The sequence below is a fragment of the Dermacentor andersoni genome, chromosome 3, assembly GCF_023375885.2.
Source record: "Dermacentor andersoni chromosome 3, qqDerAnde1_hic_scaffold, whole genome shotgun sequence".
In the NCBI taxonomy this organism is placed as follows: Eukaryota; Metazoa; Arthropoda; class Arachnida; order Ixodida; family Ixodidae; genus Dermacentor; species Dermacentor andersoni.
In genome coordinates, this window is record NC_092816.1 from 111,184,316 (window position 1) to 111,256,404 (window position 72,089).

The 72,089-nt window shown below is 47.2% G+C and overlaps 1 long non-coding RNA gene across 1 annotated transcript; it reads right to left on the reverse strand.

The window, feature by feature from the left end:
* Window positions 1–16,469: 16,469 nt before the first annotated feature.
* Window positions 16,470–29,716, reverse strand: LOC129386325 (uncharacterized). Its single transcript, XR_008613749.2, has 2 exons — window positions 29,586–29,716; window positions 16,470–18,477 (listed from the first exon to the last, which is right to left on the reverse strand). It is a non-coding gene; the product is annotated as an uncharacterized lncRNA (long non-coding RNA).
* Window positions 29,717–72,089: the final 42,373 nt, after the last annotated feature.

The window sequence follows — 72,089 nt, forward strand, 5'->3', positions numbered from 1 at the left end:
GGCGGCGGAGGATTTTCGTCAGTTCGACGAACAGCAACCGCACCTCGATCGGTTGCTGCTTTTAGTTTTCCGGATATGGGCTCGCTGACCGGCCCCGAGCTGGGCCAGTGTATGGTCGGCGCTGCGGCGACAGGTAGCGGCCTGGGGACGGCGAACGGGAAGGTCGTCGAGGGCTCCACTGAGTGGCGGCGAGGTAGTCGCCATATCGCGAGGTCGTTCGCCAATCTGTGGTCGCGGCGCGTTAATGGTGAACCCTCGGAGTCCCATCTCACGGTATGGGCATCGGCGGTAGATGTGCCCGGCGTGTGCGCAGTGATAACAAAGCGGACGGTGATCGGAGGCGCGCCAAACGTCAGTCTTCCTTGGAATGCCGCGTGGGACGACGGGTTGGCGTGCTGGCGGAGATGGTGGTGGTGGTGGACGCTGGAACTGTGTCGCCACTGGGCCCTGCCGAGGGCGCGGAGGGGGAACGTGACGGCGGGCTACATCGGCGTATGTCATCGCATGCGGCTGAGGCTGCGGCAGAGGCTGCGGCAATTCAGGGGCTATTCCGAGTTGTGTTGGAGCTCCTCACGTACGGCGTCGGCAATCGAAGCCACTTGAGGCTGTGATGATGGGAAAACCTTCAGTAGCTCCTCTCGCACGACTGCCCTGATGGTCTCGCGCAGGTCGTCGGTGGCCATTGATTGAACTCCGGCGTTGCTTGTTGGCTTGGTGCGGCAGTCGATTTTCCGATTCCGCAATTCCAGTGTCTTCTCGATGTTTGTCGCCTCACGAAGAAACTCGTCGGCGGTCTTCGGTGGGCTTCTTACCATTCCGGCGAAAAGTTCCTTCTTTTGCACCGCGCATCAGTAGACGGACTTTCTTCTCCTCGCACATTTCCGGGTCGGCGTGGCGGAACAGATGGCTCCTTTCCTCAGTGAAGATCGCGATCGTCTCATTCGGCAGCTGCGCTCTGGTCTCCAGTAGAGCTTGGGCTCGCTCTTTTCGCACGACGCTTGTAAATGTTTTTAGGAAGCCGCTTCGGAACAAGTCCCACGTCGTCAAGGTGGCTTGTCGATTCTCGAACCACGTCCTGGCGGCATCCTCCAATGCGAAATAGACATGTCGCAGCTTGTCGTCGCTTTCCCAGCTGTTAAACGTAGCGAACCTGTCATACGTTTCCAGCCAGCTTTCCGGGTCCTAAAAAGTGGAACCGCGGAACGTCGGTGGTGCCCTTGGCTGCGGAAGAATTATTGGGGCCGCTGCGACTGGCATTGGGGATGACTTCTTGGTCGTTTCTGGACGATCTTCTTGGACAGTCTTCTTGGTAGTATCTGGTAGAAGACCGTGTTCCGGGGGCAGCTGCTGTAGCCGGCGGCTTGCTCGGTGTTCCAGGACGACGTTGGTGTTGTCTTTGCGGTCCGGGCTTGGATTACGGCTTGTCGGGGGCGTCCGGTACATGAACGTAAAACACCTCCACCAGATGTCACGTGGTGTTGACGTTGAAGAACACAGTAGCAATACTGTGAACGGCAAAACTAACTTTTATTGGGCGAACCTGTGCCCACAAAAAAGGCTACACTTATAGCAGAACGATAGCGGCAAACACAGTCGGCGATCGTCGAAAATCTGATCAGCGGGTCAAGCGCGTCCGCTTTTATACATCAGTCGTCGAATGTTCCAGAGGAATCGCTGGGACTCGCGTGCCTTCAACAAAATTCTACATTATTCGCGTAGTGCACACATGCGATCAGATTACATGAGGTTCGGTCACAGACAGCGCATGGAAGCATCGATAACATTCCAGAAACTTCCGATACATGCAGGCGCGTCCTGCGCTGTACGATAACCTTTGTTAGGCGGTGAAACGTGTCGCCCGATAAAGACAAACAATTACACGTGTCAATATGGTCAGAGACTTGGACATTCGCAAAGGAACTTGAAAAAAGCCGGCCGTGGCTTAGCTTGGTTAAGGCTGGTGATTGCGAAGCAATAGTAGCGCCCCTGGTGAGAGGAGCGGGAGTTAGGCCGCCGTTGGTGGCTACCGCCTCGCCTCGCGACGGCGTGAGATGGGGCCCCGTTTTTACGCAGCTTGTGTGACGTCACTCTAGGTCACGTGGTGTGATGTCACGCAGCGAGGTCACGCTAAAGGTCAATGGTGCCTACCACCGCCTCGCCACGGAACGGGCTGAAGTGCGACCTAAAGTAGTATTGCTTCGCAATAAAAAGTTAGGAACTGCGCACAGAGCGATGGAACGAAGAATGCTACGCATAACTTTAAGAGACAGAAAGAGAGGGGTTTGTATCAGACAGCAAACGGGTACAGATGACATTGCAATTGACATAAACAGAAAAAATGGCGCTAGGCAAGTCATGTAATGCGTAGAGTAGAGAACCGTTGGACCATTAGGGTGACAGAATGGCTACCAAGATAAGGGAAGCCCAGTAGAGGACGACAGAATACTAGGGGGTGCGACGAAATGAGGATATTTGTGGGTGCTGGTTGGAGTCGGTTGGCGCGGGACAGGGGTAGTTGGAGATCGTGGGAAGAGGCCTTCGTCCTGCAGAGGACAAAAAAATAGGCTGCTGCTGCTGCTGATGATGATAACAGAGGCAATAAAATTCTTACTGCCACTATCCGAGAGTCACTTTCACTGGAAAGTTTACTGTATTTTGAAAGGTCGCACAAACGTTGTACGCTTCTGAGATTGCCGTGTTATATCTCAATAATATTTCAGCTTTATATTAGGATTAATACGCGAAGGACAGGGCCTCTGCAATACAACTTGTAGGGCCGCACTTTTAAAGCTTCTGGTAGGCACGGCAGTAGCATCTTCTAAGTTATGTAATCTAACAGTTATAGAGTTCTAGATGTGAGAATTTCATGATATTTAGCCAACCAGGTGCCCTTCTGAGTAGCATCCCTGCCTTTTCCCTTTCTTTGCTTTCTTCTTTTCCAAGCTGTTTTACAAACATTTCCTACGAACAAATATATTGTTACACTGCACAACGCTGAGGAAGATGAGCACGACCTTGCGAATGAAAAAGACGCTTCAGTGAATAGTTTGCTCTAGACTGGTCTTTGTCAGTTATTGTAAATTACTGTACATACTTTATATACTTCTGCCTTCTTGGTCCTTCCCTTCACAATATATTTGTGGAGGTGCGGCTACTGCTGCTCATCACGGAGCTCCGAAGACGACATAGGCTGGTCATGGAGCTGGTGTAAGGGTAGCCACCCTGCGGACAGAAGCAACCACTAATGCCACGCCGACAGTAATCTTGTGGCAGCCCCGCGACCCAAGAATGTTTTCCGGGACCAACAATCTTGATATAGATGCGCGACTCCAAATCTACGGGCGTGTCACCACCCACAACAGCTGGCACCAAACTGTTATGCTGGCTAACATAATTTTCCACCTGAAAGGAACGGGACGGTGTGGTTTTGAAACCACAAGGAAGGATAGGCAAGCTCGGAGGAATGTAAGGAAAAGTTCCACGAGTTCTTCGGGAAATGTTTTGGCCATAAGCGAGCTGCGCAAAACGAACAGGGGTACTTCGTCTAGGCTCCGACCCAATCAAATGTGTCATACAAACAGGGCGTCCTCGCCTTTTGCTGCAAGGTTGACGAGATGATGTGAGAAGACAACGTGAACCTTGTACTGCAGGGCATAGTGGACGGCACTTTTGATCTTCTCGTGCATACGAATTTTTCCGGCATCGCTGTCGTCATTAATGAGGCTACGAAAAAGCAAAACGTCGTCGCATCGCAGACCAGTTCACGCGTCTTGGAAATATGGCTACTACGTCGTCGTGCGAGGACCTCCACCCTGCAAATCAGCCGTCGACGTCTAAAAGCGTCGTCCATGTCGTTCGCCGAAAGATCGGAGCACGGCACCGGTTGATTTCCAGACATCTTCGCATGATTCTCGACTAACGATTTTCCTTGCGCAGTATGTCGTCCATGACCAGTTGGCGAACCTTGGAATTCAGTCTGTCTATTCCGTCAATCGATCGGACGCCTACATTTTCCTACGATCCCTTCTTCGCCAGCCCCGTACCCCTGTCGGCCTTTTGGCAACCCAGCGTAATGGCAAAGATCTGATGGCCGGCCAATTTTTTTCAAGTGCCGGCGCCACAATTCCACATTTCCCGCCACGTTTCCGCCACAACCACGGACGTCATGGCAATATCCGTCTACGTTCCAACCTTAAAGCCGGTCGCCAGGTACTCGTTCATCACCAGAACATTCTTCAGAACCATACAACTACGAAGGTGCCCTCATCTACACGGCAGAGTTATTCACCCTGACCACGACGACCCCTGTCTCGCTCACCCACTATTCGCCGCTCTCCATCCCCTATGTACCTGCCCTCTACGGGAAACTGACGGGTGCAGCTCCGAGATGGGGCGCTGCTAGAACGTCCGACACTGCAATTACTCTACTGCCCTTTCTGAGGGAAATGAATTTACTTGATGTGACCTACCTGGTGTCCCTGTCAATACTGCGCTTGATACAGGCACGCACATCTCTGTGATGAGCGACCCGCTTCGTAGACGGCTCACTAATGGGCTGACACGTGAGGCGTCTTGAGTTGTGCGACTCACTAATGGAAGAACACAGGCCACAATAGGAATGTGTGCCGCTTGTGTTGGTGTCGGTGGCCGCCAAACATCGGTTTGTTTACTGTTTTTTTACCCAACCCTTATCGGCTGCTCCGCCGGAAACGTTCAACTTGATATCTCTTGTCCTGACTCTCCTGACGAAATTCCCTTCATGCTCTGCTTCTCTGAGCACATTCAACTCGCCGCACAAGCCATGACCAGTGTTCTGCTTTATCGGGCTCCACTTATGCCTGATGGTGACTGAGTTGTGTCTTTTCTCACGGACGTCCTCCTTGACCACCACGTTGCTCTTCCGCACGCCATCGTCAGTATCGCCAACAATTCTACCAGCCTTCATCGCATCAACTTCGCCATCGGTCACAACGTCCCACGGCAAGGCATAGCATTAGGTACGCTGCCCTCCTCCGAAGTTTGCCAATTTTCAGCCTTGACTGCTTATATTACGTCGTCTCCCGTTGACTCTTCAGCATCATTGCTGGCTGTACTTCCTCAGATCACAGACGTAATTTCTCCCGAACTTCCGCTTTACCACGCCGGCCAGTTATGCCAGCAGTCTTTCGCGTTCAGCAATATTTTAGACCTGGGTCACCCTTTAGGCCACACCTATCTCAGGACACAGCGGATCGACACCAGGGACACACACACTATTCACAGGCGACCATACCGTCTGTCCTTGCACCAACGACAGGTCATTCAAACGAAGGTCGAGAAGGTGCTCTCTCGAGGAAACGCTCCACCATCTTCCGGTCGTTGGGCGTCCCCTCTAATTCTGGCCAAAAAGAAGAACGCCAGCTGGCGCTTCTGTGTGAATTACCGGCAAGTCAACAAGATCACTAAGAAAGATGTTTATCCTATACCACGCGCTGATGACGCCCTCGACTGCTTCCACGGTGCGAAGCATTTTTCTTACATCGACCTTCGTTACGCTTACTGGGAGATTGCCGTAATCGGCATCGGCATAGGCGGCCAGAAAACCGTCTTTACACCACCCGGTGGCTTATACCAGTTTAAACTTATGCTTTTAGAATTAGGTAATGCTTCAGCTACTTTTGAACGCATGATGGACACACTCCTGCATGGTCTCAAGTGGTCCATCTGTATTTGTTCCTTAGATGACGTCAATCTTTTTGCTCCTACATTTGCTACGCACCTAGAGCGCCTCTCGCTCGTTCTTTCTGTTTTCGCAATACTGGGTTTCGATTTAATTTGTCTAAATATTACTTCAGACGCCACCAAATAACTATCCTCGGTCATCTTGTTGATTCACCTGGTGTGCACCAAGACACGGGCAAGGTTCCCGCCGTACAGAAGTTTCCAGTGCCAACATGTACTAACGATGTCCGGAACATCGTGGGCGTGTGCTCGTACTTCTACCGCTTCATGCACAATTTTGCGGATGTCACCCGTCCTCTGTTCTTCTCAAGGCAGAGGTTTCATTTTCTTGGGGACTTGAACAAGCAACCGCCTTCTCGAAGCTTATATCTCTCCTAACACCCCCACCAACTCTGGCACACTTCAACCTGTCTGCTCCAACAGAAGCAGTGATGCCATTGGTCATGGAATCGGTGCCATTTTTCGCCAACCTAATTGAGGCCATGGCCGTATCATTGCCTACGCAAGCCGTCTGCCTTCTCCAGCTGAGCAAAATTCTTCCATTACTGAACGTGAATGCCTTGCACTTCTCTAGGCGGTGGCGAAATTTCGACCTCACCGGTATGGTTGGCCTTTTACAGTAAAGCTCAGGCCACAACACGCTATGCTGGTTTTCTTCCCTAAAAAACCCTACCGATAGCCTAGGTTCCTGGGTGATACGCCTGCAGGAATACTGGGGCACAGTTGCTTACAAGTTGGAGTGTTTATACGAAAATTCCGACTGCTTGTACCACCACCCAGACGATCCTCCTGAGGTTCTTGCGACCTATGCTTCTGCTTCTGTATTTTAGCTATCTGCTACGCTGACCTCACTACAGGATATCGCCCAGATCCAAGAATACGTGGTATCATGGACAAGGTCACATTTATGTCGCGTGATCCTTTTCTTCACATGTTCCTACTCCAGGACGGCAGTTTAGTCGGCACAGCATGTACCCTAGTGGAGCTGAGGTGCTGCTTGTCATTCCCCAGCATCTTCGCACCACTGTTCTATCCAAGGTGCACGATCTACCGACTTTTGATTACTTCAGGGTATCCGTACATACCACCATGTCCAGCGACGATACTTTGGGCTGGTCTGTGTGAATCAAACCGCTGCTACGTCACTTCTTGTGAGTTATGTCAGCGCCAGAAGAAGCCATCTGTGCTCACTGCTTCAACCTCTTGACGTTCCTACCGAACTCTTCTATCGCATTGGAGTAGGCCTCCTGGCACCTTTTCTGCATCTGATTGAGGCTACAAGTGCAATTTCGTCACAAATGATTATGCAATTGGGTTCGCGATAACCCGAGCCCTTCCAACAGACATAGCCTACTTCAGGTTGCACAACATCAATGTTCATCGTGGCGGTACTCGTCAACTTCTTTTCATCGGGGTCGCTCCTTCCGTTTTACAGTTGTGGACAACTTGCTCCGCTCCTTTTGTACCATACACAAACTTAGTACTGCATACCATCCGCAGCTGATTGGTCTTACGGAGCAGCTTAGCCGAATAATAACGGGCAAGCTCTCCATGTGTGTTTCTGATAACCATCATGATTAGGATACTACTCTCTCTTTTGTCACATTCGCGTATAATTCAACACGCTACGATACTGCAGGTTAATCACTATATTTCCTGCTTCCTGTAGAGGTAGCATCTCACTAGTGTGGATCCGTACCTGACAAAATTGGGCACTTTGAATCCATCGAAAAGTACGATGACCGATCCCGACGTCTTGATGCGCTTGGCAGCCAGCGCAAGCGGGTTCAAGTCATGCACGACGTTTCTTGTTATTATAGCTTGCGAGTCTCTGATGTCCACTCTTCGGAAGACGCCTTTGCATGTGGCATGTGGTGCCGCTTCGTATGCGTTTGCCTCGTATTCCACTTCCATAATCTTGAAAGACTTGATTCTAACGTACTTCGCAGCATGTTCGGGCTTAGGTATGCTGACTACGATGATATTTTGAGTAAAGTTCGGCCGGACAACATCTTCACGGGCCTCCTCTTCCGTTAGGCCGGACGCCTCGATGACTGCGGAACCAATCGTGGTGGTGCTCCCCTTGTTCAAATTGAGCCCTCCTCGAGGTCGTGTAATGATTTTTCTGTGCTCCTCGGGCAGTTGAGGCATCCTCGAAGCTTTGATAGTCCGATTCTTGACCATTTCACCGACGGCGGTTCCCTTGACTCCATGCTCTCGCTGATTATGTGGCAATGCGCTGTCCTGATCCACAGCCTCTGTACTAGCTCGTGATCTTCGGCCAGCACTACTTGCCAGCCGTAGTCGTCCTGACCATTGTTTCCTTCATTTCCAGTAAAATCTTCATCTTCCATGTTTGTATCCGCCATGGCTGCGATCAGGTGGGCTTACTAGGCCCAACATAGGCCCTACTCCTCACTAAGGAGCAGAAAACGTTCCGTAAGATTGTGAAAAAACAAGCCCCACCTTGAATCTTGGTGTCAGTAGATTCGCCGTCGCTTCGTGGATCCAGTGGTATGCTTCTTTTCGTTGCACTCTCAAAACTGACGAGCGGAGCATGGAAAAGAAACGGAGCCGATGCTTCCACGTCTGCACTGCTCGGCGCTTCTTCTTCTTCCCCCTCCACTGCTTATGTGCCAATTTTAATAATCATCGCTATGAAAAGCATACAGCAAATACACACTCATTGAAAGATACATTGCTAATTGCCACAAGGTAGCCAATAATGCCTAAAGAATGGATGCACCGCCAATTTTAAAGGTGGCAGGACCACCTCATTTGTTACAAGATTTGGAGGTCGATATAATCTAAAGGTGGACCTGTGGTTACAGACTGTGGTTACAGACTTCAGACCGAATCATGACGTCCTCAGTATAGAAATATGCTGGTTCTACTTTGGTTAACAACGCTAGTTCTAACAAAAAGTCTTGCAGTGTCAGGCTTCACGTGGACGAAATAAGGGGCTAGTGTCCTGGTCCCTTGTTCATGTGAAGCTCATCGCTGTGAGCATATTTAAGGATGACCCACCAACTAGCCCAACCTAGAACATTTCAAATAAAAACTGGTGAAATTATTTACACGACTTTACCATAGCATAATAATGTCATATGATTTATACACGAGATAGTTGCGGAAACGACTGAGAGGCATAAAAGCTTCTACTCACAAGGCACTTGCCAGCTCGATAATTAAGAGCACCGGAAGAAAGAAAGCGACACCCATCTCTATAGCTGGATTTGAAATCATGACGCTATCAAGTCTGCTCAGATAGAGTACGCCCAACGTTTACCCTTTACAAGCCGACGTGTATCTTTGAAGGTCTGAGACTGCGCGCTGTATGACGTCAAAAAAGTAAAAAAAGAAGGAAGGTTGTTTCTGTCACTACTTCACGACATTCTCCGATGCTGGAGGTGTGCATGTCCCGGCTATTCTAAATATTAATCCAGTTCACGCTAGTATTCACTTCATTATTTTATGACTACGACCAGGGCAAACGAGTGAAGAAATATCAGGCATTAGTTGACCATCGCGAGTGGTTCTTTTACACAAAAAGAGACATTTTTCTACCAAAACCGTAGGCCGCAATCACTTTGTAGCGACAGCTGAAGTTTTATGAGCGTAATAACGTTTTAGACATTGCCAGTGTAGATATCGAATCGTGAATTGTTCAAAATACAATAGATTTACTATCTACAGGCTGCCTTCAAAAATAAAGCGGCCATTTCTGAAGTTTTTCTTAATACCGTTAGTTCTTCTAGCACCGTGACCTGCAGGGATCGGTCGTGCTCCGTCTTTTGTCCTTGTTTAGTTTATTCTTTAAGATCTCACATTTGATTCATACTTTTCTTTTTTGTTCACTGCTGCCTATCTTGCATTTTTATGTTTCTTCTCCTTTCTTGTGTGTAGGCAGGCGTTGTGCTCCAACCGATAGCGGTTGCCAGCCTGCTACACACATTCCCTGTATTCTCTTTCCAGTGTGTATATATATACATATTGTTACAGAGAAAAAGGAAGCATAAAATATATCTACAGAATATTTATAAAGAGTGAAGTGGCTGACAAGATGGTAGTTAGCTCGCGAAGTCCAAGACCGTCGTCTTCTTAGCAGGAATCTTTTACGTCTTCATCAGCCATGAGCCCCGGCAGTTGAAGAACTGACCAAGTGAAGGTTAAGAGTCGGTCACATTAGACTGTTTGAGACGCGCGACGTGCAATATGCCGCAGCAAGGCTCAGCTGCAGTGGGGTTAAAGGAGGGGGGGAGGCGATACTGTACGTAACGTCGCGTTCTTGACGGGAAACCCGGTAATGGCCAGAATACCGCGATATTAGCTTCTTAGGCAAACACGCCGCAGCTGTGACCAAATGAGAACTAAGGCGCCAAGTGTGTAGTGGAGGTCACAATGGTGGGCGTCGTATAGGAACCGCTGATGTTTCTGCACGTCTGTAAGTCGAAGTCAGGCTATACGGTAAGCCTGTTGTGTCTTGAGTGCATCACGGGCGTGCTGCAACATGAAATTTAAACTAGCAGCACAATGGTGGCGTACAATAGGCTGAAACTCTAGCCAAACAAGAGGAACAATAAAGGAAATCCTAGGATGTATTGGCCAGAATAATTCTGGCATGGTAACGAAGGTAAAGCAGCGTTCTAGTTACAACGGTCAGCGGAGACCTACAAGGAAAGCATTTCAGTACGGGTTTGGTTGAGACGCCCGATCAGGTGTTTCTTTAATAAATGGCAAGCAATAGCAAGGCTCTGTTTATCCGCGCACGAGTGTTTAATGTCACTAAGAGCGTTAGAAAGAGAGTAGTGGCCTCAGAAGGTGACAACCTGTCGAGGGGTACGGTCGTGAAGGTTGACGTTCTCAAGGAGAATGTCGGCGACATAGGAGACACAGTTTATCAGAAAAGCCTGTGTGGGTTCGAATGGGATGGAGTAGCCTGTTGCTAGAAAAATGCAGTTATTTCTTTAAGCAGGCGTCGAAAAGGTCCAAGCAAATAAGCACATGCACGGAGGAACGGTTATGATGGCACGTTAAGCGGTTGAGGATGGCCAACAGTTAGTGTGGTCGGCATTTTTAGCCTTTGAAAAAGGTCCCAGGCAGCGCTATAATGGCAGACGTCGCGGTAAAAACGAGGCAAAAAGACGCGCCCGAAAATGCGGTCAGAAATATCCGTTACACGCCATGGTGACCGGCAGTAGGCGCATAACGAAGCTGGGCGAGATCAGTCTAACGTGGATACACAAGAACAACGAATAGTCGATCAGGGCCGTCATGGTGCATGTTATAAACGTGAACAGTACGCCGTGTTGAAGATGAAGCACGGCGAGGCAAGGGTCAGGCGTCGTCGAAGTCAGCCGTTGAATGAGGCACCGTAAAGAAGCATCCCGGCGTTGCTCCGCTTCCGTGTCGCGAAAGGTGTCATTGAGAGGACGGTGATAGGCTTGGCGGCCGCAAAATCGTCAGGTGGGCCAACAGGATGGCGTAAGAATCATTCCGCATCGTGACGTAACTGGCTGGTCTTGAATTCTCGAAGGTGCAAAGCACACAGACCAAGGAGCCTAGAAGAAATTTTTGGGCACAAATCCAATAGAGACCGTGGTGATCAGTGATGACTGTAAATTCGAAGTCGCCCAAATAGAGGTAGAATTATGCCACATTTCCAACGAGAGCCAGACACTCGCGTTCAGTAATGCAATAATTGCGCTCAGCAATAGAAAATAAGGCGGCCGGCCATAGGCTATAACACCTTCTCGCACTTGCTGGTCCTGGGCCAGGATTGCACTTGTACCATGGCCACTGGCATCGGTACGGACTTCTGTTGGACCTGGCGGATCAAAGGGGGCGATAATGGGTAGGAGGGGGCAGGTAAGCCACCAGATATGCTCGAAAAATACCCTCACTTGATGCCTCGTTACGTAGTCAGCGTTGCCAGTACCTTAGTGAGTGCCCGAAATGAAATCGGCGTCTTTTTGGAAGAGCTGAGTAGAAGGCTACACAACTTCCGCCATATTTCGGACAAACCAGCAGAAGTAGGTGCAGAGGTCCAAAACGCTACGAACATTCTTGGCGCACGTTGCCACCGGATAGTCTTGTACGGTCCGATTACCAGATTACCAGATCACCGATTACCAGAATACCTGCTAGTCTTTACCAGATAGTATTTTGGCATAGCTTCTGAACGCTGCAGTGCATAAAGGTAAAGCTGGCATGAGCATTAAGTTTTTATCTTTCTAATGGTAAAACATAAACATTTCTTGAGATTAGATTTGAAAATAGTACCCGTCACCGTTTGTTGTAAAGCACTTATTTCTGCAGCTGCTGAATCGCAGGTCGTATTATTTTAAGTTGCGAAGCGTACATCAATACGCACAGTATGTATGTTTCTCGCTTAAACTGCGCTATGTCGAACCCAACTTGGAACGTCAACTTGAGCAATAGTCGTTATTCAGCTGCCGTTGATTACTTCCAGACTATATCTTCCTGTGAACGTCTATTTTTATGACATATAGCGATCTTGTATGTATTTGGATATCTGTTTTACTTATCTATTCACAGAAGTTTCCTGGCAATGTTTGCCTTGACAAGCATTCAACGCTGCTTACGTCCTTATAATTTCGCTGTATCAACAACTCGTAGTGTTCTTCTACATAAATTTGTGTTAGCATTTCAACAGAGCTTGCGAATGATATAGCTCATAAAAAGAAGTACTACACGAGGATAACGTTGTCTTTGATGGCCCGTTGCAGCGGATAAGCATAAGTACCAGCGCACGCATTGGTATTAGCTTGATTACCTTTAAATAGTCGCTTCACTAAAACTTCCCTCCATTTAGATCCCAAGAAGCACATGGCATCTGTATATTTTTACTCAGAGGAATATTTGAAACGATATGTGACGTAATTCCTATAGAACACTGGAAAACTGAACAGAATAAGCAGGCCAAGCAATAATGATCCGATGAATATCAACCGCAAGCACTGGAATGACGTCCGCAATACCAATCACTCGCCATGGGGGCGTAGTGGACATGGCGTTGCGCTGCTAAGCTCGAGGACGTCAGAATAAATCACGGTGCGGCGGCAAAATTTTGCTGGGGCAAACTACAAAAATGCCTGTATACTGTGCGTTGGAGGCAAGTTAGAGTATCCAGGGTGGTCAAAATTAATGGCGAGTCCTCTACTACGGCATTTCTCATAACCATATTTTGCTTTCGGTTCGTAGAACGCCGGAATTTAAATCCATTTCATTAGAATTACAGCTTCCCAATATGTGGGGCGCACCCAGAGGTTTTCGATTTCGGCTTTCACATGCACTTGTCTGTTCTTAGCATGGCATTCTGCCAAACTCATCTCTACATTGTAAAGCAGAATAATATTTATGTACTTATCTGGTCATGATATGACAACTGCATTATTTTGTGGAGGCCTAACAGCCCTTAGTATCGCGCAATCATTTATGATTGACGTATAGGTGGGATGAGTGCTTGTCTATGGGTGCAAAGCTTGTTATATTTTTCACCAAATACTTCCCCTTTTACTGCATTCCTCATGCTGGCACCCTCGCGCGTGAATCGAAAAGACTATAAACCACCCTCTAAAGTTATTCTGCCATGTGCTGTTACTGTGCTCGCCTCCCTTATCTACGACACAATGAGATGCTTCTGGTAAGTCGTGCTTGTATGTATATTTCAACCAAGTCAAATCCCTGTTACTGCTTCGTGAAACATCGTATCTTGAGTCCATACTTCCATTCTATAGCGCCCGCGTCACACAGTGTTGATGCACCAACCTCGCGATCTAGAGCATAAAATATCGCTTCTACACCGCGAACACTGTTCTTCCCAAGCGCAGCCTCTTAATGTCAGGAGGCATCGACAAGGCTTGGCGAAGAAGCCCGACCAAATTCACGACCGCATGTGTTTAAGCTGAACGTGACATTTTGTTTAAATCAAGGCATTCACATTTCATGTGAACCTTATCTTTGGAACGATGGCATTTTGAGTACTTTGATATTTTGAGATTCGAGTTCAACAAACGTTTGAAATGTCAAGCAGCATGTCGGTGTCTCAATGAAGCTCGCGAACGGCCAGCAAAAAATCACCCGGCAGCCAAGTTGTGAATTGTGGGAAGGCGGCGCATACCTGACTGCAATGTGGGACCCGCCTGCTTCAACAGCCTATATGGGTTGAAGTATTTCTACAGAAGTAAATATATGTTGGGTGATGTCCCCGTTGGTAATGCTAGCGGGAAGCGTTTATTTGATTTCGTTCTTGTTCATAAACTTGCCAGACATGCAAGGTTTATAAAAGGTTCTATCTGCCTCACCAACCCAAACGTATTCCATGAATATGTCACTAGTTGCCATCAGATAGGTTCTCTACAGTATAAAGCTTGCAGAAACAGAATTGTGATACAAAATAACATAAGGTCGAAAGGCATTTAAAAAAAAAAGTGAATAATTGTTCACGCAAATTCATTATTTTTCTATATTGTACTTACGGCCTCCTTCAATTGCAACTACATGGTAAGTGTATATTGTCACACTGCAGTGAAAGTGAAGGAGGAAAGGAAATTCCAAGAACTCCAGTGCACTGTGCATTCGATGCATGCTACGGAACCGCACATACCCAACTTTTCTGGACACGTACCAACTAGCGCCCCAAGCGGCCCCGACACGAAGCTAGCGCGTTTTCAATGGAACGAGTGGGTTTTTCGCGAATAACAAAAGCTGCAGGTCGATTATTCAAAACGGCATGTGACAGACGTGTTCTGGAGGACATTCCACATGAGCCAAATGCAGTGATCACGCTATGGCACGTAACAATTTTGTTCCCACAGCGGTTAAAGATATAGCAATAGAAGCCTATGGAAGCGCTGAAAATTTGTACTTGATTTTCGAGGCAAGAACAATGCCAGTGATAAAACTACGGTCTCTATCGTAATACCCAGTGCAGCGTATGTAGTCCGGAGACTCAGCTTTAGATTGATTCCTATCTTGACTCTCAACACATGGCGTAACACTGTTCCCAAAAGCGATTTTTGACACACAGTCGTGCAAGTTTACGTGTTATCTATAGATAACCAAGCGTATCACTGACTGCAACGTCGGAAATCGTGGCCGAGTCCTTTAAACGCTAGCACCTATCGTTCCGCGTCATGCTGGCAGCGCTTCGATGCCTTGATATCCCTTTTCTTAACGCCGCCTAGGACTGAGTTCGGCAGTCTTCCGCCAGATGGCCGAAACACAAAACTCACGATTTTGTTCCAGTTTTGATTTCTTCAGGAGGGCTCTTCAAATACTACATTTTCTATTTTTAGTTCCTAAAACGTAGGAATGGGTCGCGTATTTGTTAAGTCTGCTTTTACGCTGATATTTTATTCCTTAGACAACACAACAACAACCATGCGCATGTCTTTGTGTTACGTTTAAAAATATATATACTATCGTGCTTTGTAGTATGGATATACTCAGAAATTCTGGACATTGCACCTTGACCATTCTGTGTGCAATTCAAATGCGTCACGAAAAGGGAAAAATTTTTAACAATTTTATTATAATAGCCGAGTATCAACAAGTTTCAACTGGCTGCGCGAAGAGGGTAGTCTTTTGTAACAACATGTGCATTTATCGCCCTTAAAAATTAAATTATGGGGTTTTACGTTCCAAAACCACTTTCTGATTATGAGGCACGCAGTACTGGAGGACTCTGGAAGTCTAAATCTAAGTGCACGGGTGTTTTCGCATTTCGGCCCCATCGGAATGCATCCGCCGTGGCCGGGATTTATGGCACTTTGTCGGAACATTTGGGGGTGCGTTAAAGCAGTGTTTTGCTAGGGGATGGGCGGGTATGTCGCACGACAGGAGCAAATGGTTTCGTACCCTATGCGCAGAGGGCATATTGACTTGAAGAAGGGCCAAATTTAAGCCGTAAAGCAATATATTACAGCTGAAGTTCGAACGGTGATTGTAGAACGAGTGCCATTCAGTCTGTTTGCATGCGCATGTTTTTGCGAGGCAACAGGGAAGGAGAGGGAGTGTATATGCGTGCACAAGCCATGAGCGTGCTTGCTTGTGTAATTGCATTTGCGTGTGCGCGCGTGTTTGTGTCTCCGTATTTGAATCTGCGTGCGCACGAGTGCGTGTATGCGCGTGCGAGCATACGCGCGTTTGTGTGTGCGTGCAGTTTCGTTTGCGCGTCTGTGCACGCCTAGACGCGTAAAAATGTGAATACGGACAAATATGTGTCGTATGTATATATATATATATCTCCGCGTGCGTGAGTGCGTGCCTGCGTATGCGTGTGTGTGTGTGTATGCAAGCACTTGTCCGCTTACGCCTACTCTCCGGGTTGAATGGGATATAGAGTTAATTTAAACCTGCATTTAAATCTACGAGACAAGAACAAATGACTCTGCATTCTTAATGCGAACTCAGGGCAAAAACAAAAAACAAAAAAAAGACGCCTGAGCCATCATTATCGCAGCCTCAGATTTCGTCACGATGGCACCGTCACCATCGGCACAGCTCCATGAGCCGCTACCGGCAACTCACTGTCGTCAAGCCAGCGACACGCTGAACCTGCACTATCATTGCGTCATGCGTCGCTTCTATGACCAAGCAAGCTTCCGGCGGCACACGTTCGCTAGTATATTGATATTAAATCTGTAAACTGCTTGCCTTCGAATAAACAGCGTTAAGTGGTAGCTTTAGCTCCCGTACTCCTATCTAAATTCTTGTAAAAGGAGGAGAAGGAGGAATAAACTTTATTAGTAGAAATGAGCCGACGCTAAAATAGTCCGAGGTGGGCGGCGTCCCTAGTCCAGGATGCCGTAGGCCTGAGCCGATAGCTTGGCCCTGCTCACCAAACGATGCTGGTCTTCAGGGCTCGAGCTTGTCAGTTGGGCCTCCCACTGCTCGACGGTTGGTCTGGTGATGGGCGGTGTCGATGGGTTTTGTTGACATTCCCATACCATGTGGTAGAGGGTATTGGGCGTAGAGCAGAATGCGCATTTGTGAGTACAGCTCGTAGGATGCATGGCGTGTAGCAGGGTGCCGTGCGGGAATGTGCCGGTCTGTAGTTTTCGGAAGATCACCGCCTCTTCTCTTGTCAGCTTGGGATGCGGGGGTGGATAGATCCTCCTACCCAGTCTGTAGTGGCTCAGGATATCGGCGTATCTTTTCGGGTCGCTATCTTGTTGGTCTACCGGTTCTCGTGAACCTGGTGGGAAAGCCCGGAGAATGTAATCTCGGGGAGCGGCATTAGCCGCTACATTACCCGCCAAGGACTCGTGTCCCGGGGCCCAGACATTGTACAGTTCTGGAAACTTTTCTCGTTGTTCGAGGATGCTCAGGGCTTGTTTGGAAATGCGGCCCTTTTAGTAATTTCTACATCCTGTTTGTGAGTCGGTGATGCTATTGATTTGATCTTCCTCTCGCTGGCCCGTAGTGGCCGCCAGGGCTATCCTCGTTTCTTCCGCGCAGTGGATGTTTGGAGTGCTTACCGAGGCCGCTGCTACCTCTTGTCCTTGGCCGGTGATAACGCTAAATAGCGTGGGCCGCTCTGTTCTTGTACTTTGCCGCGTCGGTGTATCGTACTTCTCCTTGTTTTGGTCCTTCGTAGGCCTCACGTAGAGCTTTCACTCTCGCTCGCCTCCTTTCTCTGTGGTATTCAGGGTGCATGTTTCTCGGCAGCTGGCCACCGTGATCTTCTCCCTCATGGGTAGAGGAACCCGCTGTTTTGTGGACTCATATTCGACTGGGTAGCCCAGTCTTATTATCGTGTCCCTACCCGTGCTGGTGAGCTTGATTCGCTCTATCTGGCTCGTCTTGTGCGCCTCTACTAATTCCTCCCAAGTATTGTGGATGCCCAGTCTGAGTAGCTTCTCCGTCGACGTCGTCGGTGGAAGCCCCAGTGCTAGCTTGTAGGTCTTTCGTATTAGGGTGTTCATTAGTCTCTCTGGATGTTCTCGAGACCCAGGTACGGGGTGCCATAAGTGACTGTGCTGATTATCAGGGCTGGTATTAATCTGATTGTGTCCTGCTCTTTCAGGCCGTGCTTTTTGTTTGTCACTCTTCGCACCAAGTGCGCGACTTGGGTAACTGTCGCTTGCAGTTTTTTAATGGTGGCGAGACCAGCACCGTCCTTCTGGAAAGTGAAGCCCAGAATACAGAGCGTGTCCACCTTGGGTATGTTGACTCCATGTAGTGTCAACGTTGGGTCAGGTGTCTCCTGCGGAGGCCGCCGTCTTGTCCTCTTTTTGAGGATCAGGAGCTCCAATTTTTCCGGCGCGCATGAAAGACCTCAGCGGTGTAGATATTGCTCGGTCCTGTCGATGGCTTCCTGCAGGGCGTCTTGTTGTTCGCCCACCGATCCCGTGCACGTTACCATGGCCAGGTCGTCTGCATACATTGCGTGACGGATACCCCTTATGTTCTCCAAGAGATTCGGCAATTCCCTCATCGCTATATTGAACAGCAACGGGGAGATCACCGACCCCTGGGGGGTTCCTTTCTGCGGTATTTGGAACTTCTCGGTCCTGAGGTTCCGCAGGCCTATGGTCGCCGTTCTACCCGTCAGGAAGTCCCACACGTAGTTGTATGTCCGCCGTCCGCAGTTGGTATGTTGTAGGCTGTTTAGCACTGCTTCGTGTGAGACGTTGTCGAAGGCTCCCCTCACGTCAAGTGCCAGGATGGCACTCTTGTGGCATGTGCTGAGCAGTCGATGACTTCTTCTTTAAGCTGAAGTAGAATGTCCTGCGTGGAGAGGTTAGGCCGGAAACCAAACATAGTGTTCGGCAGGTGCCCACATTCTTCCAGGTAACTCGTTCTTTTAAATGCAAAAAACCTTGCCAAATTTGGTGCAGTGGTTGCGCAGAAAAACGAATAGTAATAGGATAATTCGTCTTTTGGGCAACCACTGCACCAAATTTGGCAAGGTTTGTCGCATTTAAAAGAACGAGTTAAAATCTAGTGACTGTTGGTTTCGAATTTTTCATTCAGGTCGTCAATTTTTTATTAAAATGTGACAAATATGGGAAATTCGCAGAAAACGAAACTACCAAGTTTACAACGTGGTAACTCAGCAAAGAAAAATGATGTAACAAATATGTGAATTGCATCTAATAGTACATCTAAAGCGGACAAAATTGATAAGTTACACATGAATCACAAGAAATTTAGTAATATGTAAATAAAGCTTTTGAGGGACCCTTGTACACAACGTAAGAATTTCACGTAACATATCAAATAACATATCAAATTTGTCCGCTTTCAATGATTTGAAATTTGAGGCCCTAAATCGAAATTCCGCTTCCAACAGTCACTAGAATTGAGCTTTCTCTCTCAAATGCGACAAATTTGATGAAAATTGGTCAGGGGTTATATCAGAAAAACGTTTTTGCGTTGTGCATGTATTTGAATAGGCAGGGTCGGAGTTGGGCCCGAGCTAAAGCTTCCTCTTAATCAAAATCGAAAGTGAACTGGCCACCAGGAACACGCTTACGAAGCCACATTAATGATATCACAAAAGGCTACGTGCGGTCAGGTTGACTTTACAGACTTTCTTTTTCTGCGTCAGTTACGTTTTCCGAGACCGCTTAATTGGAAAATATTTGTTCACATAGCTCTTACAGAAGCACGTTTAATCGAAATGTCGTCGCTCGGCTAGATAATCTTGAGGACGCGCTCCAGACTACTCACTTTCTTTAGCCATTTAAGATCTGTACTTGCATATATAATTACCGTAGCTTGTTAATTACGCACACAACGTCTCAACTTATCCGTATCTAGAAGTTAGCAATATGAACACTCGAATGATAAAATGATCTCACCAAGATTTATATTGGTTAGTATTTTTACTTGGTGCAGTTAAAAACAGCCAGCATATTGATAGTGCGGTAGGCTACCTATGAAGCAAGTGTGAAAGCCTGGACAGGTTTTCTTGGCGCAAATCAAGTTCATGAGCTTAAACGCACTTGCCAAGCCGTGCACTTCTGCCTCTGCAATGGATTCTTCTACATTATAGAAGAGGCACCTCAGCGCTACGGTACATCACAGAAGGTGTGCGAGAACATTATGTGCGCTCCAGATTACATTTCTGAGCGTTGCTGGCTCTGGTGAAACCTGGTTACATTACGAAAGCAAAGTTTCCTGGGCACGTTGCAACCTCTTTCTCTCATTCTTCCTAGCTTGCTTAGATTTCGCCTTAGAATATAACTGTTCCGGAGCAGTAGAGCAACTAGATTCAGATATAGACTCTTCGTCTGTAACTTCCATGGCGAGATTGATCACCCAACTCGTAGCGCACCGCTATATATCCCAGTGAAGCCGCCACGGAGCAAGCTCAAGGAGAGGAGGTCGTCATATCAACGGAGAGACCACCTGTTAGGCGCGGCGCCGGCTCGGGGGCCACGGCACACGCGACGAGCGGCTTCCTTCTAGCTGCGGCGGAGACATTGAATTTCCTTCTCAATGGCGGAGAGGAAGCTGACGTCACGCGCCGTCATAGCAACGGAGAGAGCTGACGTCGCACCACCTGCTAAGCGCAGCGCCGGCTCTGTGGGGCCACGGCATACGCGACGAGCGGTTAGACCTGGGGCCCTATAACGTAAAACTATTCCAATATGTTTCTATTTCAATCTCCTGACGTCAAATTTGCGTAACCACCGACGCAAGCACCTGGCGGTCCCCCGCAGGGTTGTCTGAACAGACCAATCAAACGCTCTCCTCGTTCATAGGAGGTAACTTTTGTTTGCTTGAAAAACGAATAAGATTGCCTACACTGAGCGGCTTGTCGTATCTAATTGGCTGACAAGAGGCGAGGAGAACGCTCAAGTGGAGAGGGATTCACTGGGGCAGAACCAGTGCACTGAAAATCGATAACTGGATGAAGAGGTTGGTGCCGGCGTCTGCGATTGGTCGGCTTTCCCTTACTCAGCTTGTGGTGGCTGGTCGAAAATCACGGCGGCATGCAACAAAAGCTTAAAAATGACGCTAAAACTGACCCTCAGCAAAGAAGAGTTGGCAGAATTAGGTGGTAAACGTGCCGAAAGGGCTCGAAAACATTACACGGCCACGCAAGAAGTTTTATTATAAGCAAATACACCCATGCTCTCCGGCAGGTGCGAGTAGCCAGCGTCTCAGCGATCGGTGGCAGCCATCTTTTATTCCTTTCGGAACGGGGCAGCCTGCGGCAATTCCGAAGAAAAGTCAGTTTTGTTCGGCATATTAATGCATCTTTATCGCGTACACGTCACTTTGACGCGGTGAGTTTGTGCGGTTTTGTGAAGTCGCGTGACAGGCAGGTGAAGTGGGTGCAGCCCGAAAACTTTTGAACAATAGCCGAGGGCTAATGGCGAAAAGGGGTCGAATCAGAAATAACTGCTTTTCTTTTTTTCTGTCAAATCATGCATAATCAGTGTACACATCATATCAGATGGGCAGGTATCGCGGTTTTCCTGACGTCGCGTGATAGACAGGTGAAGTGGGCGTGGGCAAAAAGAGTTTTTGACCAATCGTGGACGGCTGATAGCAGAATTGGAATAGAAAAGTTTGGAATAGTTTTACGTTATAGCGCCCCTGGCGTAGTATTGTTTTCGCAATAAAAGTCGGGGAACGTTTAAGCTTTGCCTTAAAGGGTGGAACGCGATAGCATTCAAAGATCGCCGACTGCTTCCCACGCATCCCGGCAACTGCAGCTTATGTAACTCTAATGTTTACGGGGAAACGCTGGCGGCGAACGCTATGCACGAAGGCTAGCGTTCTGGCAGAAACACGGCCTCTTGCGTGGGCCGATCCCGGAAGTAGTTCACAGCCGCGCCAAGAAAATTACATCATTTTCAGGTTTTTAACGTTGTTTCGCACTTTTAGCATTTCAGTTTTAGAAGAAAGGAAGAAAGGAAAGAAGGAAGAAGAGAAGAGCAGAGGGCAGGGAGGTTAACCAGAATATTGTCCGGTTGGCTACCGTACACCGGGGGAATCGGAAAGGGTAAAACAAAGATGACAGGGCGAGAGAGGAGGGAAGGGAAAAAGAAAGCGGTGAGTTCGCCGATGCGTGTGGCCTCAAAGTAGTTGTACAGAGGTTCACACAAGCCCGTCGCCCTCAAGAAGCACAAAAGTGCGTTTACCACTTTATGGGCTGACGAGCGATGGGGGCGGTGTTCCAGCAGCACCTGCAGAGAAAGCGGCCGATTGTCCAGTTTTCGGAGAGCGTTAGTAAGTTCTTGTCTTTCTGGGGCATATCGTGGACAGTGGCGTCGCAGGTGTTCGATATTAGATTCGATGCCTCAGACCTAGCATGCTGCACTATCGGTCACTTCAATTAATGTAGAGTATGCCTTTGTGAAGGCAGCATCTAACCAAAGGCCATGGAGAAGCGTAGCTTCATGTCCAGGAATTCCGAGTAGAGGTCGGAGTTGCAGTGAAGGGTTTATTCGATGCAGTCGTGTAGGTCTTAGGTTTTATTATTTAAATTAAATTATGGGGTTTAACGCGCTAAAACCTCTTTCTGATTATGAGGCACGCCGTAGTGGAGCACTCCGGAAATTTTGACCAGCTGGGTTTAGTCTTAAGTTTGGCGAGTTCCACCACGTCAGTCTTTCTCTCCTCATCCTTGTCCAAATGTGCGCTGGAACTATGTTTCATAATGCTAATCATAACCAACTAGCCCAGCTGTCCATACTTAGCGATATATTTTCCTTTTTTATTTTTGTTTTGACACCTCTGATGACCTTTGCCTAGACCAAGGAAATATTTTTGAGTGGTCCTGCGCACTAGCAGTCCCCCACCCCCTCCCCCTGTGTACATAAAGCCCTGTTTTCCATGAATAAAATTCAGTTGAAGTCCGGCGTTCGTGTTCTCTTTCTCTCCTCGTCCTTGTCCAAATGTGCGCTAGAACTATGTTTCATAATGCAGTCAGAGACTACGTGCCAGGTGTCGAAGCTGCCTTGAGGCGTCTGTCCTCGAAAGCGGAATTGGAACGCTGTTGTCTTCTTGATGTGATGTGTGAGCAGCGTAATCGGCGGAATGATTGCCACTGATTCCACAATGGCCAGGTACCCATTCAAAGACAAGCTCATGACCTTTTCGTTGGACGTGATGGTGAATTTTCACGAGTTCCTATGTCAGCTGTTCATGACAACCGCGTCGTAGAACTGACTGCGTGCGCTCTAATGCCGGTCTTGAGTCGAACACAGCCCATTGTTTTCAGTTTTAGCAGATTGAACATAAAACGTATGCGCTGTCGATCTAGCAAGGCATGGCATATACATACGCCGAAGTATGTACGAAAATTTTTGCTCACTGACAATACCGCCGACGCCGACACGAGATCTTCTGAGACACGTGGCTTAACGCTTTCGCGATAGAACAGCTGCCTGGGGAAAGCATTGGATATATTCTTCAGTACTTTGCAACAGATGGAGCAGCGCCGGACATGTACGTTAGAATGAAAAGTACCAACGTATTAGGATAGGTGCTCGTGTTATATATTTTGGCTGTCTAATGTTAAGACCTAAAGAAAGTAAATGCCGTAATTTTGTGACATTTATTGCTGAGATATGTAAGGTCACGTGAAATATGAGCTCCGACTCAGTGCTCATGATGGAACTGGCCCTTGGATTACAGTACTACATTGACACGCGAAATACTGGTTTAATAACTACCAGTTATCTTAAAGTGTTTAGCTCTAGAACTTTTGGTATGTCTGCACCGCTATGCCGTGTTGAAGGCTCATCTTACGACGCGCATTATATTTCAGCTAATATTTGAAGCAACAGTAGATTATTTTTTTTTATGAGTGAGCTTCCTTCAGCGTCTCCCCCCCCCCCCCCCCCAACCACTGTTCCAAGGTTATCGCTTAGGTCAAGACGCGCCTGCATGTATTTCAAGTATCCAGAATGTTGTCACGGGTTCAATAGCGAAAGAGAGTTATCTAATCAGATTGCGGGCGTGAAGCGAACACTGGCGCACACATTCTCGATTATATTTCAGCGCCCGCGATTGCGCTGCAATATACGACCATTTCAATCTGATGAACCGATGCCTTGATTCGTAGATCAAATTCAGATGAAGCAATATTTTGCGCGCAGCCATCGTTGTGCTTTGATATTTTCTATAATGAGTTATATTCGTGACCCACACTTTTGGAACTGCTTTGTTCTTAACATCACTACAACTTGACAGTATAGACGTGCTACATCTTCATTGAGTGAATACTGAGAAGTGGACTAGGATTTTTGTTGCGTGTGCGTTTACTCATTTATACAAATAATTTATTATTGACAACTGACTTTTTAATCTGAGAAGTTGTAAATGACAGCAAGCTGGACATTCACAGAAGTTCTCAAGAATAAAGGAAATTGAAATACTTATTAGTGTGCTTTCGCCTGATGGAAAGCAAGGAAATATCAATAAAACTTGCCTTAGGATAATTAAAAGCCTATCCACATGAAAACGTTTCATCTGAGTTTCCCTTTGTAAGCTGATACCCACTTGAAGGTGTTTCGTATTGTGGGTCCTTGACGTATGTTGAACCTTTGAACAAAGGGTCATTCCGAATTTTTCATTTTGAGCGGGCGTGTTACCCTCCAGCCTTTAACTCCGGTTCACAACCACGCAAAAGACAAAAGTTCGGCGTGAGAAGCGTCGTTAGTCCAAACCCACGATCTACCGTAACTCACCTCGCCTGTATCGCTGTCATTTAGGCTTGGATAGGAAATGTAGCTTTTAAATTGACGCATCAGGAATCTGAAAAAAGCTGCCCTCGACGAGCGCAGCTAGGTTTCTTTCATTTTGCACTTCGTCCTGTGAGAGATGAGGCAGGTCCCTGACAAAAAAAAAAAGTGGAACATACTAAAGAAAAGAGCATATAATGTGAAAAAAAAAGAGTTTAACCATGCACGCGCCCAATTGGCTACCGTACATATGGAGAGGGAAATAATTTAATGGCAATCTAGCGGTAAATGCGAGAGGAATGCGGTAAGCATTACGTTGCACCTCTGTGAGGTCGCGGTTCCTTGATTTATGCCACGTCTACTAAATTGCACTGTTCAGTGCCTCACTCGACGCACGTCCTGTTTCTTCTAGGAGCGAAGTGCACCCGACAGTGGGGCCTGCAGCATACCACCATGCATATATATATATATATATATATATATATATATATACTTTTCTAAGCGGTCCCATCTCCTCTCTACCTCTCCCACGTGACCAGCTTTGCAAACTTCACACGCTTACACTTTTTTTCCACTGTAACAATCCTAATGCTACGTATTAAAATACAAACAGAGAGATAAGGAAAAAGAATGAGCAGGTGACGAGGCTGAACCCTGCTGTACACAGAGTGTAGGCACTTTCAAGAAGCACAGTTCGTCTTTTGTGGCCTTGCGAATCGAAAAATGCTTAGACCAAGTTCCCAGGATATCTTTCGCCGATGGTGGTCTGCCTTCGAACCAGGTAATAGTTGCTCACAGAGCAGAGTGTTGAGAGTGGAAGTGGCAGAGAAGATGCTCTGTACTGCTTCGTGACCCACCGAAAATTGCATGCGCCCTGCTGGACATTCCTGGAAAACTGTATATGGGACGGCAGTCATATGCAACACGGGTGCATTGTTTTGTGCTAGCAGATTCCAGGTGAGAGAGAGGATGATTATGGAGATGAAGAGACGCTATCTTCTGTAGCAATTTAGGATGAAATGAATGTGTGAACGAATTCGTCAAAAAGAAAGGAGAATCAAACGTCGGTGGAAGCACGTCTGCGTATATTGGGAATGGAGCTAGGTACAAAAATAGAAAAAAAATACAATCCAGGCGGCAGGCGAAGTCACAGTTAAGGGTCGAGAGAATATTAGCGGGAATTTCTGAAACAAGTTTAATTTCTGTGTAGATGTGTGATGTAGCGAGCAAATGATTGGAGTCACCGCCACGCGTGCGTCCTTTGCAGTAGTATAAGCATCCGCCGTTCTTGGTAATTAACGTTTACCAAATACCAGTCTCTGCAACTACTTATTCAACGGCCATACCTCGCCGCGTATGCCTTGGCGACAGGCTCTGTGAACTGAAGCTGGGCTGTAACGACAACTTGCGACCATACTGTGACTGTTGTGGTTACGGTTGCCATACTCGTCACCCTTGCGCGTGCGGGAATAATATAAACATCGGTTTACTGTTTTCTATACATGAAGCGCCGATAGTGACGGCACATTGCTGACGGCGCTTCATCTGTTGAAAGCAATGCACCAACTAGCTCCACAACGTGTTTTACTGCATCGGTTTACTGCGCAGGTTAGAGAACATACAGTTTGAAACAGCGTTTGTCGCCTTACATACGTTCTACGCAAGTACCTTTGCAGTATAGGTTACGGTGCGCGTCCCTTCAAGACAAAAGAGAGTTATAGGTTAGCGAGCCAGCATGCCAGCGTGCCTAGTGGGCTAGCGAAGACGCGAGGCGCATGCGCGGTACAGCATGCGCAGTGGCGTCTACGCTGGCCCGCTGTGCCCGGTGGCTCAAAGACGTGAACGCAAACATAAGAGCGCGTTATAAGACAGGGCGCCGTCTTGGTCCTCATTCCAAACATATCCAAGCCAGCAATCTATTAGCAACCATGCTGTTGTTTCTATGCAAGGAGGTTATATACTTAAAATTCTGGAGTGGCAGTCCCAGCCGCCGCCTACGGGAGTGCGTGAACCCGCCGGCGGCCATATTGCTAGTAGAAAAAGAGCGCAGCTCCGGCATAGATGCGGCCGCGGTGTACGCGCGGCGCTCCCTGCTCTTGCGGTTCCGCGATGAAAACTGAAATTAACCCCTTTAAGCAGTGCTTAAGAAGTATCTAAGAAGTATATAATCAAGAAATATCAGTCCGCCGTTATTCGTCGCTGTTGTAGAACAAATATGTGTCATGGTGGTGGGTGCATTGTGTTTAATAAGTCGCTAGAACTTAAAAACAAGTCATGTTTTCGGTTTTCATCATTCAGTAACCCACCGCGTACATCGGCAGTGTGATGTCCTTTCGTTGGTACGTCGTGCCGGCCCGTATTGGCAGCGACAAGACATCAAAATATAGTATCCTTATGCCATTTCTTTAAAAAATCAGTTTGTTTAAATGAGTGTTGAAGTCGCTGATAATGAACCTGTGGCTGCTTTAAAGTTAGGAATGAGAGTTTTCCATTTAAACCTAGAAAACAAGAAAACATATCTATGGGCACTTTGCTCAGTTAAACTGCGACAGGCAAAAGCCTATCTACGACTGCCTCTGTTGCTGTTGTCTTAACTGTTCTGCGAACGGACGCCGCCGTGGCCACATGAATGGGATGCAATCACATCCATATGGCTGCAAAGTTTGTTCCCCATGTGCGCGCAAGCCCACGCGCATGCCCGCGCTCTCCCACGCCCACTCGCACAGCGCTACTGGCATGACGCTTCCTCTCCTCGCTCCCCTTGCCGATGATCACCGCTTTCCTGCGTCCACCACGGACTGCGTCCGGACACTCATGAGCCACTAAAGGCTTAGGCCCAAACAATGAAACTCTCCTTTCCTTAGACCGCTTCCTAACCTTACGTGAGGCCTCCTTACAGCGAAGGATCAATGGAGGAAGCAAGCGTACTCTGAAAGCTGCCTTCGGCCGCACTCACGTGAGGAACGGTTGCCGCACGCCTGGGTTCGAGAGTATCACTTAGAAGCTTTAGAACACCGTTATGTTATTTTAAAAAGTTGTATCGTCGCGCAAGTTTTTAATTGAAGTGCGAATATAGAGCGGACCGGCCGTGAATCAGTGTGAACCACACTGATTCATTTGGGTTGGCATATACTATTTTGTGCGTCATACTTCACCACATTCATTTTTCAAACTATGCCAGAGCTCGAAAAGGCCGGCGAACTCACTAGGTCCGTTTCCTCTGTTTATTTCCACAATGCCTGTGTCTATCGCTGTGGTTACCAAATATGCCCAGCGGTATGCTACCACTCAAGCCTTTCTCTCGACCTGAGCAAGTGAAGTCGCAGGCTTTCTTCAACACGGCGTCGACGTTCAATATGGCTATCCTCAAGTACTTTTCGCAGACTTCGCTCACCATCTACTCTCCAGTATGATCACTTACACTACTCGTTCCTGCTAGACACAGCACAAACACGCAACGACCTAATGAAGTATCAATTACACGCTAGTTGACATGCTCTCGATGTACATTTCCGCGGAGCACCGGGATTGGAGCATGGTCCTGTCTTAGGAAACATTATTGGTCTACAGCCTCGCTCAACAACACTGCTTGTTACTCATCACTTTTTTGTCGACAGGAGCATACTGTATTTTCTCTGAATATACTTTCAGTTTTAAGTGTGACCTTGCACGCCTGCTTATTCTGTTACGTTGACGGTGACCGCTGTAGTCAGGCTGCCACCTCATTCTGAGCTTCACCGTCACCAGAGAGCACAGAAAGCTGCCTTCACAAAAAGACCACCGGGATTCGAGCCCATGTATTCTCAGCATTCTGCATTTGGAAGCTGAGTACGCTAATCATTACGCTACACCTCCCTCCACCACTTTGTTTATCTGCCTTCCCACTTCTCGTTTTCTTCGCAGACGCAGGCAGAACGGACGCAGAAACTAACAAAAAAATTGAAGATTGCGTGAGTGGCTAGGTAACACATCACTTACTATGGCAGTCTACTCTCATCAGAGCGCCTGTGGACTTGCGGCTGCGTGCAGATCATCGCCTTAACTTTATTGTAAATTTTCTTTTACTGAGTCTTTCCGGTTAAAACTGAAACGCTGTACAAAAATGAGACATACGGTTCTATTAAGGTCTAAGGACCACACAACGATACCTTCCTTATCTCAGTAATTAATCCTTCTTTGCGGTGAGGGTGCCTTATGTCACTCGGAAAACCTCCTTATTGAGGGGCCCTCAGTCAAGGCTCCTTTGGTGCTTCCTCAGCGTAAGGCAGCTCGGAGGGCCTTAGCTCAGTAAGGAAGCCTTCATTCTCGTGAGGCCGCCTTATGCCACTCTGCAAGCTTCCTTACTGAGGGGCCCTCAGTGAAGGTTTCTTTGGTGCTTCCTCTGCGCAAGGTATGTCCGACGCTACCTTCATGCGTCCTTACGCCACTCATTACCCACAAAGCACAAAGACGCTCTCCTTTAGCCACCCGTGCCGTATAACCTCCACAAAAATAACCTCCACCTTACCCTGTCCAGATTAAATTGGATGCTCAGTAAAGGGTAATTTTTTTTCTGATTACCGTGGCTAGTCCTCTGTCTCTCTCGTTCCTGACCGACATAGTGCTGAAGCAAAAAAGGACAGGGACGTCATATTGTGTCTCCTGTAATAACAAAATCTAATTTTTCCTCCACATTCTCATAAAATTGCCGTAACGGAGCCTTGCGCCTTTGAAAACTAGCGTAGTTCCACAACCACATTACCAACTCTTTTTGAAGCGCCTTGCTCCACGCCCGCAGCAACCTCGGAGTGATTCACTGCCTTGCTTTGCGCTCGGATCATGGCTTTGGCCCTAATCGCCGTGTTTTCTTCTAGTACCGTTACTCTTTGGACTAAAAGCTTTACGCTTTCCTGATTTTCTCTACCCGAGCAGTTCCTCCTATATCTTTCTTTGCTGAGTCTCTCCCTCAGAAGTTTCCCAGTCGCACTCGTCGTTAGGAACGGGGGCCTTACGCTTTGCTTTAGTAATTCCTACGCGGGGTACATGTTGGACTACCCGTGGAGGCTGGTCGCTTGCCTCTATTTCACTGGCGTTGGGGTTTGCCTTGGCGGCTTTGAGTCAGCGTACCACCTCTCTACGCTCCTTAACTTCCTTCAGTAATCCGTATTTGTGCGACTTACTACCATGCTCTGGCGAGGCCTACCGCGTTACCTCCGTCGGTCTCCCTTGCTCCTTCTTCGTCTTCCCTTTGACAGGATACGCCCACGTAGACTGCTCCTGGGTCCTCACGCTGGACACCGAGCGCCCTCTGGATCGAGAGCGGTGCCTGATTGCGCCGTGCTTGTGCGCAACAGTGATGCCACGGCTGCTGATTTATCAGTAGATCTACTGATATTTAAAATTTTCTGCTGATTCAGTGATAAAGCGCTTGAATCTGCTGATTTTCTTGCTTTTGTACTGAAACGAAAGCGAAATCTGCAACTTTTTCAGTACAGAGGATGGGTGGATGGATGGTTATAGAGGTTACACAAGTTATATTAATGTGATGCCACCTAGCGACAGAAAGAAAAACGTGGTTGGCTCCGAGGTTAACATACATTGTTGCGTTTCCAGACTCTCAAACGTGCCGCTACCTCTGTCTTTGAGCCAAGTGGGGAAAAGGCATAGAGTTTCTATGCTCTATGGGAAAAGGTGAGGCGGTGAATTTGTGGAAGTGGGTTCACTACCGAACCCCACAACTATGAAACCACCATTAGCATCATCATCATCATCGTCATCATAATCATGTTTATGTGCACTGCAGCACGGAGGCCTCTATGGAGGCCTCTCCCAGCGATCTCCAATTACCCTTGTCTGGAAGATACTATACTCTAAGGCTTTCAGGTACTAACTACCATCTGACGCCTTTGAATAGGCCATCGGAGGGCTTCACTGTTTTTAAATTCGTGCTTGACAATGGCTCTCTAGATCCCCGGGTTTTTCAAAAGTATCGCTAAGAATCTCGGGGTCAATTTGTGTACTATTTCCTGGAAGCTACAATACTTCAACAGAGTACTAATACAAGCGCTGAATTCGTGGGCTCATAAACTGAGTGCAAAAATTGAAATTAAAAATCTACTGATTTCTACTGATTTTTCGCGAAAAAATCTGCTACTATTTTTTAATGTGTCGTGGCAACACTGGTGCGCAACCGGCATGGGAGAGCGGCTTCTCTCGGTGCTGCGCTCCCGCACAGCTGGCGTACGCGAGCGGCTCCTGCCGCCCGCCGTGTTTACGTCGGTCCCTAGCTGCAGCTGCTCGGCGCGTCGGCGCCGCTGCCGCCGTTTTCTTCTGACGATATCGGTAACTTGGAATTTATTTCTGCACTCCTTGGCCGCTGTGGGGGGGTGCAGGCCGCTGCCCAACGTGCATCTCTGACCGCACTGGGTATCTTCCGCTGGCGATCGTTCGCTGCAGGTACGACACCACTTGCTTCCCCGGTTGGGGCACACGTCAGCCTAGTGCACCAGTCCTCCACACTCGTACCAGGTTTCCGTGTGGCGTAGGCAGAGCGCGCAGCAAAATGTGCTCGAAAATAGTTGAGCAGCCTCACGCCCTCAAAAAGCACCACCACCGCCGCCATGGTGTTCTTGATCCGGCTGGCCTCCGAAGAACCCGAATTCCGATGATTCACAATTCTCACTCTGAGTTGAGCCGTGCTGACTTCCACGTGGCCTTCTCTTATGACTTTCTTACACGTATTCAGGGGTGGGGTCCAGGTACGCCTCCATCACACACGTGAATTGGCCAAGCCTGATTTGCTGCACTCGGGTGTAGGCGTCCGCGTTTTAGTGCACACCACAAATATGTTCTGAACTCCATTGGGTCTCATTGTGTTCTCTTCGATTGCGGCCGGAGTCAAGGATGCCGCCATGGGGAGGGCTTGCTCAAAACATATTTCACTGACCTGGTTTACTTACATTCAGGCCGTCCCACAATCTGACAACGACGGGAAAAGTGTCCCTCGGCAGTCGAGAGAGCCTCGAAGCAGGGGTGACGCGTCCCATTGCGTCACGTGGTGCGGCGGTGTGACCACCGTCCCTCTACCTGCCACGTGTATTTCCACTGTCTTGAGCCAAAGGATAATCTTCCTTTCGCCTCCGGGACGCCGGCCGTATGCCACTTTCCATCCCAGGAGGCATGCCTATTCTTGAGTAATCTAGTTCTTCCACAACGTCCATCCAAGGTCCCAATTCTCACATGTGCGCGAGAAGGCCTCAGTCTACCCTTCCCGTGTTTCGAACACTCACAGAACGGCGAAAAATCCTTGAAGTAAGGAAAACCCGGTATCAGCGGAGTCCTCTTGACTTGCCACGTCGATTAAGGCATAAATCACACGTTTGCGAAGGGACTCGAGAACAGTGATGATAACACTCGAGAACCACTCGAGAACATTGATGCAAGCCAGAGCTGATGTCAACGCGTCCGCACAAGTAGAGTTCTTTTTTGTTCTTTTTTCCAGCCACCTACTCGTAAATCTGTACAGAAAGTCTTACTTTATTGCCCATAAGCGCTTTTATCAGTGTCACAACAATGCCTGGCTTTATCAACAAGTACGAAATTAACATGTACTGAGCGCTTGCACTAAAACATATTGGCATGCACTGGACAGGTGTGCGTCTTACAGAATTGACACAGGACAATAATGCTGCCTCATTTGTCCATGTTGGAATATGACATGCGACGCGTAGCTTCCCGCTCATGGGGATCCCGGGGCGTTGTTTATCAAATCAATGAGCACTAATTGTCGCAATCTTGCAATTGATATATTTATGGTTCTCGGCAAACTATTACTAAGGTGAAAAAGTAAAGCCGCGTTATAAAACAACACTCACCACGCGTTCCTTTCGCAAATTTTGCCAACATTGAAAAATTGAATGCCATGGAAAGTTGCGTTGGATAGAAGTTGTTTGCACGCGCCCCCCTACAACAGTTTTGATCCGAGAGAAGAAAAGCAAAAGCACCGACCGAGCGTCGAATGCAACTGGCTATACCACTGCATGCGTGAAGCTTTCATATACGCCGAGCGTGGTGGATTCCATCCCTCACTGGCACTCTCGTTAGAAATGTGTAAGTTTAAAACTACTTCTCTGTTGGCTCTCTCTGCATTGAAATTTTGCTAGCAATTTAGAAGTAGTCCATGCCGTACCGATGCATTCTGCATCACTGTCTAAGTGTGTTTACAACCGCTGGTTGAAATATATTTGCCACATACCGAAAAATTTGGTGGAAGTCAATTGTCGCTATAACGATGTGACGTACTTTTTCATGGTAAAAGAAAAAGGGCGCAGAAACCAGCCGTGGTGGAGTAGTAGCTCTGGAATTGGCCTGCTAAGCCCGACATGACGGGAATGATTCCCCGCCGCGGCCGCATTTTGATGTGGGCGAAATCCAAGAAGATCCGCGTACCGTGCATTGGGTGCTCCTTAAAGAATCCCAGGTGCTCAAAATTAACCCGGAGTCCCCCCACCCCCTCACAATGCGGCGTGCTTTGAATCATATCGTGGTTTCAGCGCCTAAAACGCCACAATTTAAATAAATCTAAGGAGAGCAAAACGCAGAAGAACTCACCATGCCAGTAATGTCGCAAGAGCCGCCACGCAATACACTAGGCGAGTGAAAAATTTAGTTCTCAGTCATGGCACTGTGGGCACATTCCGGTATAGCAGCACTACTGACTTTGGATGTCAACTTGGAAAGCACTGCGCTCGTGACGCAATTTTTTTTTCTTTCTGGCTTTTGTGTCATAAAAATGCCCCTCGATTTATTTAGGTCATTGGACGATTCCAAATATGGCGTCACACTGATGAGCAAATGCAATTGACACCTCTAGCTGACGAAGCTTTTTATTGTGATAGAAATCCTGTTGGCACTCCAGATAAATTTTCACCATCGCATTGGCGTTAGTATAAAGTTCACATCTTATAAGATCGCGCACCACGCACGGTATGCTGTACGAGTCAGGGAAAGCTGGCGAGGGTGAGTCAAGAACGATGTTGGCTTGGTGCGCGCCATCATCACGCGCGACCTATTTGGAGGGCACGCGATCAAGCGCGATCTCATGGAATAAAGCACGCGTGCCCTCCACTAGCCCGGCCGGGGAATTGTTTTCATGCGCCTAGTACTTAAATTTGCGTAATCTCAAATTTAGAGGAAGCGTTGAAACAACAGTCTGCACGAAGTATTTTCTCTCCGTAATGGGAGCTCTTTATCACGTCATTATTCTGACAAAGACTATTCGCGGCCATCAATTGGGGGCGGTTTATGCTTGCCTGTGTATACGTGACACCACGCCTGCTAATGAAATTGCAAGACGAGTGTTTACTGAAATTCACACGGCCGATAAGACAAGAAAGCTTACTTTCTTTAATCACGTGCTATTTTGTGTCCGCCACTCGTCTTTCAGAAGATCCTGCTACTTGTCTTCCCCATATACGTGGGCTATCACCATGGTTGTCGCGTACTTTGCGATAATAAACCACCCATAAAACTTGGAGACTTCAACAGGGCGCCGATTTTCAGTGCGTTTTCGGTGTTCAAACGAAAACGTTGGCGCATTGACCAGGTAACATACATCTTCGGATACCATCAATGCTGCTCCGTTTGGAATGAAACTGAGGAACAAGTTGTAGACTTGGCAGAGTCTGCTACACATAGATCGATTCATTATTTGATGAAGACAGTATTGCTCGTGGAAAAGCTATGTTGTCAAAATGGGAACGTATGGTTGTTTGCCTGCTTGAGTATTCACCATCGTCATCGCTGCTTGTTCTTTCAATGCTTTGGGAAGCTGAATCTGGTGCACCGAACATTAGGTTGCTAAATGAATCCGTAGACAACTTATTGCTTGATGTGTTTTAAATATTGCGATTGTGCCTATCAGCTGTCGTTAACGACAAGTTGTGAATGGGCATTAACTATGCCGTTTTATGAAAAAAAAAAAAACCAACGCCCAAACACTGCGCACACATAGTTAACTAGCGAACTTGAAATGTTGGGCCCCAGTGTTTATCACTGGGTTAATCCCGACGGTTCATTAGACGACAGCGTGGTAGGCTGCCGGATCGTCAATAAGCAGTTGCTGTTTGCACTCGGTTACACGAGCCGGTTCTGGTGCTCGTGATGCAGCGTCGGCTTGGCGTAGACGAGCTCCTTCCCGGTTCTGCTCGCGGCGTTGCTGATCGAAAGCTGCAGCCTCGTGCGTAGTGTGTATTAGGCGTGGCTTACCTGTTTCGGGGCCGGAGAGAAGCTGCAGCGCGTGTGCTAGGCGGCGGCCGAGAGCAACGACGTCACTACCCGCGAAGACAATCGCGAGCTTCTCTTTCTATCTTTCTTTCGCGCATGCGCACGGCGTTACGGCGGAGGAGTTTCCGGCATACAGGCGACAGAGGGACGAACAAATCAGCTAGCTACATACACCTCTGTTTTAAAAGAACATTTGTTTCTAGCTTTCCCTTGCTGTGCCACTCTCATCGACGAGTTTTTATGTAATTTCATGCAGAACGTTACATGAAGAGCAGTGTCAACATCACTAATTGAGGGACACAAGGTCAATAATATTTAGTTGCGTTCGCATCTGCGCGAATGCCAGAGACCGCTCACCAGAAGCCAGGAAAGCAGAAAAAGATACGCAAGGAGCGTGTGCACAGTTGTCAATTCTGCAGCCTCCGTGTACGTTGGCTATTCTATCGCTCACGACAGTCTTAATTAGGAGTAGACAATACCGACCATAGGAACAACTCTTCGGATTCAAGCACGTCAAGCTCGCTCCACGTCGATATCGCAAAGCTGTGATTCCAGGTGCCACCATTTGGACGCATGTTTTAAATGCAAATTGTGGCACCATTTGGACGTCAAAGCCAAAGCCTTTTGGCTTTGAAGCTATTTGGACGTCAAATTACGCCAAAGCGCATATTTACCTGCAGCGGAATACCTCGCAGACAACTGGGTACTACATGGGGATTTCGCCACTATCATGGGAAGTTTCTAATGAGTTTACGATGTCCACGCCAACCCTTTGGGTGAAAACTCGTAAGCACGCCTGGAGGAAAGCGTTCTAACGTGGAACATGGTTTCTGATCACACCCACCTACAACAGCTTTTGACCATCGAATAGTTCTGTGACAGGAGCCCTTCCCAAAACCTCCACCAGCGGCTGCAGCTCTTGGGCGATATCAACACCATTAATCAGACGATCTGTACAGGGAACTTGTAACGCCTAAACCAACTTGTTCGCCTCATCCTTACCGCCTCTGAGGACGCCCCACTAGACCAGCTGGTCGATCTTACTGACTGGGTTGCATCTTTATTCAGTTGCGGCCAAATCTGAGCGCTTAGCGGTCGCCAAGCTCGAGGCGCACGTTGACTACCGAGGCTATCACGTCACTTCACGCGTGCCAGCAGCACCCGCGTTTTCCCACTCCGCGTGCTTTACCTTCTCGCGACGCGCGCAGAAGAACCCCTCAGCGACAGGGAATCTGCTGGTGCCACCTGCGTTATATGCATCGTGCTGGCAAATCTACACCACACAGCACCTGGTCGGGAAATGGAGGGATCACTGAGGGCCGCCTGTGATGCCGCTCTTCGAGTTGGCTGCCAACTCTTTATCATTGAGGAGATTTATGGCATACGTTTATTTATCGACACGCGCTCTGTTCAGTGTAGTGCGTTCTTACGGACTCGCTGTACGACTGACCGCGCCACCGTCAACATATCATTGCATCGCTTGATCCGTTAGATTTTCGTAATCGTTAACGTCGTCTATCCTATTATCAGGTCGGGTTTCCTGTCCTCTACGGCCTTTATTTGGGCATGGATTCCAGCGGCTCATCTATGGCAGCAGTCGTGTGTCTTGTTCGACTCCGGTCCAGAGTCGACTTGCAATCGGCATGCGTACTTTTGTGCCGTCTCATGTCATCAAAATCTTTCGAGAGAATTGTTATAGAGTTCTTTGAGGTCTCAAATGCAAGCGACATGAATTTGCTTGCTAGTCATACGTAGCCCACCGCATATTCGAACGTCGTCCTCCAGTATCTTCTCGTCCTCGCTACTTGTTTGGCAAAGTAATTCAGGATCATGCTTCAACTCTGCATCATTCGTCTGTTATACAGCACGTCGGTATCACCGCTCCATCTTGTGCTAAAGAAAGATCCGGGTTACTGGTGTCCGTTGTCAATGCTGAAAGTACGCATGCGAGCTACCCAGTTCGACATATCGAGGACTTCGCATATAATATGAATGGGTGCAAGAATTTTAGCAAAATGGATCTAGTCAAAAATAGTTAGCTGTTGGGCTAGTTGGTTTGACAGAATTATTGCGAGGGGGAGTGGAGAAGTGTTGCCGAAAAAAGAATACCTGTACAGGAAAGATGCTCTTTACAGAAAAGAGCCCACTGCAGAAGCAATAAGCTTTAGAATAGTAAGCTGTTAGGCTAGTTAGTTTGACATGATTAGTGCTAACCAAGGCTTACCAACAGATACCCTTGGAAATTAAACAAAATTGCGAAAATTGCCGTTATGACACCCTTCATATTGCTCGAATTCATGCAAAAAACACAACGCTGTAAAGTTTCAAGCCACCAGTAAACAACATTGAGTTTCAAACAACCAAGCCTAGGTTCAAAGAAAGTAAGATATGTGACGCTGTAATAGGGCCGCTTCTTTTTGAATAAGACTTTGGGCCACGCAGCCGTACAGCTACATGTAGAGACTTGGGAAGCACACCAAAATGTCGGCGCATTGCGTCCTTTTCCGCAAATTTATTAGCGGTCTCACATACTTCCTGCAGTATTGTACTACTTGCCTTTGCCGATTACAGTGCAAACATGCACCGTGTATTCTGCACAACGAGGCAGCTTGGGCACCGCGGTGATGCTGGTACGGCCGTACGTAAGCTTTAACCACGGCGTATCTGACTGAAGCACAAACCGCCATCATCGCTATTCTCTCTTACTTTCATGACCTTCCTTTTATTGTGATCAATTGTGAGGCGTAATGCTGTCGTCATTGTTTCGCCATGTGCGAGTTTGTCGTGTTCCGAGCGTAATCGTTTTCCCATCGTGATGTCGCCTTCGTCACACCTTTGTGATCAGGTGGTCAAGCAACCCCGCCATCATTATTCCGTTGTAGTCATTCTATCGTAAATTTCCTGACGGTTCTACGTTGTCATAATGATATAATTACCGACATACCGTCAACGTTCTATTCTCGTCAGATGTAATTATTTCGCCGTATTCGTGTCTTCGTCGTTTTTTTCACAAGCATTCTTTGCCACAGTTTTCATTCTATCGCCGTCATTCCATTGTAGTGATATAATTGTCGCCGTCCAATGTAGCCTAGCCAACGTCGTCACACTTTCGTCCTCATTCTACGGTCATTGCGTCGTCGTCCGACGTCGTTATGTGACACCGTTCATTGCGTTGTGATCATTCCACTGCCTCGATTCCATTTTTTTATGCTGTCATTGACATTGAGGCATTGCTCAAGCATCTTCTTCCTTCAGTCATCGTCATTCCTTCGTCTTCATACGTGTGGAAGAATGCTCGAGCGCCACATCTTTTTGAACGAGGTATTTCCGAGTGAGAACATATCCATAGCCGTCTATGCCGTACTTGCAAATTATCGCTTAATCAGAAGCACCTTAGTCGAAAATGCCAATGAAAGCTTCGGCTATGACGAGTGCACGTCCAAAGTGTAATTTCGTTAGTAATAAAGCTGAGTAAATGAAATTTGTGGGGAAATAAAAAGCTTGGTCCGCCATTTTGACTATTATTTTTGCGTTTCAATACAATATATGATCACGTTTTTGTGGTACCTAAAAGTTGGTAAGGTGTGGTTCAGTGTGCCAAGTTTTGACATCAAGAAGGTATAGGGCAACATTACAAAGTAGCATAAAATGCACATGAAAAAATTATTGCCAATTAGACCACCTATAGTTTTTACACCTTTAATGTTTAACGAGAATAACAGGCCGTACATATTTATTGCAAAATTATCAAGTGATCTGCAATAAAGCACAGTACACAGATTGTTGCGCATGCACATGGAACATTTGGCTTCGATTGTGTCATAATTAGTGCACAAATGTGTGTGCATGAAGAGGAAAAGCAGCAGAATATTGAGGAGAGAAGCAAAGGAGAGAAGGAACAAAGGAGAGAAGCAAATTTCAAAGATATAGAGGTGCCACTCACTATTTAATGTGGTGAAGTTGCATGAAATGTAGCCGGAATGCTGCTCAAATCATCCTGCTGTGTAGGTGGTACCGCTCTACTACATTTTTTTCCACACTCTGGTGGCCAACTTAGCTTTATACATTGTTTTCTACACATTCATCTCAATTCTTTCTGGTCTTTCTCGCTGCTCAATGGGAATCAACTACGCAGTTGAAATTATCCCAAGCTTCTGCAAAACATCCTCGAAGCCATTGCGGTCTTTGTTTAAGCACACCATGGCCACAGAAGTCGCTATTTTCACAACAATGCGTGATTATTGCTCGTAACTGAGAAAATTAGGAAATGAGCTGCTGCCGCCTAAATCAGGGCTAGCGCTCGCTTGCCATTCCACTGGGAAACATCCTCATTTAGGAAGATATCATTTAGGAAAGGGTCATCTAGGAAGAATCGAGCTTGAGTAAACAAAATGAGGACCCACAGCTGTCACCCTGAAACGCCCTTGATGTTTAAAAAAACGCCTGCAATATTTTATGCGATCTTTTGAATTTGTCAACCCTAGTTGTGTAAATAGATGTGAATAATATTTTTATGATGGCAAACGAGATTTGTTTGATGTGTATGCTTCTTGAAATTAATTTCCAATGGGGCGCTCCTCCACCTAATCACCTAGCATTGTAGTGTATAGTTCTTCCATAGGTAATACGTATTTTATTGTGACTTACTTGCATATAAGTTTCCAGCCGCACTCCCCTTCTGCAGCTTCTGTGGTGCCTAGTTTGCTTCAGAAATTAAACAGGCTTTATAATTCGCTTACGAATTTATTACTTTAAGCATTTGCTGTAATATTTCGCTTTTAGCCTGCATCTGTAGCTTCGCACCATAAAAAATGAATTAAACGATTGACAAACGAAGTGGCGCTATGGGATCTACTTAACCACCACAAAAATTTCTTACACTAATAATGTCCATCAGATAAGGTGTGACTTTATTCGCGAAGCGGGATGTGTTATTATTGCGAAACAATACTACTTTAGGTCGCAATTCAGCCCGTTACGTGGCGAGGCGGTGGTAGGCACCATTGACCTTTAGCGTGACCTCGCTGCGTGACGTCACACCACGTGACCTAGAGTGACGTCACACCAGCAGTGTAAAAACGGGGCCCCATATCACGCCGTCGCGAGGCGAGGCGGTAGCCACCAACGGCGGCCTAACTCCCGCTCCTCTCACCAGGGGCGCTACGTTCGGTGTGACGTCACACCAGCCGTGTAAAAACGGGGCCCCATCACACGCCGTCGCGAGGCGAGGCGGTAGCCACCAACGGTGGCCTAACTCCCGCTCCTCTCACGAGGGGCGCTACTATTGCTTCGCAATCACCAGGCTTAACCAAGCTAAGCCACGGCCGCTTTTTTTTGACGGCGAGTAACAAACGGGATATAGCATTTACGCAAGAAAATCATTGTGAATATGTACCGTCGCATGGTGGAAACATCGGCGTGGTGTGTGAATAGAAACAAAATAAACTATCTTACTTGATCTAAGAAACAAAAACTTTGTGACGCCACTGAAAGTTGTACTAGTAGTCGTAGGCAAGCGTGAGCATGCTGTAAACGCAGGCGACAGGGGTTACTGGTGTAGTAGACCACACAGAAACTTAACATGCAGCAATATTCCCCTAAAGGCCTTGTAAGAATTTTTTACAATAATTTATTGTACCCACTTTGGTCGCGAACGATTATTATTCTCCCTCAAAATTATTCGCCATGCGTTTCATTTCGGGCCGCTTTGGGAGCGTATTGCAAGAATGCACAAGTGCTTACGATTAGGTGCAACCTTATCCAGGGGTTTTTACTCAATCAAAAGCCCTCACCCTATGGAACGCTATGGGCCACAGCTAAGCACTGAACGTGTTAGTTTCGTTTGTGCAGCAATGACATTGTATAGCATAGTACAGCATCCGTTGCCATAAAGTGGTATTCTAGTCTTATATGCAAAAAGCAAGTATTTTTAGATGGCCCTAGTGGCCTAGTGGTGTTTTTAGTCTCACCACTCTAATACGTGACGCCTACAGCTCAGCGCTCCATTTTAGATGCTAAACGCGTTGACAGCTTGGAGAAATAGGCATACTTGAAAGGAAAGGTGGTGGAAAGAGGATTCGAACAAGCAGAAAAATGCCGTGGAGCTTTTAATAATGCAGTAAAGGTGCCATAAGGCTAATTTATGAAACAAACGTCACCTGGTGGCTCACATAGCGCACATAGCCGAAAGATCCAACTGCATGACAGATACACGCCATTCGATCGAATGCCGGCCACGGCAGCCGCATTTCTATCCAAAACACCTCTCCACTTAGGTTTAGGTGCATGGTAAAAACACCAGGTATCCCTAATATGCGGATGAGTCCATCACGGCGCGCCTTATAATCACAGCGCACTTTTGCAGCTTTGTACTAATTGATACGATTGTGTAGATGTTTCATTTTGCCTTAGTTAGGTAAAACCCCATAATCAAGTTTTTTTATATATCCTCTGTTTATCACACCCTTCCCGTGTGGCAAGTCCTAATAGAAAAAGCGAAACCGTGCTCCACCACGACTGCCCACCGCCGGCGCCACAGGTGGAGGATGCCGCTACTGACCTCAAGGCGAATATATTCCACATAGGCCACTATAGGCCAACTTATGCATCAAGGCCAACTAGGAAAACTTAAACTACTATAGGCCACTTTAGCCAATCTCTGCCTGAGAAGAATAGCCGATGAAAATCGTAGCAATACCGCATCAATTGCATTTGTGCAGATCCTTTGAGTGCAGCCTTCAAATCAGACTCCGAACGAAGGAAGGCATCGTGGTTGTTTATTGTGAAGTGTTTATGTGCCAAAAAAATGGGAAATACCGTTGCAATGCGTCTAAGGAAGCGAGCAATTTATGACGCTGGATGTGTATGTGAAACTGGTGCCGACACTTGGTCAACCAATTGTAGACGCTAAGGAATAGCAGATCTGCGCACGTTCTGGTTCAAATGATTTCACGAATAAGTGTCGATTAAACCTGTCTGTTCTCTCTTCATGCTCTCTTTTTCAAGTTAATCAGTCGCTGATTTCATACCTTCCTCGTTTACTATTTCAAGGGTATTTATTTTGATCTTCTTAGCTTTGACACGTGAGTAACCCCTGTCGCCTACACTTGCAGCATGCTCACGCTTGCCTATGACTACTATTACAACTTTCAATGCCTTCAAAAAGTTTTCGTTTTTTAGATCAAGTAAGATAGTTTATCTTGTTTCTATTCACACAACACGCCGATGTTGCCACCATGCGGCGGTATATATTCCCAATGGTTTTCGTGCGCAAATGCTATATCCCGTTTGCCACTCGCCGTCGACAATAACACATCCAGCTTCGCGAATAAAGTCACACCTTATCTGACGGACATTATTAGTGTAAGAAATTTTTGTGGTGGTTAAGTAGATCCCACAGCGCCACTTCGTTTGGCAATCGTTTAATTCATTTTTGTCTTGCGAAGATGCAAGAGCAGGCTAAAAGCGAAATGTAGCAAATGTTTAATTTAGTGAATTAGTAAGCGAAATATAAAGCCCATGTGATTTCTAAAGCAAACTAAGTACCCCAGAAACGGCAGAAGGAGAGTGCGACTGGAAGCTTATATGCAAATAGGTCACAATAAAATACGTATTACCGATGGAAGAAGTCTACACTAAAATACAAGCTGATTAGGTGGAGAAGCGCCCCATCGGAAATTAATTTCAAGAAGCATGTACATCAAACAAATTTCCTTTACCATCGTAAAAATATTATTTATGTCTTACCGATAACCAGCAACATGCAGCCGAACTTCCACATCGGATGGCGACATGCCAGAGCGCAGGCGCTCGCAAAAGAAATATGAGAACCACTCCAAATTTCTTGTAGCTAGGCGCGGTTAGCACCGCAAGAGGCACCGCATTTCTCACCAGTGTAGTCGACATTCAGGGGACCGAAATAAATGTGTCGTCAGTTTACAAAGCCAGTGCTGCAGAGGCCGAGGAACTAACGGTAGCGGCAGCCATTCCAGACTACACCGCACTCAGAGTGCGTCATAGCTCTGAAGGACTCTTAGACGGCGTGCGGAAATTTTTCCAGGGCCATGATTTCCAGGGCCGCACATCGCATCTTGATTGTGTGGCACCAGCTCCCGCTATATAGACAAATCGTGTGAACTCCGCGGCATGAGTTCTTACGCAGCGATCAGCAGGAACATGACTACGCTGTAGCGCGTGCACACTGGGAGCCGTGAGAGGTTCACGTCAAGCAGTTCCTCTCCGATCTGATGTCATTTTGCTACACGCACATCCTGCAACACTATCGACTTTCACGAAGAACACTACACTTTTTAAGAACTTTACACCCTTTCAGTTATATTTTGTCCCCAAACAATATACGTCGTCTTTCTTTCCCGCATTTCCTTTCTTTAACGCTGCGGGCCCTGCCCATCCCAGTCACGAACGGCTTGCGCGCAATCAGCTTGGCAGAGCATTCTCCCCAGGAAAGAAGCGAGCGCCGAGTTTTCAAGAGGGAAAACGCAAGCAAGGAAGATGACAATAGTTGTTGTGGAACAAGATAAGCCCCAATGGGTGTAAACTTTCTTTCAGAGTGTACCTTCGCCTGGTAATACTATCACGCGAGAGGAAGCCGTAATATAGCGACAACTCCAAACACATATCCGGATGCATTTATGTCTCTACCCCGCCATACTACCTGCGCTGGATTCCTTGAAATACCCACACAGTGATCAATGTGAAACGCTTTACCAAGTGGTATGGGCTTGCGCAAACACGCCACAGTTTACACCCATAACAAACGCCATCACACGGCAATGGAAGGCAGCGATGTCCAGCTCCGACTCGACAAACCAGGGGTGGCTTGCACAAACATTTAATAACGAAAATCATACGGAATTTAAGAACGCGTTCAAGTGCGGACAAGGAGTGTCTTCGAAGCATTTTAGACCGCGTCCTTGAATTCGTTTATATTTCGGTTTTTAAATGTTCGTGAAAGCCGCCCTAGCGCAACGTGATCAACCGAGCGCTCAGGGCAGCTAAGGCCGCTGTAGTGCACCACCCACTTCACAGCGGAAGAGCGACCTGCGCTCTTGTGGTCTTATCTATGAAGTTTACTCTCTCTCTCTCAAGGCTGGAGAAATACTCATGCCCTGTAGTGTGCCCAAAATGTAGTGAATTCGATGTGTGGGATATAAGTTTCGGTGTGACCTTACTTATCACTCGATTATCGACGCAGATGCGAACGGATCCATCTTTCTTTAGGAGAAGGACAGGAGAAGATCGAGGGCTAAACAAAGGCCGGAATGTATTTCGCGCAACCATGGCAGCAACACCGGGTTTAGTGAACTTTAGGCGCTACGCGATAGAGATGGCCTCGTAGATTAGCAGAACCATCGGTCCCGATGGCGTGTGTGGCCGCAAAAGTGTAGCCTAAGCCAGAGGAGCAACTATCGAAAAAGGCATTGTGCTTTACCAAAGCAACGAGTAAGACTTCCTATTTTGTGCTTGTTAATTCCTAACCGATGATCGCTCAATGAGAGAAAGAATTGGACTCAACGTTTGGTGCTGGCGATGAAGAACGGCAATGCGCGCTGATAGAGATGGTTTAGGGCCCACGTGAGTTGTCACTGCCATACTTATCGGCAACAGCACAAGATCGCTTTTCAATTCAAACGCTCTGCTCCTTTATAGGAGGTCAATCTCGTATTTTTTCAAAGCATATAGCCTTGTCTACTTTGGCTGATCTTTCTTGTCTACTTGGCTGACTATAGGTGACGAGCACGCAGAAGTTGAGAGGGTTTACGAGCCGCAGATCCAGCGCTTTCGAACTAAATAAAGGAGTGTGGTGGGTTGTACCGACGTATGGGATTGGCCAGCTTCTGTTTGCTTGACTTGCGGTGGCTAGTGGAAAATCGCAAAAGCGTACAATGTAAGGCTGAAAATACCGCATATAGGAATTCTTAGAGTGGAAGAGCTGGTAGCGCGATGTCGTATACGTGCCGAAAGGGCTCGACGCCATTGTAAAAGCCACGCATGTATTCTTTATTATCCGGAAATAACTTCATTCTGCCCGGTAGCTCCGAGTAGGCAGTGCCAGAACGATCCAGGTCCGTACTTCTATTCCTTTCGCAACGTGAAAACCCTCGACTATTCCGAAAAAAAGTTTAATTTTGTAAGGCATGCTATTGCATCTCTAATACGCACGCGTACCATTGACGTCGTGACTTTTCACAGAATTGTGACGTCGCACCACTGAAAAGTGAGGTGGGCACAGCTTGAAAGCTTTTGCTCAATAGCGGAGGGCTAATGGCGAGGAAGATGGGAAACTAGAAATAATTATTTTTGTTTTCTTTCGTCTATTCATGCATAATCAATGTGCATAGGTCTTATCCGATGGGGAATTTTCGCGGTATTTGTAACGCTACATGACCGAGAGGCCATGTGGTGGTAGTACTAAAAATATTTGGCCAATTGTGAAGTTGTTTGGAATAGCTTTACGCTGTAGCGGCCCCAGTAGTGACCCCACTGCCATCTGAAGGTGGCGGTAAGGGAGGCTGCTTCATTGAACATATCACCGTTTGCGGCCCGTTTAAGACAAGAGGCAATGCAAATCTCGGAAGTTAAATAATGAGAGGAGTTGGTGCTGGTGTTGAGACAGACGGGGTAAGCTTGGCATACATAGCAGGCAATCGTTTTGTCTGAGCCTTGTATGAGTATCACTGCGTGTGTCACAAGTCGAAGAACCCTGTGTCTCGCATGAAGTCAATCAGCAGTCGTTGCGCTTTCTTCCTTACTGCCTCAGGCGCTCTGGGGAAAACAACGTCTTCAAAGGTCCTCTGCAAAAGAGCATTCTTTCACAGGCTGTCCACCATCGATTTCCTTCCTTTGTCGAACTGCCGGAATATCCTAATGAAGCGTAAAACAATGAGTGGACATAAAGTATAAGTACGCATACTCTTATGCACCTATTTACGGACAGTTTAAGGACACCCAGCAAGTGCGAGTAGAAGCTTTTGATAACTGTTACACAGCGATTTTTATATTTCGCTGCGTAGCCATGTCTCGTCTTACGTGTGTGGCCTGTAGGAAGTGAAACACAAATTTTCTTCAAAAATGTTTCGTCAGCTGCGATGCTTTTCTTTCGAGGAACCCGTATGGATTTTTTTCGTAGCAATTGCTACGATTGGGTGGATGTCTCATTTCCCTTAGATGAAGTGTGGTTTTTAATCTGTGTGGTGAAAAGTAAAGTACAAAACCGTTTCTTTGGCCCTAATGGCTTAATCTTCATGTCAAGTCCATTGGTGGAAGACGCTCAAACCCTGAGATTTTGCGAGGCCCAAACTCAGCTGAACGCGAAGGACATCCGCTTAAACTCAGTTTGGGGCGTGTAAGGGCTGAAGTTCTTGAAGCTAGGAAACAAACACCCCTTGCCACCCATCTCTCACCCGTCCACAGGGAGCGCAAATAAAAAATGCATTCTGTTCGTTTTCACTTGTACGAAACACTTTACTGCTTTTTTTTTGCCTACAAGCACCTTTTTATTTTATTCACTCCCGCATCGCATGCGTTCTACCCAAAGTTGTCTGGGTTTGACCAAATGTTTAAACTCTGATTTTCCTCTAAACCAAAGAGTAGCTTACCTAACGCAGCTTTGGGAACAATAGTCTTCGGTTCAGAGCTGCAAAATTTTCTATCATCTATCTACACATCGCCGAATGCGAACGGTGCAAACGCAGCACATTCTTGAGCCAACCAAATGCCTTCTTCCGCATAGTTTAAATGATATCAAATATGATAATATTCTTTTAAATCAATACACACTTTTTGTCTGAACGCAGGGCAACCTTGAAGAAGAGAGATGCCTGGCCAAATTACCAGAAATGTTACCATCTGCCGCGAGAGGGACAGTTCGCCGACACTTTGAATACGACAACACTAGACTGGACTTGTGCGACGGCCTAATTGGCAGAACATTCAACACTGATCGGTGAACAGAGGCCGGTGGCTCTGCTGTTTCATTTCTATGTACCGTGTGTGCTGCTACTGCGTGATTTTGGGTGCTGAAACGCAATGCCTTAATTCCTCTCGGGGCCACGTTATCAAGGTGGGTGTTAAGAATTTGTCTGCGTACAGAATTTAAATTCTTAGAGACATCGAGAGGCACAAAGGCAATTCTGTATATCGGAGTAGGCGGTCCGTTGGGGCACCGCTCACTCACGTCTTTCTTTGGTCGTCCTACGGTATTTTCTATTCAGTCGCTTGCCCCGCACGGCTGTGTAGTCGTTGTCGGAGTCCATTGGCTCGCTGCTAGAGAAACAGGAACCAGTCATCTTCACGTCTACGAGGCAAACATTGCACCATGACCATGCGTGATGCAGTGCGAAGAAGCGTGCTCGACGCAAGTGATGGCATGCCGTCTGTCATCGCCTCGGACCACTTCTCGTCCAAGAAGCACAATTAGGCCTGCACTATGACACAACTATCGCGGCAAGGCCGAGAAGCTACGTTTGCTCCTATCACTTCGTGTTCGTTCAGTCCTTTCTACGTAATAACAGTTCTTTTGGAAACCCAGCAAGTGCGACTAGCTGCTCTCGAGAACGTAACACAAGAACTTTTAGAGTAAGCGGTGTAGCCATTTCTCGCTTTATGTGTGTGGTCCGTACAAAGTGAAACATGGTTCATCTTTAATTCGTGTGGCGCACACTGAAATACAAAACTGTTTCATTTTAGCCCTAATTACCTAATCTTCATGTGAAGATGATTGACTGAAGACGCACAAGCTCTGACACTTTGCGAGTCTCAAACTTTGCTTCCATTGCGGTGAACCAGGTCACATTGCCCGTTACTGCCACCATCCAGATGCTGGAGCCAGCTTCTTATCGCCTGCCGCTTCTCTGCACTTCGATGACCGTCGCGCTCCGGACAGTAATCAGCTGTCACCCCGCCAAGCAGGTTCACCACGTCGTCGCTGGCAGTCCCCCTCACTTGTGCGTTACACTTCCCAAACCGCCAGACTTTCACCACTGACGTCGGCGAGGGTGGTCGCTCCCCTAGTCTGCGCCGGGGAAACTAACGGAAGCGACCTCCGGGAGGAAGGTTGCCGCATATCGAGACGCCAAATATACGCCCCACGCTTCCTACGAAGACGGTATGACGACGAGGAGTGCTAACGCCGCCGAAGACGACATGACGACGAAGAATACTCAGGCCAACAAAAATGACAAGACGACGAAGATTACATCACACCGACTACGTTGCCTGTGCCGATCTCAGCATTCTGGTGGGTGAAGATCACGTCACCACACTTGATGACACTGGCACCGACTTCTAGATTATGCGGCAAGAGCTGGCCGACCACCTTGTTACCGTTGGGTCAGCTAATGACACTAACGGGAACATGCACCACCCGAATTCACATCGGTGATTCCGGCTTCGTCCCCACTTTTGTAATTCTCCCAGACTGCTGTAAAGACCTCATATTGAGGATGAATATTCTGCGAGATCAAGGCGCCGTCATAAACATTCGGGAACGTATGGTGCCGTTTTCTGTCAGCCGATATTGCGATACAATGAATGACTTGAAAAATGAGCGTTTACAAATCGCGCAAGATGTGACCCTTCAGACGCGATCCTGCCGCGTTGTCTCTGTATCATGCAAGAAGCCCTACCACGGGTATGTGATCGCGGAGCAAACTGTTGCACTGTTCTTCAAGCAAGGGGTTTGCATTGCTAGAGGCGTACTCGACATGACTCATGGGTATGCTGAAGCCCTTTTCACAACCTTCAGTAACGAACGCCGTCACATCCAGAAGGGTACCACAATTGCGTACTGCGACGACATCACCCAAGTGAAAAATTATTTCGATCTACAAGAAACGATCGTGCCTCCCTCACCACCTTTGTATGTCGACTTTAGCTCCACCCTGTCGCCTTCCGAGCGGCAGCGCCTATTGGAGCTGATACATCAGTTCGAAGATTTCTTTTCGACTATGTCAAAGGTCACACAAACACCACTCAACATGCACCGTATCATAACGGATGATACTACGGAGCCGATTCAACAAAATCCCTACTGTGTGGCTCCAAAGGAACGTGAAGAGATTCAAAAACAAGTGAAAAAGATGCTCAAGGATGGTGTGATACAGCCTTCGAAAACTCCGTGGGCGTCACCCGGGGTATTAGCCCGAAAGAAAGATAGCAGTTTGCGATTCTGCACCGATTACCGCAAATTAAACCAGGTCACGAAGAAATACGTCTGCCCGCTGCCACGCATCCACCATTAGCTGGACAGGCTGTGGCATGCACGTTATTTTTCATGAATGCACCTACGAAGCGGGTGTTGGCTGATCGAGGTTGATGAGACAGATCGTGAGAAAACTCCCTTCGTGACCCCCCATGGTCTTTACGAATTTAAGGTTCTTCCTTTACGTTTGTACTCAGCGCCTGCCACTTTTCAGCGTCTAATGGGCACCGTACTATCATGTCTAAACAGGCAAACATGCTTGGTCTATCTAGACGACGTCATAGTGTTCTCCGCTACATTTGAGGAGAACCTCAGTCGATTACTCACTGTTCTCCAAGCCATACTTTCGGTCGGCCTGACGTTAAAGCCCTAGAAATGTCATTTTGGTTTCAGTGAACTTTGCTTCCTCGGCCACGTCATCAGTTACGTGGGAGTACGACCTGATCCAGCCAAAATTGACACTGTGGCCAAATTCCCCACACCGCCCGACAAGAAAGCAGTGAGGCGCTTCTTGAGGCTCTGCACCTATTACCGACGCTTCATTGCGAACTTTTTATGTATTGCTGCGCTCTTAACGCGCCTGACACCCGACGACGTTCCCTTTTTTTGGGGGGGGGGTGCAAAATGAGCAAGAAGATTTTAGAGAACTGCGCCAACGCCTGGAAACGACTCCTTTCTTTGTGCACTTCGACCAAGATGCCCCTACAGCACTTCACACGGATGCGAGCAATACTGGTCTGGGTGCCGTAGCCGTACTGGTGCAGTGGCGAGACGGCTCCGAAAAAGTAATTGCCCCCCCCCCCCCCCCCGACGCTAGCCCAACTTTCTCTTGAACTCTCTCTCGTACAGAGGAAAACTACTCTACTACCGAGACGGAATGCTTCGCCTTAGTGTGGGTGATTATTAAATTTCACCCGTATTTGTACGGCCATTCATTCAAGGTTGTCAGTGATCGTCATTCTCTTTGGTGGCTGACTAACCTGAAAGATCCATCTGGCCGTCTGCCGCGCTGGAGTCTTGTGTTTCAAGAATTCGACATGACCGTAATTTGCAAATCAGGCAAGAGGCACACTAACGCCGTCTGCCTCTCGCGATCACCCATGGAGTCCGCAGCTACCTATGACGTGGACGTGGACGCGGTATATTTGGGCATCGTCAGCGCTGTCACCATTTCACAGGAGCAGCGCCATGACCCAGAGCGGCTCCAACTCAGTAATATCTTGGAAGGCGGAAGTAAAGACATTCCGCGACTTTATGCCAGAGGACTACCATCGTTCTGTCTCCGGAACGGTGTTCTCTATAAGAACTCTCTGCCACTGGATCCACGTACCTGCTTGTCGTAACGGCATCGCTTCGAAAATAAAAACTAAAACCATGCCACCATGAAACCACCGCAGGTCATCTAGGCTACACAAGAACATTGTCCTGACTCCGACGGAACCATTACTGGCCAAAGCCACCTGCTACTGTAAAGCATCACGTGCAAACATGTACGGACGGCCAAAGACGCAAACCTCCTCCCGGCAAGCCCGCAGTTCTCTTACATCCGGTCGAAGTACCAGGCCAGCCAGTAGCCCAAGTAAGAATGGATTTCATAGTCCCATTTCGAACTTCTACATCGGGCAACAGATGGATCATTGTTGTCACCGATTACATGACGCGCTACGCAGAAACGAAATATACACAGCGGGGCACAGCTGCCAAGCTAATTTTTTCATTGAAAACATTGTCCTTAGGCACGGCGCGTCAAAAGTAGTCATCACAGACAGGGTAACTGCCTTCACTGCAGAACTTCTTGACGCGCTTTTCAGGCGGTGCGAAGTTGAGTGGGGTTGACGGGTCAAAATGGGCCAAGATGGGTGGTGAAGTAAGTAAAGTCGTGAGCGTGTCAAACGCAGTGACCTGTTCAGGACCCCAAGAAAATGACATTTTCTTTTTCAAGATTCGCATGAGTGGACGGCAAAGTCGGCGAAGTTCTTGAGAAAACGTCGAAAATAGAAGTTCAAGCCAACAAAGCTCCGAACGCCTTTAGTGGAACGTGGCATGGGGAAATCTTTGAGAACGCCCATTTTTTCTGGGTCAGGTTGCACGCCTTCAGCACTCACAAGGTAGCCAAGCACAGTGATTTCGGGGCGGCCAAAACGGTGTTTGGCAGAGTGGAGCTGAAGGCCTGCTTGCCGGAAAACTTCACGGATTAGCGACAAGCGGATAAATTGGCTTTCAAATGTCGGTTAGAAGACGATGACATCGTCAAGGTAACGGAGGCATTTTGATCATTTGTATACACGAAGGAGAGAATCCATCATCTTTTCAAATGTAGCTAGGGCATTACCTTAAACTGGTAAAGTCCATCGGCAGTAACAAATGCTGCCTTTTCGCGGTATTGATCATCGACAGATATCTGCCAGTATCCTGACGTCAGGTTAATAGAAGGGAAGTAGGCAGATCCGTGTAGATGGTAGAGAGCGTCATCTATCCGCAGCAGAGGGTAAATGTTCTTGCATGCTACTTTGTGTAAGTGGCGGTAGTCTACGCAGAAGCGCCAGCTGCCATCTTTTCTCTTGACTTGGACGACCGGTGATACCCATGGTCAGCATGAAGGCTCAGTGACATCATCGGTGAGTATCTTGTCGACTTCACGTTGTATCAGTTCTTGCTCGGCATAGGACACGTGATAAGGACGTCGTTTGACTGGGCTGACGCCCCCGTATGGACCTTATGAGTGACCACAGATATCTGTCCCAAAGGAATGTCATTAAAGTAAAACATGTCACGGTAGGACTTCAATATGCGCCGCACATCGGCTGTCTGAGTAGGAAGGTCGTCAGACGCTATAACCTCGTCAATATCACGGTCGATGAGATTGTGCGAGGAAGGGGAAGGGGCAGAGGACATAGAAGCTTCGGCGACGAATGCAGAAATGGCACACTCATCGATAGAAGAGATGTGGGCTAGAGTCGTGGGGATAAGTTGAGTCCACCAGCTAAAGTTCAATATGGGTAGAGATGTTCGATTATCTGTAACTCTAATTCGGGTGTGAGCAAGTGCGACCTTTTTGCCGAATAAGACATCATTGGGGTCAAGATGTAATCGCCATAGGGAATGGGAGAAAGAGACCGCAAGTTCACATATATAGCGGCTTGAGGAGGTAGACGAACGCAATCTACTGAACACAAGCGCTGTTGGCGTGAAATAGGAGCGTCATGGTAGCACGGTAGGTCTAGCTGAAGCAAGCCGGTTCCACAGTCAATAAGGCCAGAATGGGCAGACAGAAAATCGATACCGAGGATGAGTTCATGGGAGCGTTTCTCGAGCACCGCGAGTAGTAGGGTTGTGGATTGGTCAGCAACACCTATTCGATTGGAGCACTTCATTAGCACGGGACACGTTCCGCCATCGGCGCAATGAATGAACGGTACTGTGGGTTGTGTTAGGACATTCTTAAGGCGGCGACGAAGCTCCGAATTCATCATTGATATCTGAGCCCCAGTATGCACTATAGCAACATGTGCGTCATCCAGTTTAACCTATATAAGGTTCCTTCTGGTCTGCAGTATGGTCAGAGAATTGGCAGGCAGGTTGTCGACGCTGCATCACCTCTGGGAGCTGCATCGCCTAGTTTTCCCAAGGGAGTCGTTCAATAGGCGACATAGGGCGGAGGAAGTGGGGCGAGCGAGATGACTGGCGACGCGACAACGGTAAACGGGACTGGTCACCACGTGGGGATGGTGAACGACGATACAGCATGGATACGGCATCTTCACCGGTGGTTTGGGCAGGCTCGCGGTACGGATGAAATCGGCCATGATCCATGTCGGGGTGACGGTTGTATTCATAGGGTGCCTGATACCAATACCGCCCCCTGTTACAATGGTGGGCCACGTGTCCAATACAACGGCAGTTGAAAGCAAATCGGACGGTCATCAACAGTCCTCCACCCGGCTGGATTGCGAGTACGGAAGAGCGGCCTTTGACCTTGGGCGTGGGAATGTGAGAAACGGCAGTCGATCGGCTGGTAAAGAGCTGTAGCGCAAACAGATCCCAAGCGAGTATTGGAGAGCTCCTGATGAACGACAGCTTGGACTAACGGCACCATCTGGGAGCTGTGGTTACAGTATGGGAGCACGTAGAAGCAAGAGACACAGCGTCAAGTTCACGTCGGATGATCTGGTTCACGTGTTCTACCGTCAGCGGTGCCGACGGCTCAGGTACATCTTCGCATGGCCACGTTGCTGCCGTGTTCGGAAGTCGAGCGAAATGATAGGCAATGTGTCGACTTTGGCAGCCTCGAAATGTTTGCACTCTTAGATTTTGGAATCGACGGTGTCGCAGTCGTTGCAGATTAGCAGATTGAAGGCATCTTCTGCTATGCGCCTTAACACGTGGCCCACTTTCTGAGACTCCTTCATGACGTCATCGGCTTTTCGGCAAAGAGCAAGGACGTCCTGTATATGTCAGGTATGACTCTGTCACTCTCTGCGCATGAAATTCCAGCTCCTTCTTTGCTGCTGCCTTTCTACCTGCAGATTTGCCGAACAGGGAACGCATCTTTTCCTTGCGTGCATCCAAGCTCCCAATTTCGTTTTCGTCATTCGCAAACAACGCCTTCGCAGTTCCTTTGAGGTAAAATAATATGTTTGTCAACATGATCGTCTCATCCAGGGGATTGTTCTCACTTGCACGCTCGTACAGAGGTAGCCAGTCCTCGATGTCGACGTTGTCCGTCCCGTAGAATTTGCCTAGGTTTTTTAGATGAGCCAAGACGACCGCTGTCGTTGCAGTCGCCTTGGTGGGCGCCGACCACTCTTCGACAATAGTGAAGAAAGCCAAGCGTCAGCCACTGCAGCGCTCCATTATATGGTGTGGGTATCTGCATCTCCCACCAAAATGCCACAGGGATGAGAGTAGCAAAAAGGGATAGGAAATTGTATTTACAAAATATATACAGAGAGCGATGGCTGCAGGCTAGATGACAGAACAAAAACACAAGCGCTAGTCCAATCGTCGTCTTCACAGTCTTTCTGGCGCATTCTTCCACTGTCGGCAGGACGCGCGCTTCAGTGCGCGGAAATAGCGCGTAACAACATTGTAAGACAATAAACCGTTTCGACTAGCGAAGGAGAATGGCTCTAATAAAATGGGGCAACCGCAAGGCCACGGCCATCTTGCTACCAATGATTTTGTAACACAAGTTTTCCAAATAATATGCAGAGATAACAGCCCAAGTACTCCGTACACATGGTTAACCAGCAAAACTGAAACGTGCGCCCAGTGTTTATCACTGAGTTATACCTGACGGTTCACTAAACGATTGCTTGATAGGCGCCGGATCCTCAGTACACAGTTGCGGCTTGTACTCGGCTCCACTAGCCTGTTCTTGTGTCCGGGCTGCAGCACCCGAACGGCTTGAACCAGCTCGTTCCCGGTTCTGTACGTGGCGTTGCTGATAGAAAGCTGCCTGCTCATCAGGTGTACGTATGACACGTGACCTGCCATTTCGGAGCCCGAGAGAAACTGCTGCGCGCGCGCTACACTGCAGTGGAGAGCAACGACGTCACCAGTGGCGCAGCTAATCTAACACGTAGATAGCACAACGCCTTTTCACTACGATCCATGATGTCATGTTACTTGGCCCGCCTGCCATAGAATCTGCTGCGGATGCTCCCGAGAAGGCAACAGTGATTTTGATGTCACCGCTCTCATCACGCCAGCATTATTTGTCAATGGAAATTTCGGGCTAGGTAGTGTGACGTCATTCATGGGAGAAAACTTGCCTTATGTTTAAGAAAGGCGTGGCATAGCACACGCGGGGAGAGGAGGAAACTCGACTCGCTCATTCGACGGTGCATAAAGAGGGCCTTGGGCTTACCATTTACCACCTCCACAGAAAAGCTCCTCTCTATGAGAGTGCACAATACCTGGGACGAAATAGCGGAGGCTGTCAGAATTTCGCAGCTTGAAAGATTAAGCCGAACGACCACGGGGAGAGCTATCCCCGAAATGGTAGGCCTGCAAACAGATAGGGGACTACGAGGCAAGACAAACATCCCGCTGGACTGCCGACAAAATATAATCATTCCCCCCCTCCCTCGTAACATGCATCCCATATTCAACACGGAGAGGAGGGAAAAAAGAGCAGAAGCACTAATCAAACGCTTTGATTCAATGGACAGCAAGTCGGTTGCGTACGTGGACGCGGCAAGTGGCAAGTCGGGTGCGGCTGTCGCCTCGGTGGTCGACGGCCGAGGTGCCCCCGTATCGGCCGCCACCATTAGAAGCCGCAACTCGGAAACGGCTGAAGAAGTTGCGATAGCGCTCGCTTGCGTGGGAACGGAAGCAAATTTCATAATTAGCGATAGCAAAACGGCTATCTGGAATTTTGGAAAGGGCAGAATCTCGCCGGAAGCGGCAAGGGTTCTGGCTAGTAGACGGCTGAACAGAAAAATTAGCCTAATTTGGACCCCTGCACACACGTCCGTTCCTGGCAACGAGGCGGCCCACGAGTTAGCCCGAGCTCTCTATTTCCGGGTGGCTGTGGAACCGCCCGACTGCCGGAACATGGACGAGCGTCTGCAAAACTATACGGAGATTGTCGAAAATTATCGGCTACGCAGGAGACTGGTGCCACCACCGGATAAAAGTCTAAACAATAGAGAGGCAGTCGCATGGCGGCGCCTGCAAGCTGGGAACTTCGTACCATGTTATGCATGATAGAGAAAACGATGAGTGCAAACACTGTGGAGCGAGAGGGACCCTCGATCACATAATCTGGGAATGCGCTAGCTCACCAGGGGCTAAAGCAAACATAAATTGTAGAGAGGTCTGGGAAGCCCTGCTGCGGAGCGAGGACCCTACTCCACAGCAACACGCCATCCGCCTGGCGGAAGAAGCCGCGAAGAGTCAAGACCTCTTTGCTTGCTTCTAATCGCGGAGGTTCCGGCCCCCGTCCCCAAGGCCTGTATGCCGGGGACGGGGAGTAGGGGCCTCCTTATCCGGCGGTACAATAAAGTTGCTATCATCATCATCAAAACTTGCCTTGTGCTGTCTAGGTGCTGTTGACTAACTGCGCACCCCTGTTTCCGTCTCATATTTTCCGCGCATGCGCATGGGGTTGTGCCGGAGGAATTTTTGGCGTACAGGTGAACGAAATACTGACAGATGGACGGACGAATTGGTTACCCGTATACAGCTTCGCCGTGAAATACAGCAGTTATTCTAAACCATGGCTTGGATTATAACGCTCGAAACCACAGTGTTTGCAGCATGTTTTGCAAAAAAAAAAAAAATAGAGAAAACGAAAGGAGCATTCTGAACGAGCTTGGTTAGCGGTTTGAAATTTGCCCTAGGCGAATTGCTTTGTGTACGGAGTTTGCCCACTACATTTAGCCCTTCATAGGCCATCGTGAATATATGAAAATTCTTATGCTACCAATGGTCATATCACGTTTTCTGATCCAAGTTTAATAACAACGTGCAGGAACGCTTTTCGTAGTTCGGTTTCGAACGCAACGGGCGCTTCGTTAACTGGGCTCTCAATCGAACATGGAAACTGCATGATAGAATGCATGTACGTGTTTTGTTTAAACACAATAGAGCTTTATTTTCTTTAATCTTAACAAAGTGTTTCACTAATGAGAAGAAATAAAATTTCAACATTCCCTATGATATCGTATAGAAAAGTTTTTGCCCCAGCATCACTCAGCGATGCCTTATTTGTTTATTTGCGTATTTGCTGCTCTCCGCCTTCGTAAGTGCCCTTTATTTGACTTCGTGCATATCAAAGATCTTCCCTACGATCAATTCACATTTGTCACTACACCTAGGAAAGAAAAACTTTTCAAATTGGCAGAAAATATGTTGGTATTGAGCATGCAATAACCGCCCCAGATACGCAAGTCTAGAAAATCACCAAAACAGACTGGTGCGCTAGTTCGTATTGCATGTTAAAATTTTTATTGAAAGAAAACGCACGACACAGCGCTGTGTCCGGCGTGCCTCCTCTCCTGTCATGTGTTTCTTTGTGCTAAAAATTATTGACATAAAATATTCACTCTTGCCTTCTGTAATCACTTATGACGTTAAGCCCCAAAATCAGAAGTATCATTTCTGACACACTACATTTAGCGCGTCAAAGTGTTGACCTAGGCATTGGAAACGTCACTGAGAGGTAATATTACAATTATAGATACGCTGTTGGCAGTCATACTTGTGAAGAGCTCAGCGAATAAAGTACATTTTATAATATAAACTGTGATCCATATGTTCTCAATGATCGTTTTAGTCATTGGCCGAACGTACTTTCCTCTACCACAAATAATGAGAATAAGTTGTCTGTTCTTGTATAATGGAGGTTGGTATTTCCAGGGATAACATGCTAATATTAAAGCAATTAGGTTTTCTTTCACTTTTGCTGCTGTTTATGTACGAAGTGCACCGCAACAGTATTGGCCTTCCTATAGCTGTATTTCTTCTATCTGTCGCACCATCACTGTAGTGCAAGAAAAAAAGTATTTTGTGCAGTATAATAAACAGTCAGCAGCAGATACTTGGTATCTGGCAGATACTTAGCTCCATATGAAATATTAACCTGAAGAGAGGGAAATAATATAAATCTCAAAAATAAAGTATTCTGATTCTACGCCTACGCAAAAGGAATATTTATTGAGTAAGACCGATGAGTAAAGTGGAATGCAAATATAGCAATGACGCCGTGAGAAGCCTTGACGTCCTCAACAACCGCAGTTCTGCTGTCGCTATGGCGTTGTGCTGCTGCGGTAAAGATCACGGGTTCATTCCCGAGTCTTTCAATAGATACGAGCTGAAAAAAAAAAAAAAAAAAGCGGTCGCATATTTACAATTAGGTGGACGTTCAACTGCTTCAAGTGGTGAAAAATAATTCGGAGTCCGCCATTATGGCGTGCCCGATAATCATATCGACGTCATGGCACGTAAAACTCCAGAATGGAAAATATTTTTTTGCAATGAAAATAGGCCTGAACTATTTATACTGTACCTATCGCCTGCTTTTACGAACTTTTATTGCCATGTTCTTGGATGAATACAGCAGAGCTGTGCTTATTGGGGCTCTGTAACGTTGTTTACGTCGGCTACTCGTGTTTTATTATATATACTAGGACGCCAAAGAATAGAAAAAGATATGAAATATTCCAAAGAATGCTCGACAGCCCATGTTATCGGAAGAACAAACCTCAGTACACACGCAAAATCAGTGTACCGTAAACTCGAATATTATCTGCTGTCGAAGTGTGTCTGATAATGGGATCTCGGTTTTCGCACTTGAATCGCAGCATCCTATATTTAAAAATTACTTCTCGGATTTTTTAGGATTCGAATTGTCGTCACTGCTTCGGCCGTTTACGACTAATGTTTGTCACAAAGCAGGACTATAGCAATATCAACGCACGCGCTGGAACTTGTACGAAAAAAGCGTTCGTAAAGCCTTTAATAAAACTGTATACATGTAGATGCTGTGCGTAGTATTTTCTTTGCTGTCCTATACGGATCGTGCATAGCCATGCAAGGTTTACGTTTGTGCTCCGTACCGGTAACATATTTATTATGATGCAGTGCTTTTGCTTACGCATCTACACCATTCACAATCCAAGTTGGGCTGCAAGCTGCGCCATCCGTCCAAATGCCTGTGAGACGTAGACGCACCGAAATGGCGTAGACGGACGTGTTGCTTGTCTAGAGGAGATTGCTTTGGACTGATGTACTTTGAAAGAAGTACAGCATGAAGGACAGGAAGTAGTGTGATGAACAAAAATTACTTTACTTCCTGCGTCCCGCGTGTGCGTCCCGCGTGTGCGTGTTTGTCCACCTGTGGCACGCGCCTACACGGCAAGACAGCGGTATCATTGTTCAGGAAGGCTTAAGAGAATGCGCTAAGAAAACGTAGCTTTAAAGTCAGGTTAAGTAAGGAAAATCACCGGCTCGATGTCATTGGTCAGAGAAAGAAGACTTCAATTGCATATCTAAGGAACGACAAACATTCAAGGTGAAGCCATATTTTATTGCCCATTTGTGCGCTGATTTAGATGCCACAAACGCTCATTGGTTCAATCTTGAAGCGTGTAATAAAATGGAACCCAATAAAGTATACCGTGTGTTGTCGGCACAAAATGTATTTCATTGACGATGTACGCGAGAAATGTCCTTTTTTGCAAACACAGTCTCGCCAATCTGGATAAAAAGGATTAATTTATTGCTCGTAAATGCTTTTATCACTGTCACAACAATTGCACTGGCACATATTGACGTGTCCTGGACACATGTGCGTCTTACAGAACTGACATTGAAAAATGCTGTCTCATTTGACCATGTTGGAGTTTAACGTGCGAGGCGTCGCTTCCACCTCACGGGGGTCCCAGGCCTTTGCTTTTCGAATCAATCAGCACAAATTCACGCAGTCTTGCAAATGATTTAACCGATTCTCTGCAAACTATTTCTTAGGCAAGAAAGTAAGCCCATGTAATGCGAAAATACTAATCATGTGTTACTTTTTCAAATTTGCGATCTTGAAAAAAACTAGGTGCGATAAAAAACATTCGTTGGATAGAGATAGTTTGCACGCGCATCCCCATAACAGTTCTGAGCCCAGAGAACAGAAGTCAAAGCACTGACGGAGCGTCGAACGCGACTTGCTGTACCTACCACTGCATGTGTGATACTTCCATATATGCCGCGCGTCATGGATTTCATCCCTCACTAACGCTCTCACTAGAACTAAGTTTAAAACAGCTACTTTGGTGGTTCGCTCTATAATACAATTTCGTTAGCACATTAGACGCATTGTAGAAATTACTTACGCAATACATGCGCCCCTTATCCACCATTTTTGTGGGAGGCAAATAATCACTATAGCAATGTGCCGTATTTCTTCACTGTATAAGAAAAGGAGTGCGCAAAGCAACCGTGGTGGCGTAGTGGTTTGGCCGTCCCCTGCTAAGCGCGAGGTGACGGGAATGAATCCCGACCGCGGCGGCCGCATTTGGATGGGGGAGAAATTCAAGAACTTCCGCGTACCATGCATTGTGTGCTCGTTAAAGAACCTCAGATGCTCAAAACTAACCCGGAGTCCCCCACAGCCGCGTGCTTTAGAATGATATCGGGGTTGGGGCACCTAAAACAGCAGTATTTAAATAAATTTAAGCAGCGCACAACGCAGAACAGTTCGCCATGACAGTAGTGACGCAAGAGCCGCCACTCAATAGACTGTTGGCAAGTGAGAAATTTAGTTCTTAGTCACGGCACTGAGGGCACATTGCCGTATAGAAGCATTACTGACTTTGAATGTCAACTTGTAAAGCACCGCGCTCGCGACGCATTTTTTTTTTTTCTGGCTCTTGTGTCATAAAAATACATCTGCATTTCTTTGAGGTTAACGGACGATTCCCAGCACGGCTTCCCACTGACGTACGAATGCAGTCGAAACCTCCAGTTCACTAAGCTTCTTATTGCGATAGTAATCCTATTGACGTACTAGACGAATTTTCACCATCCACTTGACATTAATATGAAGTTCACATGTTATAAGGTCGCGCCCCACGCACGGCATGCGGCGCGAGTGAGGGAAAGATGGCGAGGTTGACCTAAGAACAATGGGGCTTGTTGCCAGCCATCATCAGGCGTGACCTATGTTAGAGGTCACGTGATCAAGCGCGCTCCCATGCAATAAATCGCACTTACCCTCTAGTAGTCTGTCCGGGGATGTCTTTCCAGCCACCTACTATTGAAATTTGCATAATTTTAAATTTCGAGGACGCGTCGAAACAAGAGTCTGCACGAAGCATCAGCTGTCCATCATCCGCGCTTTTTACCACGCAAGCGTTGTGAGAAAGAATGTTCGTGGTCATCAATTGGAGGCGCTTTATGCTAGCCTTTGTACGCATGACACAGCGCTGGTTAATTTAATTGCAAAACGAATGTTTACGGCAATTTACTCAGCCGATAAAACAAGACAGGTTGCTTTCATCAATCACGTATTATTTTGTGGCCGCGATTACTCCTTCATGACATCCTGACACTTGTTTTCTCCATACAACTTGGATATTGCCACGGATATCGCGTTCTTTGCGCTAAAGATTGATCCCTCAAACTACAGGGTACTTCCAACGCCTACGCCAAACTGTTAACCTCGTCCTAGCCGCTTCTGACGACACCACGCTAGACCAGTCGGCCTAGCTTGCCGACTGGGTTGCGACTTAGCTTTCTGCAGTTTTGGCCACGCCTCAGCGTTTGGCGCTCGCTCGGCTCGAGACGATAATTGACGACCGAGGCCATCGCGTCATCTCACGCGTTTCGACAGCACCCGCGTTTTTCCAGTCCGCGTGCTTCGTCTTCTCGCAGCACGCGCACACCGACACCTAAGCGACAGCGTACCTGCTGGTACCACCTGCGTTAGGCGCACCATGCTGTCAAGTGTACACCACACAGCACTTATTCGGGAAAGAACTGGAGGCATCACTGACGTCCACCCGCGACCCAAAATCTTCGAGTTGGCCGCCTACTCACTATCATTGAGAAAATTTCCGACATACGTTTACTTATCCATTGACGCGCTGTTTTCAGTGTAGCGCCTCCATAATGACTGAACGTACGACTGACCGCGCCGCTCATTCCTCTAGCATAGCGAAGTAAGGCCTTCGTTCAGTCACCATCAACTTACCGTTGCATCGCTCGATGCACTAGATTTCCGTCATCGCTGACGTCGTCTATCCCATCATCAGGTCGGATTTTCGGTCCTGTATGGCCTCGATGGACGCCAGCGGCTAATCGATGGCATCACACGTGTGTCTTGTTGGACTCCGGTCTATAGGTGACTTGTTATCGGCATCCGTACTTTTTTGCCGTCTTGTGTCATGAAAACCCTTCGAGAGATTTCTTGTGGAGTTCCCTGAGGTCTCAAAGAAATGTAACATGATCGAAGCTTCTAGTCAAATGTAAACCACCACACCTTCACATGTGGTCCCACAGTATATTCCTGTGTTCGCTACTAGATTGGCGAAATAATTCAAGATTGTGCTTCAACTCGGCATCTTCTGTCCCTTATACAGCACGTTGGTATCACCGCTGCATCTTGTGCCAAAGAAGGATCCGAGTCACTGGCGTGCGTTGTCGATGCTGAAATTTTGCATGACAGCTACCCAGTTCCACATACCAAGAACTTCAAATATATTATGAAAGTGTGCATGATTTTTACAAAGCGGATCTAGTCAAAACAATTGAGCTCTTTGGCTACTTGGTTTCACATGACAATTGCGAGGGGGAGCAGAGAAGTGTCGCGGAAAAAAGAATACCTGTACAGGAAAGGCGCTCTTGCGAGAAAAGAGCCCGTTGTAGAAGGAATAAGCTTTACAATAGTAAGCTGTTGGGCTAGTTGGTTTGAAATGATTAGTGCAAACCAACGCTTACCATCAGATACCCTTCGGATTCAGCGACATTGCAAAAATAGCCGTTATGACACCCTTCATTTTGTTCGAATTCATGCAATAAAGACAAAGCGTTAAAGTTTTAAGCAACCAGTAAACAACATTTAGTTTTATACAACCCAGCCTGGGTTCAATGAAGGTTAGTTATGACGCGAATTAACAGGGCCGCTTGTTTACGAATAAGAGTTTGGACCACGCTACTGCACAGCTACATATTGAGCCTTGGGAAGCACACGAAAATGTCGGCGCATTGCGTCCTTTTCTGAAAATTTAGTGGCGGTCTCACATGCTTGCTCCTGTCTTGTAGAACTGGCTGGTGCCGGATACAGTGCAAACATGTACCCCGTATAGTGCACATCGAGGCAGCTTGGGCACCACGGTGATGCTCATAAGGCCGTACGTAAGCTTCAACCACGGCGTATGTGGCTCAAAAAGAAAACCACTACCACCGCTATTCCGCCATCTTTTCATGAACTTCATTTCGTAATGATCAATTGTGAGGTACAATGCTCACCTCGTTATTTCTTCTTCGTGAGTTTGTCGTCTTGCCTGCGTAATCGTTTTCCCACGTAACGTCGCCTTCGTCAAACCTTCATGATCAGTCGGTCATGGTCACCGCGCCATTATTATTCCGTTGTTGCCATTGTATGGTAAACTCCCTGTCCCTTCCAGGCTGTAATGATTATATAATTATTGATATACCGCGCATTTGCGCGCACGCCAACAAACCTAAATGCGAAAGAGGCTGTGCAGCAGATCCTAGTCATGGACATGAGTGCCAAATGAAATGTTGGTCGTGCGGCGGCGATTATGTGACGGCGTTGAAACAATTCCCCAAGAGACTGGTACCCGCGTCACGCTCATCGCACAGGCCGCGCAGGGAACAGGAACACAAAGAAAACATCACGATGGAGTAACTGAGAAAAGGCTGATGACAGCCATGCCAGTCTTGGACGCGTTCCAGGACGACACCCTGGGCGGCATCGCAAGAACGAGGCTACAGCAGATCTAGGTCCAAGAGCAGAGCCAGATCCGACAGTAGGTTGAAAACCGTGAGTCATATGGGCTCCATAAGAGCAACAAGTGAGCTCGGCAGAACGCTTCCTCCCGAAGTCACAAAGACAAAATGACAAAACCAACCAACGGGGACAGCTCCCACGAGCCGCAGACACGAACACGAATAACACTGTATAGGTGGTTGTGGCCATAGTGCAGGAACTGCGCTTTGAGGTAGCCGAATTGCGTGCGCAACTAAAGTACCAACGAAGTCGAAACAACCGACCAGCACAAGAAAGTTTCCCGGAAACCCAAACACCGCAGCCGCCGCAGCGCGCGTTCACTCCTTCGCTATTGGAGGAGAAGGTTGACAAAATCAACGCCAAGACGCTGCGCGAGCCGGATCCGACAGCGCGTCTAGACTTCTAAGCGAGATTAATGGCTTGCGAAAGTGGTACTCGGGAAAACAGGAAAAATCTATAAAAGAACTACATGTGCAAATGAAGAAGGTTTTAGACGAGCTCCGGCACATGATAACCCTTCTACACCAGGTTTTCACCCCTGTGCTAAACGATCAACACTATAAGAGAGCGCGAGTCCATCCACACAGAGAGGCAGCCCTGCAGCAGGTGCTACAACAGAATCAAAATGGCCAGAAAACTGAATGATCAAATTGCCGGGATCACCGTTTCCTAGTGAAATTCTCATGCACTCACATTGACAAACAAGATACACTACCGGACGTTGTAGTCTTACAGGAAACAGGAAAATCACCGAATGTCACCGGGTATCACCCTGATGCAGCAGCAGAGGCACGTACGGCCTGACTCACGAGAAAATAACTTAGTATAATAAACTGCACTTATGCAGACAGGGGAACCAATCACGCGTTCACTGAAATAGTACCACAGTGCAGGGGAAACACGATCCTTTTTATACCTAATGTATACAGCGCGCCGAAGGAAACGCTGGAACCGCTAGACAAATTGGTGCAACAACTGAGGCAGCTAGCTGGAGAGAATAGCCTCGTAATATTAGGCGACTTCAACGTGGCGCACGAGACGGATTTGTACGTCAGACACAACACAAAGCGAACAACCTTGTACAACGACAAACAACATCACCGACTTACGATAGTGACAGACCCGACATATCTGACAGGAGTAGGCAGGAGCACGTCCACGACACGTGTCCGGATTTTGCGCTCGCCTCCGGACTTCGTAACGTTGAATAGGGAAAACACTAACGAGACGCTAGGAAGCGACCGTTTCATACTCAGTGTGGTGGTACACGCGGCAAACTTCCCATGAAGGAAGATCCGCTGCACCGAAATAACGGACTGGACAGAGTTCCGGAGCGAAAGAAGCAAGAAGCCCAAGCGATAAGTGATCTAGGGGAGTGGGTTAAAGAACTGCCACAATCGGTGCAGTTCTATTGCTGAGTTAAATCTCCAAGAAGATTGCACTCAGCACGGACAATCCGGTAGTGGATGGGCGCCTCTTACACATGTGGGGAGTACAACACCGTCTGCTGGGAAGGTAGCGAAAGCAGCGGCACAAATGTAAGCTTAAGATTTGTATCGCCAATCTAAGGAACGAGGACGAGCGTTACGCAGAGCACCTTGTACAACCCCCAGAACTGGAACCAGTTCTATAATCCCCTCCAAGGAACGCTGGCCACAGCGAACGCCAGGCCCATGCTCAGACATTTGCTAGATGCGACCCGAATCATAGAAAGAAAGGAAACACACGATGAGCCGAGTAATACACTCATTTTTAAGAAAACTTTTTATGCGCAACAAACCGTGACGAAGAAAAGGACAAACACAACGACGAACGCTTTCTAAGAACTGGTTTTATTTTTGGAGAACCACCTGCCTAAATACCCACAGATCTGCGCGATCTAGTCAACAGAGCACGACTATAGCGCATAGAACAACAATCGTGACAATATGCCGCGCAACAACTTGTTGCGCGGCATTGCGCGGCAACAACATGCCGCAAACGATCAACTTATTCAAGAAATGCAATGTTTACAGTCTGGTGACATGATTTCAACAACGCTGAACGGAAACACCAAATTACTATACCATTATTCACAAGCCTGGAATTGTTTGAGGCATAGTTCAGCTGTTTTCCAGCTCGGGGCGAGAATGACCAGCACACATGTTCCAGTAGAAATTCTAACTTGACATCAAGAAATGTAGCTTGTTGTCTACCTGTACTTCCGAAGTAAATGTCAAGCCCTTGCCCAGAGAATTAAAGGCTTCTACTACCCTATTCCTGAAAGCATCCTTGTCTACATGACACACTGTGCGAAAGGTCCTGTGCGAAAGCCAATTCTTTTGCAGGCCGTCAACAATCGCTTTTCTTTCTCTGTTGCGCTGCGCGAATATCCAAATAAAATGTTAAATATAGAGTTAACATAAGGAATAGGTATAGATACTCCTATGTACGTATTAACAGTTCTTTTGGAAGCCCAGCAACTGAGACTAGCTGCTCTTGAGAAGGGCAATACGCGAACTTTTAGAGTACGCTGTGTAGACATTGCTCGGTTTATGTATATAGTCTGTACAAAATGAAACATGATTCATTTTTACATGTGTAGCACAAACTGAAATACGAAACCGTTTGTTTCTGGCCCTAATGGCTTAACCTTCCTGCGAATACAATTGGTTGAAGACGCACAAGCTCTGGCCCTTTGCGAGGCTCTACCTCGGTAGAACGCGAGCGGCATCGGCCTAAACTGAGGTTAGGGCGTATAAGGGCTGAAGGTCGTCAAGCTATGAACGCCACACACTTGCAACCCATCGCTGGCTCGTCCACAGGGAGGATAAAGTTTTGCCTAAACAACTTCTCGTTCCAAACGCTACATAGCGGTAACCGACTACTCGGTGACTTCGTCTGGCATTCATTCAGGGCAAGCTGGGCGTATACCGCCCAATAAGTCATCATACAATGTGGCCAATACCTGAGGAGCAAGGAAGCTGGTTCGAGGACAATTTGAAATTTATTCGTCACAATATTTCGGTCAGGCTTTTTGTAAAGAATGACTGAAGTATGCAGAAGTACCTACATAGTGAAATTAATTGACACCGTGGAGATGCAAAAATAGAAGAGCCGTCAATTGATGCTAATATAAATTAAGAGTAGTTTACGTGCTCCAAAATCTCACCTAGCAAGGAATTAGAAGCTGAAACTCTTCCTGTTTGTTAATGACTGTGAACCCGACATTTATTGTTTAGTTTATATTTAGAGCGAATATTTTCGCACAAGCAAACTTTTCAAGCAAGCTCACCTAAATATTACTAATATACTACATTCTACAAGAAACAAGTGCGAATCTAGAAAAAAGCGGCATATACCACACAATACAACCCTTATGAGGGCGGGATTTACCTAAAGCATAGCTACCAGGAGTCCTTTAATATTACACAGGGCATAGCATCTTTTACCGCTGTAATTTGAGACGTCACTTTCCAAACATGCATTGCCTTGATGTTGTAAGGCAATTACCGATTTCGACTTGCGCATCACAATTGTTCTAATAAAAAGTGGCAACCACAAAGGCACCGCCATCTTGCTAGGACACATGATTGTAGCGCTCCAAATATTTGAAATATTAGACAAAAATCACCGCCCAGGCACTCCGTACAGATCGTGAACCCGCGCAGCTGAAACGTGCGCCACAGTGCTCATCACTGGGTTAATCCCGACGGTTCATTAAACAACGGCTTGGTAGGCTGCCGTATCCTCGGCACGCAGTTGCTGCTTGCGCTCCGCTGCACGAGCTGGTCCTGGTGCCCGGGCGGATGCATCGGCCCGGTGTAAACGAGCTCTTTCCTCGTTCTGCTCGCGGCAGAACGAGGTATAAAGCTGCCTGCTCCTCAGGAGTACGCATGACCTACGGAGTCGGAGAAAACTTGGTGCGCGCGTGCTCGACAGCGACGGAGAGCAGCGACGTCACCACTGGCGCAGCTAATCGAACACCACTTAGATAGCACAAATCCTTTTCATTCCGATCCATGGTGTCCTGTTACCTGTCCCGACTGCCATAGAATATATTAGGGATGCTCCCGAGTAGGCATCTATGATTTTGTCGTCACTGCTTTCGTCAGGCCTGCGTTAATTTTCAATGAAAATTTCGTGCCAGGTAGCGTGACGTCATGTCCTGTGCTGTTTATGTGGAGTTGGCTAACCGTGGGCCTCTCTATCGCTGTCTCTTTTTTTTCGCGCATGCGCATGGCGTTGTGCCTGAGGAGTTTTTGGCGCACAGGCGACCGACGGATGGACGGACGGGCCGACGAATCAGCTAGCCATATACAGTTTCGATGTGAAAGAAACTAGCGTTTCTTTGTGCTAAAAAGTATTAACAATAAATAATCACTCGTGCCTTCTGTAATCACTTTTGAAGTTAAGCCCCAGAGTAAAAAAAAATTCTGACACACCTCATTTGATACCTCAAAAGGTGCTGATCTAGGCATCGAAAATTTCACAGAAAGGTAATATTACAGGTATACATACGCAGAGCTCAGCGAATAAATTACTTTTGACAACATAACCTGTAATCCATATGTTCTCGATGATCGTTTTATCGTTAGACCAATGCACTTTCCTCTACCGCAGATAATAAGAATAAGTTGTTTACACTTTTATGCATGAATGGCTAATTGTATTTGGAGAGATGGTAGGGTAATAATGAAGCAATTTGGTTCTCTGATAGTTTTGCTGCTTTTTATGTACGAAATGCACCGAGAAGAATTAGACATTCCTCATTTCTTATATCTGTCGCACCGTCACTGTAGTGCAAGAAAAAAAGTCTTTGATGTGATATAGGAAACAGCAACAGCCATGTTGGGAGCACCCGAGGTGTTAATGGACGTCTTTGATTTTATTGCTAGAGAAGATGCCAGATACGCACATGAAATATGAATTTGAAGAGAGGGACATAATATAAATCACAAAAAGAAATTATGCTGATCTACGCCTAGGCACAAGGAATTTTCATTCTGCGAAAGACCGATGATGAAGTGGAATGCAAATATAGCAATGACGTGGGGAAAAGCCCTGAGGTCATCGAACGCCGCACTTTCGCTGTGGTTGTGGCGTTGGGCTGCGACGGTAAAGATCACGGGTTCATTCTTCGTCGTGGCAGCCGTATGCCAATAGACACGAAATGAAGAAAACCCACGCACATTTAAAATTAGGTGGATGTTCAACTGCTCCAAGTGGTGAAAAATATTTCGGAGCCCCTGAATATGGCGTGCCTGATAATCATATCGACTTTTGGCAGGTAAATCTCCGGAATGGAAAATATGTTTGCAAAGCAAATTGGTCTCAGCTATTTAGACTGTATATATATCGTGTTTTTACGAACTTTGCTAGCAAGGTTCCTGTATGGATGTACCATAGGTGTGCTAATTGCGGCCCTGTAATGATGTTTGCGTCCGCTATCCGTGCTTTATTCTATTCCCTCAGACGCCAATAAAGACAAAAAAGATATGAATATTCCAAAGAACCACTGTCACACCACGTGATTCAGAGAATGAAGCAGAAAACAGAAATCACTCTGGAAGGGATGCGGATACTCCCCGTATCTCAACTCAGGATCCTGGGCCTCCTGACCCAGGCAGATGGCAAGGCAACGGCTATGATCAGTAAAGTCAAGATCACGCCAGACCAGATGGACAACTTGCCAACACAACAACAAAAAATGGAGAACTTGCGCGTCGTTCAGGCGCGAAGTGTGTCACGAGGAGCGTCACACCGCACCGGCAAACACGAACATATATCACATTATGACTGCGGATACTCGCTGTCAAAATGCTGGCTTAAGGAAGAGCGGCAGCAGCATCGAGCGACACGCGCTTCGTGCTGCATCTACCTTAAACACGAACTACGTGGCAAGAATGCAGCGCACAAGAAGCCATCAGCCCTCGGTGATCCTAGGCTCTGTACCCAGCGCAGATGGCTCGGAATATAAGGCATGTGCGGCCGCCCTCAGCCGCGCCATACGCAGTCACCAATTAACTGGATACTTTTTCCTGTGAAGGAGTTAGCCCCAAGGGGGAATCTCCGCATGGCTGCCATTGGCTGTTTTTAAGCAGATGCTCTTTCTACGCAAGCGCCAAGGTCCCCTTCAGTTAATGCCCAAGTAGGAGAACGATACTTCGCTAAAATGGCGGCGCAGACGATTGTTTACGTTGCCATGGCAACAGGACATCAGCTGCGCGGCACCTCCTCACGTTAGCATTCTTTGTTCTTTCTTTTTTTTTTGTTATTATGACGACCCGCTCCACTTCCTTTCCACCCTTCCCCATGCCCCGCGTACCTTTACTTTTGCTTTCTTTTTGACTGTCCGCGGCGCGTATATTCCTTTTCATCCCGAGTGCGCTACGCCAGAAATTGGCATTCTGAATTGGAGCGTAGTGCGCCGTGGTTTCTTTATGTGTGTGCACGCACGCAGTCTTGTCCAGACTTTGAGTATGCCAGCAAATGCAAGAACGTATATAAATTCCATTTTCAACGCAATAGATATTTCGCCTCGTTTTATTGACTTCCGTTTCCGAAAACAAAGATTTTCGCATAACTTGGCATGATACATGCTCAGAAAATGAACAAAAGTGAAAATTCATGACATGTGCATGACTACTAAAATATACAAAGTTGACAGACAGTGAAATAACAAAAACAACAAGAAAAAACTCAAGAAAACGCGAAGGCCGTTTCATGTACACAAATTTAAAAAAAAATTTATATATTGCCTAAAAGACGAAAGTGCAGAAGAGCTTCTTATATATGCACTGAGATGCTGCACAATACTGAACGACGTGTATGGCATAGCCTTGACAACTAATGACAACAAAAATTCACTGGCAAAGGCAAAAACTATGACACGCAAAATATATAACAAATACAATAAAATGATAAGTTTCCTTCATAGACAGCCATGGCAATAAAATGGTCAAGAATTTATTTATATACTTGCACAAATGTACATGAAATACGTGACATGTATACTACTACTGAACATTTTCAAAAAACATGGCACAACGAAAATAACATTGTACTAAAAACAGAAATACACATTATCGCATTATTTCGCACTTGGCCACAACTTGAGTTACGGTGGCAAGGGGATCCGAGAGTAGTCAGCTTTCGCAGCACCACATAAAAACATTCGCAGAATAGCGTATTACTCAATCAAGGATTAGGTGAAATAAGCCAAAGACATGACTTTTCTTTCACCACGAATGCAATGCTTAGCAGGCAAATTAACGTCCCTTAAGTAGAGTGAACTGCTGGGCTAGTCGGTTATCCGACATAATAAACGAATTTTGCGCCAATACCACACACACAAGAGCACACCCGTGTTGTCTCGTTTGTTGTTTGTGTGGTTCTGGCGCTAAACTCGTTTATTACGTCACTTAAGGCACTACGTCATACCTACTGGGCACTATTTTGCCTAACAGACACGGACTACAAAAATCTGCATGTAGGACACTTGCAACGCTCATGCTTTCAAGGAAGAAAAAGTGTGTCATGCCTATACATGAAGGTTGTTTGCACGGTTTTCCATCGGCAATTACTGAGATAATACATAAACAAGAAGAGTTTTTCAGCTGTTAGTGCGTTTGCAGAACGGTGACGCACAGAAAAAGCACTGAGAGCGGAATGAAAAGCTGGGCGAGTTACTGAAGCTGCAGAATGAGACTTGGCACAGAAAAAAAATGTCCTAGACCAGGTTACAATGAGGAGGAACATCTATTTGTGAGCTTTCTCTACTGGTAAAAGGAAAGTGTAGCACAATCAATGCGCAACGACGTCCAGAGACTCACGGAACACATACATGCACAAGGCCGTGTTCGTATACATGCGCCTTTTGATGTCCTGGCTCTGCGCGCTCAGCTCTTGTCTTTAGGCACTCGGAAGAACCTTGCAGGGCTTGTTCTTGAGGTATTCGTGCACCACTGCTCGATGCATGAGCGCTGCGAGTCGTCACATGGGTGAAACATGGCGGAGCACAAGCACATAACTATCGAGCACCACAGAACTGAAGAAATTACCTATGCCGCACTAGGCACAGCAGCGAACGCTTCTTAATAACAGCAGATAACGAAACATAAAACATCATGCAGCGGGATAAGCTGGTGCCGGACCGGCGGGCATGCGTGGAGACAGGCGAAGGTGAGGGTGTTGTGACGGAGGGTGAGGGGAGAGGAGTGGAGATAAGTGTCGAAAGGGCACGGCCTCATGGTTGGGCGGGCGCCCGCGCGCGCCAATCTAGGAGGTTGTGCAAGGGAGTTGGAATTACGTTCCCGCCCTCCTGATGGATGGCGCCAATTTCCTGTGTCACCTAAGCGGCAGCACTTCCATGGCCGGGTTAGCCTCATCTTCATGGTGATTTTTCGCGGCTCGCCCTCAGGAAAAAAAATGCCATCAGTGATTACCAAAAGAAAAGAAACTTCAGTAAATGAAGCGAAAAGTGCATAGATTCTTTGGTGTCACGCATAGAACATACATCACTGCATTCATCTCAATAAACAGGCACGAAACAAGCATCCAAAGCAAATCATTCATGAAAAGGCGCTCCTGATAACATTTCGAAGCAGGTCGCGCTCCCCGCATGCGTTTCCCGGTAGATTACTGCTACGCAAGCTGCCTGGGCGACCTCAGCTTGCAACGTACAGAGTGACATCAATAGCCTAGGAACTGATTTCGTTCTGGCTGCAGCAAAATTATGGGTACCCGCCTCACACTAAGG